The following is a 56,654-nucleotide window of genomic DNA, read 5'->3' on the forward strand; positions in this document are numbered from 1 at the left end:
ATGAACCACCAGCCGTCTGGTTAGCAGGCAAGTGTCTTAGCCACTATGCTACCAGAGCTCCCGTTCACTTTATAGGGCTGTCTATTGTTTGGCTGAAAGTTGAGCCATGGGGGTGAGTTCAATTCCAGTCTTAAAGAGTGGAGTAAGTCTGGCCCTTTTTATTATTTTGAATTTTGTTTCACATTTTCCCCCCACTCTATCTAGGACCTTCTGTTGTGATTCCAATTACGGCAGTCAGTAGTAGTAGTTGGGCACCATCTATTTCTTCTGGTCTCAGGACAGGGGAAGGTGGAGTTTGTCTGGACCTTTGGACTAATTATTTCCTTGTGCCTTTGTTTTTTTTCACTTTTCTTTGCTTCAAATGGGGAAAGACCAATAGTTGCATCTGAGATGGCTGCTCAAAGCTTTTAAAACTCCAGTCGTTACTCACCAAAGTAGGATGCAGAACACTGTCTTTGTGGACTGTAATATGCAAATTGACCTAGATTGATGTAGATATCACCCAAAACCGGTTCTGAGTCCTCAAGCCCACTCACTCATTCCCTGAAGATGTTTGGTTATAGCCAAGAAATTTTCGTAACTTTGCCCCATGTATGCTCTACTACATATTTGGATATATTTGAAGCACAAACAAATGCATATGCAGAAATATCCTTTGCCAAACCTGTATATACTCATGGATATAGTCCTATTTGTGTTCTCCTATCTGTTCACCTTTCATGTCTATCTATGTATCCACAGGTAAATTACTTTTATTTCTGTTCATGTAAGATTGTGTATGTAATAGTATTTATCTTTGTTGCTTTTACATATTTCTCACCTCCCAATGTCTTCCTTTGCCTTGGTCATATAGTCCTGCCCTCTCCTTTATTGTATATTACCTTTCCCTTCACCCAAGCTAATATGTGTCTACTCTCTAGCTAGTAATTTTCCCTCACTTCCCCTCCCATCCCTGGTAACCATCAAAGAATGTTTCTTTCTGAGTGTAAAACTTTTCTTGACTTTTTATAATAGTGGTCTCACAGAATATTTGTTCTTTTGTGATTTACTTATTTCATTCAGCATACTGTCCTCCAGGTTCATCTATGTTATGAGGTGTTTTCAGATTCATCATTATTCTTTAATGCTTTAAAATTGCATGATATGCCATTGTGTGTATGTAGCATAGTTTGTTCATTAATTCATCTGTTGATGGGCACTTAAGTTATTTCCAGCTTTTTTGCTATGTTGTCAACATGAATGTGCATATATCAACTCATGTCACAGTTCATATTTCTGTAGGCTATATACCTAGTGGAGCTCTGGTAGCATAGTGGCTAAAGCACTTGACTGCTAACCAGAAGGCTGGCGGTTCAAACCCACCAGCCACTCCTTGGAAGGAAGGTTGGGCAATCCTACTTCCGTAGTGATACTGCCTCGGAAACCCAAGGAGGGGTCGCTATGAGTCGGGGCCGACTCGACGGCACATAACAACAACAACAACAACAATATACCTAGTAGTGAGATTGCTGAATAATATGATCTTTTTATTTCCAACTTTTCAAGGAAGCACCATCCGGTATTCCACAGTGGTTGTACCGTTTTGCAGTTCCACCAGTGGTGTATGAGAGTTCTAATCTCTTCATGCCCTTGCCAGCATTTGTCGTTTTCTGTTTTTTTTTTTTTTTTTCAACTTTGCTGTTAATGCTGGGGTAAGATGAATCTCGTTGTTGTTTTGAGTCACGTCTTTCTGATAGCTAATGATCACAAGCATTTCTTCACATTTGTTGGCCACCTGAATGTCTTCTTTGGTGAAATGTCTGTTCATGTCTTCTTCTGCCCATTTTTAAATTGGTTTATTTGTCTCTTTATTGTTGGGCTGTTGAAATTTTTATAAATTTTAGAGACTAGTCCCTTGTCCAACATATCATGGCCAAAACTTATTCCCCAGTCTGTAGGTTCTCTTTTTACTCTCTTGAAGCAGTCTTTCGATGTATGTAAGTATTTAATTTTTAAGAGGTCCCAGTCATCTAGTTTATCTTCTGCTACTTATGAACTTTTAATTATGTTTGATAGTCTATTTATGCCATAAATTAGGGCCCCTAAGTTTGCTCCTATTTTTTCTTTGATGATCTTCACAGTTTTAGCTGATCCATTTTGAGTTAGTTTTTGTATATGGTATGAGATATGGATCCTGTTTCATTTTTCTGCAAGTGGATATCCAATTTTTCCAGCATATTTGTTAAAGAAATGATCTCTTCTGCATTTAATGAGTTTTGGCTCTTTGTCAAAGATCAGCTGTCCATAGGTGAATGGATTTACTTCTGGGATTTCACTTCCATCCCATTGATCTATGTGTCAGTCATTGTACTAGTACTAGGCTGTTTTGATTACTGTGGCTGTATAGATTTGAGATGAGAAGTATGAAGTCTCCTACTTTGTTGTTCTTCTTTAGTAGTGCTTTCCTTATCTGGGGTCTCTTTCCTGTCCATATAAAGTTGATTGTTAGTTTCTCCATCTCTTTAAAGAATGCCACTGCAATGTGGATCAGGATAGCATTATATATGTAGATCACTTTGGGTAATATTGAAATATCCAATTTCTGACTGAGCTGAAAAGGCTCCCAGGGCTGTTATGGGCAGAGACCCACTGGCCCGAGGACAGGAGCAGCTTCTCTTCACACAGAGCAAAATCTATGTGCGAAGATGAAGTCTTAGAGAATACATGAGAGGAGGGAGGTGACAGAAGGATGCGTCACAAACTAATTCATAGTATTTCTTCAGGTAAAATGTCTCCCTGCTACATTTTGCCTCCCGGGGGTGTCTGTGAATGCTCTGGAATTTGTAAACAATGTGTTGGTATTTGTGGGGAGAAAGTTGATACCTTCTGTCAGATTCTCAAAGAGTTGCATGACTTATAACCACTCTTCCTGGGAACTTAGTGTGACTTGGAGATCAGCATCTAACTTACATTCAGCTTTTGGGAGCCTACAGATTGCTTCCAGTGAAGTGTCCTGTGAGTTAGACTGCACACATCTGTGGCAGAAGAGGTGCAGGGTTTCATTCAGGGGTCACTGCTGAACCCACCCATCTTCTTCTCCTAAGGGAAGCAACTTATGTTTAAATAATCAAGCTGTGACTGTGGAGGAGCTGTTATTTCACATCTGTCCACAAATAATGGCACCGTGTTATGGGAATGTTTCCCTGTTAACTGTGATTCTCCTCATTCCTCATTTTCAGGCTTTTATATATGTGTATAAAGGATATGCCTCTGAATCACCAGGCCAGCCCAGAACTCTGAGCAACTGTCTGTAAAAGAACAATTTTCCAAACCTCACAGGTCCCTTTAATAACTCTGTGTGAGTTATTGTAAGCCCCAAGCAGAATCTTAGTCAGACTGCAGGGTCCTTTGGTCAAGCAAATGCCAGTTAGGTTGGCCCTGCACTTTCCTAGGGAGGGGCAGGAGGCAGCAAGGAGAAGGGTCATAACAAATGGGTGATTTAAAAGCTCTGAGAGTGACTCAGACATTCCAATGGGGCTTTTATTTTCCTTTTTGTTGATGTGTGAATGGAATTGTAGTCATTTTTTCCAAGGAGTTGATAAACAGTGATTATCTATGCAGCTTGTGAGCTGGGGCCATCTCAAACCTATCCACATGCCAACATTTTTCTCTCTCCCACCCCCAACCCCTAAGTTGATGGCCCTAAGCCTGAATTCAGAGGTTTCTTGAGCCCCAGAAATTCAGCAAGTATTCAGGCTACAAATGGTCAAAGGAGGCTGTCTGGGAAGGATGGCAATAGTGAAAGGGTAGGAAGCTTGTGAGCTCCCTGGATGGCACAAACAGTTGAGGGCTTGGCTACTAACTGAAAGGTTGGTAGTTCAAACCCAACAGAGGCACTTTGAAACAAAAGCCTGGTGATCTACCTCTGGAAGTTCACAGCCTTGAAAACCCTGTGGCACACAGTTCTACTGGGAAACACATGGGGTTGTCATAAGTTAATATCAACTTGATAGCAATTGGTTTGGTTTGGGGAAGCTTATGAGTTCTGGTCTGACCCCCCAGCTCCACTCCACACTCTTTGGTACCTGGATTGAGGGAAGAGCAGAAAAATGTCTTGTTCTGCATCAAAAAGGGAGAGAAGACAAAGAATATGTGATGAGCACCTTCTGTAGGCCAGGTGCTGTGCTAACTCACTCCTGCCACACACATTGTTCCAGGTAATCCTTACCTGAAGAGAGTTGTTTAAAACTGAATGCATAATAAATATCACATATTGCACGTATCTGATCTTTACCATAGTTACTGTAATTGGTTATTATTGCCTCTCCACCATTTGCAGATGAGGAAACTGAGGCACAGAGAGTTAAGGCACAGTCAGTGAGTAGTGGAAGAATTGGGATTTGAATCCAGGTCTCTCTGATTCTTAAAACTCATTATCTCACCCCCACATGACTCTCATCAGAAAAGCTAGCCTCGCTGGCTCATGATAGCCCTGTGAGCAAGTAGTGTTATTTATCTAGCCATGGCAATGTGGTAGCATCTTACAGGCACTTATAAAGTGTATCAGTTCATGGTTTCCTCCTCACCAACCCACAGGCACACAGGCTGCTGTAGAGAACCTGTTTCCCTGACCAGCTTGTCACTGGCTAATAGACTGCCAGTGAATGACACTGAGAAAAACTGGCTTGAGAGCGCTGCAGGGTGTTACGGTGATTTGGTGTCATCTGTCCTCCTCTAGGCAAGGGGGTAGGAGGGCAGCTCCTGAGACTAAGCCACAATTCTCGGGGCATAATTTTCATATGAGGGATTTCTCTTTGGTGGTGTTTGTAAGTCACAACACACAGCATTATTGGAAGGACTCCCATATTAGGATACCATATCCCAAATCTGGCTGGTGATACGGAGTAAAGTATGAAGAAGCAAGCCAGGACTGGGGTGGTCCTGTTTGGGGCTAGTTGAGGGTATTGTAGTTGGATTGCTCTAACTCTCTTTCTGAGAATCACCACCACAGTCCTGGCATGTGGTGAGCTGGGCAGACAGCTGTGGTATTGTGGGGCAGTACTGCAGCAGTGAGAGTTGGGAGGGGTGTTTGGATAGGCCATTGAGTCGGATGCAAGTCATAGTGACCCATCCTTGGGTTTCTGAGGTGGTATCACTACAGAAATAGATTGCTCAACCTTCCTTCCGAGGAGTGGCTGGTGGGTCTGAACCGCCAGCCTTCTGGTTAACAGTCAAATGCCTTAGGCACTACACTAACAGAGATCCCAGGTGAGAGTATTAGAAATTATGAATCAGAAGTGAATGAGATCTGAGACAGAGAGGTTTTTAAATGGCAGAATCTTCTATCTAAGTTTGTACTGAAGACTAGGTGGGATTTGGGTTAGATTCAAAAGCTTAATACAAATTTTAAAAAGAGATGGGATTGGGAGAAACATGTAATTTAATAAAAAGACCATGGAAGCCTTGGAGTCATAACTTCTTGTGAGCCCCCTAGGCCACAGTTTCTCTTCATCAGAACGGAGGCTTCAACCCTCAAAGTTGTTGAGGATAATGTTTGGCACAGAGAAATTAAATGATAAATTTCTGTACCCTTTCCTGGTAAAAGAGGAGAAATACATAATTATTTGGATGTTGGGGGAGCTTTATGTTTAAAAGATGAACTGAAAAATAAATCACTCAAAATGTATTAATCTGAAGAAGAATTGGGATGCAGAAGGAAAGGGGCAGACTGATCCTTGATATCCATGCTACTCAAACTGTGGTCCACAGACCAGTAGCATCAGCATCACCTGGGAGCTTATTCGAAACGCAGAATCTCAGGTCCCGCTCAAACCTGCAAAATCAGAATCTCCATTTTAACCTGAGCTCCTCTGATCAACACCACAATTCCAGGGGCATAGTCTTCACAGTTTTTAGGAATTTCTCTTTGGTGGCATTTAGATGTCTGGATACACAGGATTATTGGGGGAGTCCCAGGCCAGGACCCCATAGTCTGAGTTCTGTTTTTACATAGCACCAACTCTCAAGTTTGCCTGAGAATATTAGGATCACCTGCAGAGTTTTAAAAAACTACTGATGCCTAAGAGGCAGTAGTTGTTCAGTGGGAGAATTCTCACCTTCTATGTGGGACGCCGGGGTTTGAGTCCCAGCCAATGCACCTCATACACAGCCACCCCCTATCTGCCAGTGGAGGCTTGTGTGTTGCTAGGATGCTCAACAGCTTACAACAGAGGTTCTAAACTAAGACAGACTAGGAGAAAAGGGCTGCCGAACTACTTCTGAAAATCAGCCAGTGAAAACCCTATGGATCACAATGATCTGATCTGCAGCTGATCATGGGAGTGGCACAGGACTGGGGAGCATTTCATTCCATTACTCATGGGTCACCATGAGTGGGGGGTGGTGGCAACCTCATAGCTGCTAACAACTACTGCAAAATACTGATGCCTTGTCTCACTCTCAAAGATACTGATTTCATTGGTGTGTGTGAGGCCTAAAGTTTTAAAGCTCCCCGGTGATTCCAGTGTGCAGCAGTGGGTTGAGAACTACCAGTCTGTAGTCTGTTCAGGCCTGACAGGAATCTGAGCAGTGGCAGAAGCAGAAGAAACAGAGGATGCCCCCCTAGTCTTTCCCAGGTAAAAGCCCTCCTATCCAGTGGAGTCAACTCTGGCTTTGCCCAAACCTATAGGGCTCAAAGTAACTGGGTTCTAATCTCAGTTCTACCTCCCTTAACTGGCAGTGAGGCCCTGAGCCTAGTTAATACTTATCACAGGAAGGAAAGAGTAAGTCCTCTGAGCCTCAGCCTCCTCACTTGAAAATGATGGTATATATTCCCTTCAGCCAGAGAATTCAGTGGTCTCCTACCTTCTTTGTTTCCTGCTTCATGGACCTGCTAAAGTGATCTTCTCACCCTCTCTCCTCCCCTGCACCGTCAACACCAGGTCATTAGTAGATTCAGATGAGCAGTGCTCCAAAAGGGTACAAAGCCCATAATTCCATCTCCATGAAGGTCAGAACTAACCTATGGTGGCAGAGGTGAGAGTGGCAGTTACCTTTTGGAGGGGAAATTGGCAGTGAAGGGGCACCAGGGAGCCCTCTGGGGTGTGATAGTATTCTATATTTTGATCAAGTGTTGGTTTTACGGGGACACACATGTTTAAACATTCACTGAGCCGTTCACCTGGGAACTGTGTGCTTTATGTAAAGTATACTTCAATGAAAAACAAAGAGTGAGTAGGGCTCAGCTGACCCCCAAGGGAATGAAAAGTCTATAGATCTCTTAGAAGACAGGAGCTGAAGGCATGGAGGGACTTGGAAGCTAAAGCAAAAGGTGGGTAAAGGGAGGGAGAATGAGAGCCAGAGGGAGCCAAGAGAGATGGACAGACAGAGGTGTTTATGGGAATAATTTGTCCCCAATTCCAAGCAGTGGAAGTAATCCTAAAAAAAAGTGCAGAGTTTGGCTTGCAAGGCAGGTCACCTGGAACTATCTTGGTTCTAGCATTGAAAGATTCATGTCCCAAGAAACCCCTCAAAACAAAGGGAGGCAGTTCTTCACTCTACTCCCAGGCCCTAGGCTAGGTTGGCACACGGACTTACGGGCGGGAAATGGACAAGCCTCAGTAGAAAGCACTCCCACTCAGAGCTACTGTATTGTTCTGGAGGAGCCCACCTTGGTAAGGTTAACGGGTGCTCTTCTCTCACCAGAGATGGGCTTTGCATCCTCTGAGAGGAGGGAGTAAGGCCATGGCCCCCTATCTCTTAGCCCTTGGAATCCCACTCAATCCCTCTGAGGATTTCCCCAATTATGCCTTCTGTCCATATGTCCTCATGGCACCAATCAATTAATTTGCAATTGTTTATTTGTTTGGAGTATTTCCATTGCCTTTAAGACCCTTGGGGGTATGGGTGAGGCTTCCTTTGCCTTGCACACTATTACTCTAGCTCTGCTCTGGATCTTAGCTCTGTTCTTCATGGAGAGAGGGGTTAATATTTTTGTGCCATGGATCTTGTTGGCAACTTGAAGAAGTTTTAACACCCTTCTCAGAAGAATGCTTCAAATACATAAAATAAAAATATATAAGGTTGCAAAGAAAATCAATTCTATTGAGTACAGCTAGAGAAATATTTATGAAACCAAATTTGTGATAAAATCTTGTGACAAATTTATGATAAAGGCCTTCTTCAGTAACCCTTTACTCAAGATCCAACCATAGGTGTAATTTTGAGAAAGCCATGACTGCACATGGGGTTTCATGAACTTGCCATCATGTATGATGAAAATGAAAACTCCTGGGATTCCTACTGGTGACAAATCACAGGTGCTGCTAATACTACTGAAGTGTGTTGCTTACATTCAAAATTGCAGGAAATGCTGAAGTTCACTTAACAGTGAATGAAAACCAAACCTGTTACTGTCGTGTCAACTTCCTTGTGATCCCATGTGTTACAGAGTAGGACTGAGCTCCACAGGGTTTTCTTGGCTGTATTCTTTACAGAAGCAGATCCCCAGGGCTTTCTTCCATGGCACCACTGGGTGGACTTGAACCATCAGCCTTTAGGTTAGTAGTCAAGTGTAAACCATTTGTGCCACCCAGGGACCTTAGTAGTTAATGGAAGTAAACATGTAATTTTGCTCCATCAGGTTCACACATACCCTTGAATCCTATCCATGAACCTCAGGCTAGGAAACCCCATGTAAGCAAAGGAAAGGTCACAAATGTATTTTTGTAAATCCTCAGATGCAGTCTCCTCGTGAATATGATTAGTCCTTGGAGGATGTGGGTGCTCCTGGGATAGGCAAGGGAGGTTGAGAAGCAGGCTAAAGCAGGATTATTGGCCAGTGAACTGTGAGGCCAGAACAAACAGAGGATCCTAGTCCCTGTTTCAGAATCAGTTGCTGATCCTCAATAGGCTTTGCTGGAGTAAAATAGCATTTGGTATGACCCTCACCTCCCCCTGCATCTACCAGTGTGTGGCAGACAGGGCAGCTGGGGCCGGCATAGCTGAGGCATTGATAGGAGCCAAGGAGCCTGTCTCTTCAGTCTGGAGAGAGGCCTTTGGAGAACAGCAGGAGGTGTCATTGGGTCAGCATAGGGTCAGACCCGGCAATAGGTAAGGGAGAGGCTTCAAAGGCTGCCCATTATAAGATATGCCTTTGGGTAAACCTTTTGAAGCCGTCTTTTAAGATGAAAGGGTACTTAGGAGAGGTGGTACATCTGAACTCAAAGGTGAGTGTTTTTTTTTTTTTTTAATATCACACCACCCAAGAGAGTAGGGAATCAGAGACCCTGGGTTAAGTGGCAGTCCCATTCCTGGCACTGGTTCAATTGACCTGGGCTAGAAAACTGCCCCCTAGTTAGCAACCAGAAAGTTATGGCACAGCACAGAGCCCAATAGCACGATCTCGGCCCTACCTAGCCTGGAGACATTTTAGCCCTCTTGACAGCATGCCTTTGCCCCTGCACAGCAGGGCTGCAGACCTAGTGGGTTATTTTTATCTGATGGCATTATTGTTGCCTGTCTAGTAGCTGCTGCAGTGGGTTCCAGCAGCTGCAAGCAAGCAGTGAGGATTTCCTGTGCAGCTTCCTCCTCCCTCATGCACACTCCCCTCCCTCCTCCAGTGCAATCTGAGGGCTCACCAGAGCCTAAGCCTGGCCTTAGAAGAGACCAAGGGCATAGTAGCTTTCCTTAACTTGTCCCCTACACACTAGCCACCCAGATTCTACCCTTGGGAGAATCCAGCCCTATTTCCTCTGCAGAGAGGGGCATAAAGCTACTTTTTCTAGTTGCTCCTCTCTTACCCTACAGCTCTGTAAGATGAAAGCACTGCTTTCTAGAAAGCTAGATTCGCCACTTGTCTGACTGTGACCCACAGCAAGAAAAATGTCTTTTTTCATGACCCAGTGCATGCCTTCATCCATGCTAGGGGCAAAACAGAAGTTTCAAGAAACAGTGCTTACTCTTATCATGTATGCTGCACTCTGATTTCCTGTTCTATTCTAGTCTTTCCTATTCCTTTTGTTTTTCCCCTTAAAATGCCAGTTGCAGCCCACAAAGAAATTGATTTCATGACCCAATAAAGAGTCACGATTCAGTTTGAAGAATGCTGTACCAGATCATTCTTTCTGAAGCTGTTTTTCTTTCCCAAGCAAAGGAAGGGCACTGCGATTTATAGAGACCCTCTGAGAAAGGCCCTGCCCTGTTTTGTGGGGCTGCACCCATTTTACAGAAAAGAAAACTGAGGCTCAGACAGACTGAGTAGCTCACCCACGTTCTCTTGGCTTAGAAGGAGGGGAGCTGGGACTCTAGATTTGTGCTGAGGCAGGTGCACACTGACTCGTATCTTGTATCTTGTCAAGACCCTATGAAACCAACCACAGTCGGAACATTTATACCATGGAAATTGGCAAACACTACAAATAAGGTCTGTTTTTTTTTTTTTTTTCTAAGAGATCTGGCTGTTACACATTTCCCAGCTCACCATTGATCCTAACTTTCTCTTTCCGGTTCCAAAGTCAGTATATTTCAAAGCCTTCTGATCTCAGCTTTCTCATCTGTAAAATCACACTAAAAATGCCTACGTCACACAAAGAAAAAATTACATTCATTGAGTACATTCTTCCAAATATGAAGGACAACAACTGAAAAGAAACAGAAAGGCAAACTACTAATTTGCTACTGTGATGGGATTTCAAAGATGAGGCCCCCAAAATCCACCATCCTTTATAATTTCCATGACTGTTAAGTGTACTTTGTATGATTTGTTTATGTATGTGTGTGGTTCTGTGTATCGTGTGTGTGTGAAACAACACATTTTGCAAAACGGCTGTGAGAATTGGAAAAACTGAGGCAACCCATAGTCCAGTTTCTGTGCAGCCAATATTAGGAAAGAATGAATTAATATTTTTCTGATTGAAAATGGCAAAGGAAATATTGCAAATGAACTGCAATTTCAAAATAGAACGTTCTATCTAGGTAAATAAAGAAGGGAGTATTCAAACAAGTATTCTGATTCATAGACTATACTGATAAACACTCACACATGAACCGTTAATTTTCAAAATTCTAGAAAAAGGGCTCAACAGCCTGAAATTCATACCATCTCAACCCTCTTCCCAGTGCAGTGGTGCCCCCTCCCTCTGACAAATATCTCTACTTGGTGACACCCAAGAGAGCTCTGCACCTTAGAAAGATGTGGGCTCCAACTGCTGGAGAGTGACCTTGCCTGCCCCAAACCCCTCCCACTCCTCATTGCCACTCTGCTTTCTGAAGCCACACAGGAAAAATCTATTTTATCTTCATCATTATCACCATCACTATCATCACCATCATTCCAATAATAATGGTTGTATTAATTTTCTGTTGCTGCTGTAGCAGATTACTACAAACTTATTGTTTAAAACAACACAAAGTAATTATCTTACAGCTCTGGGGGTAGTAAGTCCTACAATGGGTGAGCAGGGCTGTGTTTCTTCGGGAAGCTCTGGGGAGACTCCATTTCCAAGACTTTTCCAGCTTCCAGAGGTGCCCACTTTCCTTGGTTCATGGCCCCTTCTTCCATCTTCAAAGTCAGTGGTGCAGCAACGTCACAGCTCTCTCAGACTCCCCTTCCGCTTCGCTCTCTCTCACTAATAAGGCCCCTTATATTTAGATTGGGATCACATGGACAACTCAGGATAATCTCTCCCATCTCAAAGTCAGTCGATTAGCAACTTTAATTCCAACGGCAGCTTTAATTTCCCCTTGTAACACATTCACAAGTTCCTGGGATTACAATGTGGACATCTTTGAGGGGAAGCATTATTCCGCCTACCACTTAATATGTACGCAGTATAGTTCTATTGCCTCATATACATGTGAAAGCTGGACAATGAATAAGGATGACCTAAGAAGAGTTGATGCTTTTGCGTTGTGGTGTTGGCAAAGAATACTGAAGGTACCATGGACTGCTAGAAGAACTAACAAATCAGTCCTGGAGGAAGTGCAGCTGGAATGCTCCTTGGAAGCAAGAATGGCCAGACTTTGTCTCACCTAGTTTGTCATGATCTCAGAGGGATCATTCCCTGGAGAAGGAAAGCATGCTTGGTAAAGTGGAGGGTCAGCGAAAAAGGGGAAGACCCTCAACGAGATGGGTTGACACAGTGGCTGCAATGATGGGCTAAGGTACAGCAAGGCTGTGAGGATGGTGTGGTATTTCATTCTCTTGTACAAAGGGTCATTATGAGTCGGGGTCGACTTGATGGCACCAAACAACAGCAACAGTATAGTTCTAAGCATGTTATCTCTAATAACACATCTAAACCTCACCACAACCCTATGAAGTAAGTATTATTTTTATACTTATTTTACAGATAAGGAAAGTGAGGTACAGAAAAGAAAAGTAACTTGCCCAAGGTCACATACCTACTAAGGGCAGAGCTGAGGTACAGGTACAGGATTATGACCTCAAAGCTTATGCTCTGAATCACAACCATCTTGAGTAATTTGAAGACAGATATATAGACAGAACTCTACCCAATCCTGAGCCTTTGATCATCCTTTGATGATCCAGAAGTCCTTTCAGGATGTGACAGTTCCTTAGGTGCATCACTGATCGCCAGTTGCCACTGGTCAGAAAACTTTGGATGTGCTGACCAGCAGATCTCCAGGGACGAGGATGCCTGACAAGGTTGGTTCCTTTCCAAGGACTTCTCACAAGGGCAATGTTTGTTGTCAGGTGCCATTGAGTTAGCTCCAATTCATGATGACCTTGTGTGCAACAGAACAAAACATCACACAGTCCTGTGCCATCCTCACCAGAATTGCTATGTTTGAGCTCATTGTTGCAGCCATTGTGTCAATCCATCTGATAGAGGGTCTTCCTCTTTTTTGTTTGTTGTTGTTGTTATGTGCCGTCGAGTCGGCCCCGACTCATAGTGACCCCTCCTTGGGTTTCCGAGGCAGTATCACTACGGAAGTAGGATTGCCCAACCTTCCTTCCGAGGAGTGGCTGGTGGGTTTGAACCGCCAGCCGTCTGGTTAGCAGGCAAGTGTCTTAGCCACTATGCTACCAGAGCTCCTACCCTCTACCAAACATGAAGTTTTTCTCCAGTGATTGATTCCTCCTGTTATCAAGTCCAAAGCAGGTAAAATGAAGTCTCATCATCCTTGTTTCTAAGGAGAATTCTGGATGTACAACCTCCAACACTAGTTTGTTCATTTTTGGGACAGTCCATGGTATAGTCAATATGCTTCACCAACACCACAATTTGAATGCATCAATTCTTTTTTGGTCTTCTTTTCTCATTATCCAGCTTTCATATGCATATGGCATGATTGAAAATACCATGGCTTGAGTCAAGTACACTTTAGTCATCAAAGTGACATCTTTGCTTGTTAACACTTTAAAGATGTCTTTTGCAGCACTTTTGCCCAATGCAATACAAGCAAGGTTGTGTCATCTGCATATCTCAGGTTTTTAATGAGTCTTCCTCCAGTCCTAATGCTGCATACTTCTTCATGTAGCCCAGCTTCTCAAATTATTTGTTCAGGATACAGATTGAAAAAGTACAAATCTAGGCAATAGTGACTCTAAAACTCATCCGTACTAGGGCTCACAGGGCACCATCCCATAATATCTGGCTCAACTACTTCTCTCTCTTCTCTACTCCAGCCATGTTGGCTTCAGAGATATTCCCCAGAAAGGCCAAGCCAATTTCCACCTCAAGGCCTTTGCATTTGCTCTTCCACCGGATATCTCTCCCCAGTCTACACAAAGCTTGATCATCACTTCAAACAGGTTTCTGTCCAACTATCACGTCTTCAAAAAGGAGCCAGACATGAACTCATTCCCACCTTCTTTCCTCCTTCAATCTCTTCGTGGGCCTGAAGGCATTAGATTTCTCTTATTCTCTTTGTTTTTTCTGTCAAGGTGATGAGCAAGAGAAGACAGACTAAGGGAGTTGCATTTAGGAATGAGGTGGTGTCTTCATCATGAAGCTACCTTTTACTTTGGTGGGCACAAAGGATCCAGGCCAAAAACAGAGGAGAGAAGGTAGGGGCTGGCTCTTTAGCCACCAGATCTTCAAGATGATGATAGAAAAAAATACTAATGTGTGGAGCATCTGCTGAGTGCTCAGTCTTCAAAAGCCTGTGTTAGAGGCTCTAGTCTTATCTCTATTTCATTGACAAGAACACTGAGGATCTTTGAAGGAAGTCTGTTGGGCTAACACTGCAAGATTCAGAAGTTGTCATTCCTATGCTTCTTCTTCACAGAGAAAGAAGGTGAATGGCGTGGGGCAAGGCAGTAAGGAAGCTATTAGCCAATAGTGGAAAAGGATAGAGTTAATTTAAGATCTTTATTTATTTATTTTCCCAAACAAAGGATTATTCTGCTTAGAAGGATGGAGACAGTGGAAGATGAATGAAAACTCAGGTTACTCCAGGAGGCATGAGACAGAGCAACAAACTTGCTGGATGACAGAGAGCTGAGTGCCTTTGGGTAGGAGGCTTGCTGGTGGAGTAGGGTGCACCTAGGTATACCAATAGGCAGAGCTAAAAGAGCTTTGTAGCCCTTGCCCTAACAGGGCAGAGACCAGGCCAAGAGGCCTAGGGCCAGGGAGATGTGTCCAAGGGCATAGCAGAGAGGAAACTGCCCTGATTGAAGGTCCTGAGTGCCTTGCTGACCCTGTGTTGTGTAGCATGTTACTTCCCTAATAAACCCCCATAATTGTGGGGCAAGAGAAAACTCAGGTTTCCATCCCCAAGGACATAGGAATATACAATTGTTCCAGCACCATTTGTTGAAAACACTATCCTCTCTCTCCTGAATTGCTTTGGCACTTTGTCAAAAATCAGTTGACAGGTGAGTCTATTTCTGGATGCTCTATTTTGTTCCATTGAACTATATGGCTATCATGATACAAATACCACATTGTTTTGATTACCATAGCTTTGCAATTAGTTTTGAAATCGAGAAGTGTGAGTCCTCTAAGTTTGTTTTTCTTCAACATTATTGTAGCTATTCTGGTCTTTTACATTTCTATATGAATTTTAGAATCATTATCATTTTTTCCAGAGAAAGCTTACTGGAATTTTGATTGGGATTGTGCTAAATCTATGGATCAATTTGGAGAGAACTGACATCTTAACAATAGATCCTTGAATACTCTCTCTTGATTTCCTTAAGTCTAGTTGAATTTCTCTCAGCAGTGTTTTCATTGAACATCTTTTGCAGTTCTTTTGTCAGATTTATTCCTAAATGGCTTATATTTTTTATGTTAATATAAGTGGCATTTTAAATTTAAATTTCTAATTTCGTTACTAGTATATAGAAAAACAATAGATTTTTGCATATTTTCTTTGTATCTTGCAACCTTGCTCGACTCACATACTAGTTTTAATAACTTTTTGTGGATTTCATAGGCTTTTTGACATAAACAATGCCATCTGCTAATTAATAGTTTTCCCTGTATTAAGGGAAAACTTAAGGGGCTATTTTCAAGGATCCTGTCTTTTAATAAAATTCACATTTACACTGTTGGAGGGAAACAGAGGGACAGTCCAAAATGGAGATTGTTGAGTTATGTAAGTTACCCTCAGAATGGACCCCAGCTTCTTGGCCAGCAAATCCATAGGCCTAATGATTTCACTCAGGCAAATCCTGGGTGGTGCAAACAGTTAACACATTCGGCTGCTAACTGAAAGGTGGAGATTCGAGTTTACCCAGAAGCACCTCGGAAGAAAATCCTATGGATCTGCTTCTGATAAAATGAGCCATTGAAAACCTTATGGAGCTCAGTTCAAACCTGACACACCTGGGGTCACCATGAGTCACAGTCTACAGCAGCTGGTTGTAGTGGTGGGGATGTTTAAATGAATTGATAGTCTATTAATACTGAGTGACACTCTCAGCACAGATTACTTGATTACCTACAGTCACTTCTTCAGAGCCCTTCCTGACCCTCCCAAATTATATTCGCTCACATAGCACCCTGGTTTTTGTGTTCTGCCTTGCATGTACCATATTAATCACTTAATTTTATTCTAAAGAAGGACAGAAGGGCAATTGCTGTTTTGTTTACTCACCCTCTTATCAATGTCCAACAAGTAGCAGGCTCTTGATCTATGATTTGAATGACTGCTTGAGTTCTTTTAAGCTCAAGCTTAAGCTGAATTCCCTATGTCCAGCCTTTACACAAAAATAGTGGCTTTGTAAACTGTGGACAATGTATCTTGAGTGTTTATCTTCCCTTAGAAAGGCAGTTGGACACCTTGGCAGCTTGGCTGCACATTAAAATCTCCTAGAGACTCTGGTGGCATAGTGCCTAAGGCACTTGATTGCTAAGCAGAAGGCTGGTAGTTCAAACTCACCAGCCACTCCTTGGAAGGAAGGTTGGGCAATCTACTTCCGTAGTGATACTGCCTCAGAAACCCAAGGAGGGTCACTATAAGTTGGATCTGACTCAATGGCAGTGTGGTTTTTTTTGTGTGTGTGGAAAATATACACAGCAAAACATACACTCATGCAACAGTTTTTACATGTATAGTTCATTGACAACAGTTACACACTTCATGTCGTGGCACCATACTCACCATCTCTGCCTGTATTGTTTCACCACTGTTAACTTGGACTCTCTGCCCCTTAAAGTTCTCGTCTATGCTTCAGAGTTACTGTTGTCAATTTGATCTCACAAAGATAATTCTTTTAAGGGGTGCAATACTCGAGGCGAACATTATTTATCGAGATAAACTGTTGTGTATTTTAAAGATTTTAAAGTTATTTCCAGGCAATAGCTCCAATGTCAATGTATCCTTTCAATAATTGTCCACCTTTTCATCAAGATCCATCAATTGGGCTCCTGATCATAATGTTCTGTAACGGTAACCAGGCACCATTCATTTCTTCTGATCTCATGGCAAAGGAGGTATCTGCCTCGGAAGATTTTTGAAAGCAACAATGCCTGGTCCCCAACCAAGACTTAAATCTGAGTCTCTGGGGGTAGAGCCCTGAGTGATGCAAAGGTTGGATGTGCTTGGCTGCTAACCAAAAGGCTGGAGATTCAAGTGCCCCCACAGGCAGCTCAGAAGAAAGACCAGGTGATCTACTTCCACAAAATGAGCCATAGAAAACACTATGGACCAGAGTTCTACTCTGACACATGCTGGGATCACCATGGCCCAGAAGGGACTCAATGGCAACTGCTAGTGGCAGGGCTGAAGTACTGGGTTGGTTTGTTTGTTTTAACTTCCCAGGTGATTCTAATGTACATCAGGGCTGAAACCAATGATGCAGAGAAAAAAGCTACTTTTATTCAGCCAGGTGATTAAAAAATCATGGAGGAGCTCACCCCAGAAGGGTTAGCAGGTGAGATGTGTAAGGAACTTCTTTTGGGACTCACTCCAACTCAGCCTTCTGCTAGTTAATACTTTCTCTTGTGCTTGAGTTCTGGTTACAAGGGAAGAAAGGATACCAGGCCAGAATGGAAAGCATTTTCAAACTTTATTTACAACTGTCACAGTGACAAAAAGTAGTTTGGAAAAAAAAAAAAAATGCTAGTTTCTCCCTGAGCCTCAAAAAAGAACAGATAGAAGTTACAAGAGGTTCATCTTACAACAGGCATTTTTACCGAAATACCAGGATTTTTTTTTTTTTAATACGATCAGGTAGAAATACACACAGATTACTTTTGAGGGGAGGGGGAAAGAGGAGGCCAGACAGGATCTCAGCCACTTGTCCAAGAGCAGCTGGGTGCCCCCAAATAGGCTAAACTGCTGAGGGGTCTTACTGTCAGCCCCTGGCCTACTCAGACTCCAAATAGTTGTACAAAGTGGTCTAGAGACCAGCAAAAACATAAACCACTCCCATAAACATACATATACACATAGTAGGTTTGTTATGCAGTTTACAAGCACATTCCCATCACACGGCAAGACTGGGACAGTTGAGACAGGGCAGCAGATGAGAGGGAGACACTGAAACACAGGATTTGAAGCAGTAAGATCCCATCACAAAGAGAGGCGAGGGATGAGAAATGCCGTGAGGGAAGGAAAGTAAGGATGAAAGGCTCTTTGCCACCAAAACAGAATGAGAAGGAGAGCCAGAGAGAGGTCTACCTTCACAGGGCAGCTACAGGCATCCCCCACTTCAGCAAGGAGCTGAAAGAAGTTATTGCCATCAGTACGTGTAGCACAAGCAGACAACATACAAGGAGGTGGGAGGGAGGCAAGAGGGAGTGGGAGGTGGTTCCTCAGAACCAAATCCTATGATAGGTCAAAGCACACCCTAGTCCTCCCTGCCCCAACATTCTCCAGAGCCACTCTAGCCTTGAGGTATTAAATGCGACTATACACACAGGTCCCACACTGGAGTTCAACCTAGCCTGACTGAAGCCTGAGGGCACATGGTGAGGGCCTTGGTTGGCCAGTTTTGCCCAAGGAAGGCTCTGCAGTCCACTTCTTGGCTACACAGTCCTGCTTTGAGATTGAGATGGTTTGAGGAGTCTGTACTGCAACCTGCAGCTCCAGATGGTGTTTCTTAACTGTGGTGTCCTTGTGAGGGCAGATGGGAGGTGGGGAGGACCACCAGAGTGCTCCCTCGGCATGCCTTACTCCCACCTGCATCCAGGAACAACCTCAAGTATCTCATGACTTCTGACCTTATCACCCTTGCTAATAACTGCCAGGCTTTGCTAGCTCCAGGGACCAGCATTAAACATCCCCCACCAACAAGAGACAGAAAAATTTCCCTGCTTCTCACTCCAGCTCCCACAAAAAGCCCATTCAGGCTGCTGGAATTAGGAGCAGGGCTACAGAGGGGAGCTGGGAAGGAGAGGAAGGGCAAACCTAGGAGAGACCCCACCCACTGGACTCCTGCACTCAGACTCTGAAAACAACAGTCTTGAGGGGAGCAGTTGAAGGAGGGACCTTTATACCCAAATGTCCACTTCGGGGGCTCCAACGATGGTAGGGCATGCTCCTGCACTCCCAAGAGGGCTGGAAAGCAACAAGGGATAACTATAGGGTAAGAAGTTCCAAAGTGCTGCCTCTCAACCTTTAGCTACCTCAGGGCTATGACCTTTATCACAGTTGGGAGCAGAGAGAAAGCATGAAGAAGGAATAGGGAGCTCCCTTCCTCCCCACCACCTCCAGCTGATCTGCAAGTAGCCACCTACTCCCGGCTCTCCTTCCTTCCTCCCATAACAGACAGACAGTAACACCTGAAGTCAAAGCAAAGGGTGCTAGGGGGTGAAACTAGAGAGAGATGAACATTTTGTTTTCTGGTGCCTCAGCAGCCAGAGCAAATGCTCGTGGAATATTTCCTGGCTGCAGCTCTCTGCTCAATTATTCCTAAAACATGTATTTTTCTCTTTCTTCTTTTGTTTGCTTTCTTACCCCAATGTTCCTTGCTAGCTTTGCAACCCCTCCCAGCCCTACTGGAATCCCACCATTGCCTCTCACCTTCTAGAGCTCAGATAGTGATCTTCAAAACAGAACCCGCTTCCCCACACCCCCACCCCCTTCTCGAAGCAGCTTCCTTTCTCAGAAGGACTTGCAAAGTGTCACAGAGGGCTCCACTGCTCGGTAAATTTCAAAAGAAGAAAAGAAAAGAAAACCAACTCAGTGATTTGCAGGTGCAAAACGGAAGCCATCAGTTGACATTTTCAGAACTGTGGTTCAGCTCTTCTTCCATCATGATGGGAAAAAACACAGTTCAGGTCCAGATGCCGTCTGGTGTCACCCCATGGCAGTCTGCAATGACTCTACTGCTCCTTGTTTTCTTTTGCTGTCTCTTCACAGTTTTCTTGCTCATCCTCCTGGACCAAAAACTCCTCGGGGGGCCACCGGAGCTCCCCACTCTCCACCTCCCCCTCGGTGGGCTCCACTACTATGGAGGGGAGGCGGTCCTTCAGCTTGCAGCAGCGGTCAAAGTCTGATGGGTCGGGGAAGATCTGGAATGAAAGCACAGGGAGTCTTGGTCAAGTAAATGTTTGCAAGGGGTGGGGGGAACAGTTGCCATGGAGTCAGCTCCTACTCATGGCAACCCCATGAGTGTCAGGGTACAACTGTGCTTCACAGGGTTTTCCATGGCTTGTAATTCAGAAGCAAATCACCAAGGCTTTCTTCCGTGGTGCTGCTGAGTAGACGCAAACCACCAGTCTTTCAGTTAGCAGCCAAGTGCATTAACTGTGTCCCACCCAAGGACTCACACATTTGGAAAGAGAAATTTTATTCCTTGAATGCATACCGTGTGCCAGGAACTATGCTCAGCCTTAAGATCCTGTGGTGCACGAGACAACAACCTTCTGTCTAAAGTCCACAGCAGCAAATTCTGGGCCAGACTTTGATTCTAATCCTAAAGCTAAAAGTTTCAGAGGTAGTGCCACAGAGTCTAAAAGGTGATGTAGCTTGTTTGTACTCCATTTGCTTTATGTTTAGATAAAAGGCTTTGAAATGGTGTCATTCACAGTAAGTCATGTCTATTTGCAGCAAGCATTTTACTCCAATGGTCCAATGCATACAACAGGCACAAAAAATATTAAATTCTTGCCAGAATAATCATTGACACCTAGTATGAGAAGGACAGCAGGTGCTCTACACATACATAATTTTGAACCAAGACAGTGATGCTGAAAAATAAGTACTGCCAACACTATCTTAAAGAATTGTGGGGTTGGAGAAGTAGGTTGTCTAAGACCATACAACCACTATATGAGTAAGGTGGATTGAGATTCAAATCCAGGTCTGTGTGATTCCTATGCCAAAGACACAATACCACCTTGTCCCTCATGTAATCCTGATCCCAAAGCAACCCTAAAATCAAAGCCAAATCAGGGTTGAGGGCACGGCCCAGTGTCAGGCAAGCTGGGAACTAAATGCAAGGTTCCTGTTTCACCTATGAACAACCCCTGACCCCCTGACAACTCTAAACCCAAGTCTATTGCTCTTTCCAGAGTCCCTTCAACAAAGCTTCATTTTCTATGTCTATGGTGTGCCTTTCCCAGAGCTGACAGAAGCCCCAACCAGGCTATAAAACCAAGGGCCAAGTCTGGATTCCCTTTGCCCACACTGCCCTGTGACTACAGTTGACCCAATTCTTCACCCAGCTTAAGTACTTAATCCAATGGGCTGCTGGTCCCTTGCCATTCACAGCACTAGATAACACACTAGAGAGCTGGGAGAGGAGCCCCACAAATATTGAGAACCCCATTGTACCTTGGGTCATCCATTATTCCAACCTCTCCATTTGGCAGATGAGGAAGTCAAGGCCCCAAAGGCCTTGTGAAAGAGGAAAGCAAAAACTAGAGTGGGAAGAGATACACATTTGTAGAAACACTGGGGGCTGACTGCTCCTGGTCTGGATCCAGTCAGGCACAGGACAGCAGACAAGTGTACTCTGTTCCCAGGAGGTAGAAAAATGCTCTCCTGCAAACTTAGGGCTTTCCAACCCTAACCAGTATTGCCCCAGCCAAGTCATGCTGTGACCATGTCATGATCACGTGTGGCTTCTGAGAATCATGGATCTCAAGGAAGCCTCCCAATCCCTCCAGACAAGTGATTATTACCATTTATCCAATAAAGGCCTATTGCTGAGGATTAAGCCCTAAGCCATCTGCACAACTAGGCATCATTAAAGACTTAACAAGGGTCATAAAAAGCATAGTAATGGCAGCACAGAGAAAAACAAAACAAGGGAGGACCTGGATTAGATTGGGTCAAAGGAGTCATGGGAAGCTGACCCCAACTCCAGGCTTTTGGAAGGGCACTTGGGGCACCCCTTATGACTTGATCAACCCTGAAATTCTGCCCTCTTATTGTTCTGTGCACACAGACTTGTGTGTGCCAAGGGGAAGGGAGGAAGGTGGCCTCTTCTGACCTTTTCTCCTTGCTCTTCATGTGGAGCTTGAAGATCCCTAGAGGGAGAAGACAGAAGCACATATCTAGCACGGGCTTTAGAAAGGAACCACAGGAAAGCCAATGAATGGAAAGTATGCTATCATGTGCAGAGCTCTTTCAAACGTCTCTTTGTTTAGGCCTCCAACCCCCAAGGACCAGTAAAACCTGTGACTCTGAGAAGCACATGGCAGAACCAGGTTTTGAACCTGGATTCTACCATTTCTAGCACCTGTGCCTTTTGGGAAGTGAACTAGGATGTCACTGTGCCAACACCCTCATTTTACAAATGAAAAACTAACCAGGGAAAGCAAGCAGGACTTGGCGTTGATGGTCCATTCAGCTGCTGAAGGTCTCAGGTCAGGTTCTGGGAGGATCCTCCAGACAGCCAGGTCCAGGATATGAGCTTCCTAGCCTTTCATTGTTCTAAACATTTAGGACCCAAGACAGAGCTATGAAATATCTAGAGGGATGGACTCCTGGCCCAGCCCAGACTCTGAGCCTTCTACCTCTATTACCCTGATCTCATATGTTGAGAGATCTGAGTTGGATTCCCAGCCAGTATATCTCATGTGCAGCATCACCAGTCCCTCAGTGGAGGCTTGTGTGTTGCTATGATGCTGAAATAGCGAGAGGGACGGACACCTGGCCCAGCTCAGACCCTGGGCCCTATGCCTCTAAGCCCTGACATCACAAGTCAAGCCAATGCTGGCATCCCTGGAGACATGGCAATGGCTCTCTAGCTGGAAGAAGTGGCCACTGGTCTCTAATGATGATCACTCAAGCCAAGGAAGAGCAAAGAGGACAAGAAGCAGGGCAAGGCCAGCAAAGAGAGAGAAGGCGGAAAGCATCTGATTTCATTTCAAGTTGGAAATAGGCCTATAACTAAAATTAGGGGGGAAATTAACATAATGACAATGTTCAGGATGATATGGCAGGTACATTTGCTGAGCAGAATCTCAATTATCTTCACAATAATCCTATGAAGCAGTTAGCAGTACAACTGTCCCTCGATATCCACAGGGGATTGGTTTTAGGACACCCCCCACCTCCACAGGCACACCCACATACTCCCTTCCCCACGGATGCCAAAATTCACAGATGCTCAAGAACTCCCTTATATAAAACAGCATAGTATTTGCATATAACCTACGCACATCCTCCTGTATACTTTAAATCATCTCTAGATTACTTATAATACCTAATACAATGTAAATGCTATGTAATGAGCACTTTATGGTCCCCTTCGGCCTTTGAGGGAACACTGGTGGCATAGTGCCTAAGTCATTTGACTGCTAACCAGAAGAGAAGGCTGGCAGTTGAAACCCACCAGCCACTCCTTGGAAGGAAGGTTGGGCAATCTACTTCCATAGTGACACCACCTCGGAAACCCGAGAAGGGGTCGCTATGAGTCGGATCTGACTCAACGGCATTGAGTTTGGTTTTGGTTTGGTTTGGCCTTTGAGGCATTGCTCTGACTATTGCTTTTTAGGAGCCATTTTTTCAAAGAAACAAAGGGTGCACAAAACACAAGTGACAAATGAATGAGAAGTGAGGTGAACAATAAATAATGAGTGTGAGAGTGAGACACAGAAAAATGGCAGGAGGCTACAGTGGGGTATGGCTACACATCACTTCATTCACGTGGATTCAGGGTAGTGCTCAGCACACAGCAAACTCATGTTTCACTTTCTGGAATTTCTTTTTCCCAAAGTATTTTCAATATGCAGTTGTTTGAATCCATGTCTATGAAGGGCCAAGTGTATTATCCCTATGTTATAGATGAGGAATCTGAAGCACAGAGAGGCCAAGTGACTTGCTCAAGGCCACATAGCTTGGAAGTGCCTGAACTGGAATCCAAAGCCAGGCCTGTAGGATTTCAGAGGAAGGGTTGCCTTGGTAACACACTGGGCCAAGCCATGGAACCCAGATTCTGATGATGTCCTCAATATTACTTGCATAGCCCTAACCAAGTCCTCTCAACCCCTTGTTCCTCAGTTTCTCCTTTTGAGAAGTAAAGTCAAACTTTCTTATCTCACTAGATGGGTACAACTGTTGGCAAATACAAAGATAGTAAAGTGCTTTGATGACATATAATAAATTCAAATTGTAATGTCTTCTTTGGAGCAATTTCAACTGTACTAAGTATCCAATCCCCAAGCAAGAGTCAATAATACTAACACAGTAATTAAAACAACTCCAAACAATGCCTCTCATACCAGAAGCTGCACAATTAAGTCTTTCAAGTCCTTGGGGAAGTCTGAGCATTGAACTTCTGATACTGCTTAGTTGCCAAAGAACTTTGCTCCCTGAATTGCTCAAAGCAGGCTCCATTTAAAGAAGAAGGGGAAAAAAAAAGCCTATTAATTTTATTTTTAAAAATCACTATAATAATTTATTTAACCCTTCCATCAGAGATTTTATTTCATTATCAGAGTATACCAATTTATGTCTCTAAAAACTACAGCTCCCTCCAAAAACAAACAAAAAAGCACCGAGAATCAAACATCTCATTTCCTTACAAACAAACAGAAAATCTTACAAAGTATTGAATATTTTTCCAGCACAATCTTATCTCCAACAGCTGCTTAAGAGGCTGACCCCAAGGAGGTCAAGATTTTTCCACTAAGTCATGCTTTTTAATCATCTAGGCAGCAGAAAAATGAGAGGTTGCAAACTGCAATTTGACGGGGTGGGGAAGGCAGTGGAAAAAAGGACTTGAGTTGGACTTGCCAAGCACATGACAGGTAGGGTTGAGACTTCAGGCCAGCCTGGCATGCTGTTTGGCTGCAGGAACTGGCAGGGAATAAAAAGCTGCCCCTCTTCCAAAAAGAAACTGCTTCTGGTTTAACTTCTTACCCTCAAAATGTCCCTTCTCTCTGGACTGAGGAAAGGCAAAAATCTCATTCCTTGTCCTCCTCATAAAGGCTCCTCTTCAACAGAACTGGAAAGGAAGATGAGTAGGTTCTGGGAGGCATTTCTCACCCTCACTCCCAGGGACAGCCAGCTCTGGAAGCATCCTTCCCAGCTGGGATTCTCTCAGCCCTGCACCTTCCCTCTCTCTGCCAACTCTGCACTCCACAGCCAGCTCTCAGACCCAGGTGCCAGGACGAATGGCTTGCATAAAACTGTAGCTGCCACTGACACAGATACCAAGTTCCCTCCTTTGCAAATGGAATAAAATCTTAGAGACCACACACACTAAGAACAGCCCACATCCTATTATTTAGTGATAGTAGGAGTCCAAACTTGGTAACTGTAAGTTTTGTGGGGGACACTTCCTCAGAGGCACCTTTGTCAACTGGCATCTAATCTCAAATGTTTTGGGAACGCAAATGGATTCACCTGAAAGGTCAATGGAACTTTAAAACCTTCTAGGAGGAAGAAATGGTGTGTGAGATATAGTTTAGATGCCAAAACACTGGAATGATTGGTTATACAGATCAGTGCAGCCCAATTTTAAGTGGTCTCTATTTGGCTGTCCAATGCAGTACCCACATTTTATTTAACTTTTATTAACATAAATATACATAATATATAAATATAATATAAATTAAACATGAATTTAATATAAACTTAAATAGGCATACATAGCTAGTAGCTATCCTACTGAACAGCACAGATACAGATGGTCAACATAAGAACAACGGAAGCAGGACTGTCCAGGAGAACTCAGGATGTTCAGTTGATCGTCCACATGGGCGGCCTCAGAGCAGAGGATTCTGGGGTTGAGGGTGAACCTCTAGAGATGAAGAATTAGTTAGCAGGCTTTTTGCTCTAGTGTAAAATTTGCCTGTCAGCCAGCTCCCATTTCACCCATCAAAGGGAACTGAAAGGCAATACTAGAGCTCCAAAGGCCCCAAATTTGGGGGCCTAACTATCAACTGTCTGCCTCTAAGCCAGGTGACCTAAACCTGGCTGCCTCTAGGGTGGGGAGAGAGAGAGATGTTTGGCATCTAGGATGGAAAATGTGAGTGATTCTGGTTGGAGACGCCCTCTCCTGTGTGTGCGCATCCCTCAGTCATCATCCTGACAAACCGAGCTGGCCACAGAGGGGTGGAGGGTTCAGCTGAGAGCTGAGAGATGCTAATAGGGAAAGCGGACACCAGCAGGTGGAGGAGATGAAAGGTGGTTAACTGGACACAAAGGGCTAATTACCAGCTCTGCAAGCTGAGACTCAAGAGCTTGGACATCCTGCTCCTCTTTGCTAGGGTGGATCAGAGGAAAGAGGCATGCTGGGGCAGGGTAGTGAGGGGAGGGAGACCAAAGGGCCAGAGATAAATGCCAGACTGGCTCCCCAAGGCCCTGAGAGGGATCTCTTCTCAGTATACAAAACTACACGGCAAGCTTCTCCCTTCTCCAGTTCCAGAGGGGAAAAACATCAACCCCAAACCTTCTGTGGGAAATCACCCCTCCCACAGGCCAATCAGTTATCTGAAAGATCTGGCTTTTACCTTGCCCCCACCTCATATTATCTCTAAGACCTTGGTCAGGGCATTTTAACTTCTCTGAGCCATGAGCTGGAATTGAGTTGACAATAACTGGTGTTTTTTTTTTTTTTTTTGTTTACGTTTTGAGCCTCCATTGCCTCCTGAGTAAAATGAGGAATTTCCACTTTATAGAATAATTAAAAGGATCACATGATGCTGCCCTGTCACCACCCAGCACAGGGCCTGATAGCACTCAAAGATCTTAGGACCATCCCCCCCCAGCTACCTCTCCCTCATCTGCAAATTGGGAATAATGTTAATTCCCATATTATAGGTCTTTGGAGAAAATCAAATGCAGGTATGTGTGAATATGCTCTGTAAACTCTAAATTCCTAATGATGGTTATTATTAGGCAAAGCTGGGGTCCCCAAGGAGCATTGAGAGTGAGGGACTGGAACATCAATAGCTGTAACTTGGGACAGAAACACTCTTGGGCTTGTGCTCACAAATCGTTGGCCAGGTTCTTTGGAGAAATGATTATGACTGCATCACTTCCTTCCCAGTGCCTGTTTCCTGAGTATATAGGTAAGACCAGCTGGAATGGAAACTGCTGGGTGGTCTAGATCCTGATCTCTCTGAGTGGAAGCCCTTGCAGCCAGAAGTCTTCCCAGTGTGCACCCCCTTCCTCAGCCTAATCCAGGGGTTTGTCATCCTGACTTGCTCAACTAAATCAGCACTCCTCCAGATTCCCCAAGTCTACATTTCTTATTTTTCCTGGAGAAAAATAATGGATTGGCCTTGTGTATTTATTCTTTCCTAGGAGAGGTTGGTTTATAACAGTAGACATATCCGCCAGCATTCTGCTCTGCTACTCCAAAAAAAAAAAAAAAACCAAACTCGCTCCATTGAGTCAATTTAGATTCATGGCTGGCAACCCGCCCCCCCCCCTTTGGATTTCTGAGGCAGTAAATCTTTATGAAAGTAGATTGTCTAGTCTTCCTTCCATGGAGTGGCTGCTGGATTTGAACCACCAACCTTCTGGTTAGCAGTCAAATGCCTTAGGCACTAAACTGAGGGCTGAATGAAAGGGGCTTTGGTGGTGTAGGAGATAAGGCATTTGGCTGCTAACCAGAAGGCCAGTGGTTCAAACCCACCAGTTACTCCATGGAAGGGTTGCATGAGTAAGGAGCAGTTCATTCAAATGAAAAGTCCACCCTGCTTTTTGCCCTCTAACAATATGTGAAGACAAGAAGTATGCTCTTTGAAACACTTGCCTCCTGCTGTTTAATTAATTTATTTATTTGCATTTTACTGGCTTTTCAAATGTGGTTGGTAAGAACAGAAGAGATTGTATTAAAGGGGCACAGGGACTAGTATCTGAATTCAGGAAAAGAAGAACGTTCTCCAGTCTCCACTTGGCTGTTGGTCACCTCATTCTCCATTCTTAAGACTGGCTCAAACTCCCCCTGGTCTGAGGATATAGAATATCAACCTCACCTTCGCCCACCCTTCTCTGGTGCCTCTCCTAATGGAGACTTGAGCAGAGATTTGAGGCTTTATAATAACTGCTGGGCTTCCTTCCTTTGGATCAAAGATGCTTAAGCCTTCAGCCTTGAAACTTAAAAGAAAAGGAAATCCTTTGGATATACACCATCTTTCATAAACATCTCTCAAACACACACCCATCCTGCAAGTCAAGAGTTCCAAATTCCAATTTATTAGCACTAATTACTACTGATAATTCTGGGCCCAGCATACTGATGGGGCTTTTAGAATGTTATTTTCTTTTTAAAGTTCTTCCGGGCTGTGAGAAAAGACTGCAGTTATCTGGCATCGATGATCTCAAATGCCAGCATCTTATCTACCATATCATCACTGTCCTCTTGAAAGAAGACAATCACCTCTAGGTCTCTGGAGATGACAGATCCCCCTCTCTAACCTTCTCCATTGGTACTACCCAAATGTCCCATGGACACACCTCCTCTCTCTCAGAAAGCCTAACGTGACCCTATGGCCACAACCAACCATTCCCTAATTTTTCATTTTGTGAACAAAATGCTTGAATGTTTGGTCTTGTCTCACAGCTTTTCCATCCTTGTCTGGAATTTATTTCTTCACCCCCACCATGTGGCTTCCAAACCCATCCCTCCCTATTGAAATGATAGGGACTCCTCCAAGTCCCTAAGGACTCTCTTGCAGGACTGCCCCATGGCCTTTGCTTGGCTTTCAGTCACCATTGTCTCTCTACAAAATACCACCAGGCAGGTCAACCTGCTTAGAGCTTTATACTCTCTCTACTTGATTTCATGTCCTGTTTAGGTTCACCTAACCTATTGAATCACATTTTCTCTGTGCATTCCTGGATTCGGGTGTTATCCTATGTTTGGTCCCTGGGCTGCTTTCTCCCAACTCATGGCCCAGAGAGCTCAGTCAGCCCCCAAGCTTTGCCTGTCCCTCCAGGGTGACCACTCCTGAATTTTCAGCTGCACTGCCACCTTCCTACCCATTGTGATATGTCTCCACTAGGATAACATTCATCACTTCCAATTCCACTTTGTACCAAATTGAGGTCATCAGCTAATTACCCATTTTCCTGTAAATTAAAAAAAAAAAAAAAACCTGTTTTATTTTTTCTTTTCAAATGGAACTCTTGCTTGATAGTAGGTAAAGCTTGATAGCAGGTAAGCCTATAAAAGACACTTAGAGATTTTAGGCAATCATAACTGCAATATTGATGCTAACAAAACTGAAGCAAACAGGATTATATTCACAGAGGGATAGTCATTGAGGCCATCTACTCTAACAGGGTTGATAATGGCCCTGTTGCCCTCAGATCAGAACACATTCTATTCAGGCTAGAGTAGAGTTCTCACAGCTCAAACCCCAAGATCTGTTCTTGGGAGGAGGGAGGTGTCTATGGAGTCAAAATATTTCATAATAATATTAAGATGTTATTTGCTTTTTTAACTGTGTTGACACACAAATGGTGTGGAAAGCAATGGTGGGTAAACGGCTGGCAACTTAGCATGAATTATACTTGTAGTCATTACATTCTTCACTATTATACACTCATGATGAAAAAGCTCAACAAAGCAGCAAGTTATACCCTTGATGAAGCAATCAGAATTAATTTTTTATTAAATCTTGTCTCTTAAACACATATTGTTTTAATCATCTGTGGAATAAGATGGAAAGTAAGCATAAGCCCTTCTGCCACAAACTACAGTGTTTTTCTCTAGGGAAAGCACTTTGCAACTGAGTTGCAATCTGAACTAACCATTTTTTCCATTGAAGAATTATTTTTACTTGAAAGAATAACTGACCAACAAATGATGGTTATTCAGACTTGGCTATGTGACAAACATTTTCTCAAAAATGAACAAAATGAACAAGGAAAAAACTGATTTGTTACCAATGAGTGAAAATGGAATTTTCAAGGAAAAATTAGAATTTTGGAAAATTTTCATTAGCCACCATGAGCTTGATGACTTCCTACTTCTTAAAGACTTCTTGATGAGATAGGTAGAGATATTAACAAATGTAACTTTTGATATCATATAACGAGATATATCTAAATTTGGGAGATCCGCATAACTCATTGAACCTGTATTTTCCCACATGATAACCATATTACATTACCAAACCAAGCATGGGTAAAAGCACAAGAAAGATTAATGCATTTTGATGTAAAAGTACAAAAAGCTCATTGATAAGGTTTCAGATTTCACACTGCCACTAATCTTTAAGAAAGCATTTTTCAAGTTCTGATGGAGTATCAGAGAAAAATATCTGAAAGGCTATTAAAATATTCAGGGGTGGTTAATGGTGGTAGTTGAAACATATGATGAACATACTTAATGTCACTGAATTAATACATGTGAAGGTTGTTGAAATGGCAAATGTTGTGTTACCTATACATTTACCACAATAAGAAATTAGTTAAAGCTATTTCTCCCTTTTCCAACTATTTATCTGCATAAGGCCAGATTTTCCTCCTTTACTACAATCAAAACATATCACAACAGAATGAACGTAGAAGCAGATATGAAAATCCAGCTGTCTCCTACACTAAAGCAGACATAAAGAGAGATACAAAAATGTAAAACATTGCCTCTCTTCTCACTAAACTTTTAGTGTGGAAAATTATTTTTTATCAAAACTTGTTATTTATGTTAATACATAATAATTTTGTTATTGTTACTTTTACATGAATAAATAAAACTTTTTAAATTCTCACCTTTAATTTCTAAAACAGTACGTATCAATAGATATAATTTACATAAATGAAAGCTCTTTGGGGATTCTAAATAATTTTTAAGAATGTAAAAGTGACTAAGACCAAATGGTTGAGAACTGCTGGCCTAGAGAACAAACAGCTTCAGGAAGATGACCACTTAAGTCAAGACTGAAGGACAATGCAAATCTTAAAAATGGGAAAGATTATAGGGGAATATAATAGGTATCTTCAAATATCTGAAAGGCTGACATGAGGAAAAAAGAGATTTTTTTAAACTCCAGTTGGACAGATGTAGGATCAAGATGGAGGATTTCATCTCATTATACAACTTTCTAACCAAAACAAGAGAATTAACTCTCTCCCTTAAAGATGGGGAGATCAGGACCCAAAGAGGTGATGTGAGTTGCTTGAGATGACAGAGATGGTAGCAAAAGCCAAGATTAGAGACAAGCTGTCCTGATTCCTAGTCCATAGTCCTGCTGTGCTGAGAGGTTCTGAGCTCTCTGTCACTGGTGGGGTTCAAAGACCATCTAGATGGCCAAAGTCTCATGCTACTGTACAGTGTATCCATATCTGATTGAGACCGAACCAGGCAACTGGACCAATCTTGAAGGCACCCTCTCACTTTCAGATGCTTTGGTGCTATAGTTTTGATTCTAAAGAGGCTGTATATTTCTGTAGTATCCACGCTTTTTTTTATGCACTCCCTAAAAGAATTTTTAAGGAGCTCTGGTAGCATAGTGCCAAAGGCACTTGACTGCTAACCAGAAGGCTGGAGGTTCAAACCATAACAACACAACAACAAAAAGAATTTTTTTAAATTATGTATCCTTTTGGACATTTTTAAACTGACATCTGAAACTTCTGATATAAATATTAACATTTCAAAGAAAAACTTTTACATTGGTCTTTTAAATGTATTCAATGGATTATAAATACCATAGCAATTAGATATCAATCACTTTGTGTAAAAAAACTCATGAACAAGCTCTTAAGTTAAATCTCCTATTATTCCATTCCCTACTTGAGACCCTATTTCCATTCTATTTCTTCTACAGAATTTATCCTATTTTCATGTGTGAAAGTTTTTACTAGCATTTCATACTCCTCTGCAATAAAAATATACAAATATATTGAAATTTAATTTTTATTTTTTGTGATTTTAAGATTGTTAATAAAACAATTCTGATTTTATTTTTTGTGGTTATTAGCATTCAACTGATCAATAAAAATACTACAAATAATTATTAGACACAAATGAAAATATTTTATTAGATTGGTATCTCTTAAGGTAACAGATGGGTGGGACACATGGGGCTTCCTAGACAGTGACATTTTGAATGGTCCATTTGTTTGATGCTCCTGATGTTTCTATAGCCTAAGGAAAGGCACCTTAACAGATTCATTAGGGTGAGAGGCAGGCCCCTCTCTTGTAAAGCAGGAGAAGGGCAATCTTGACAGGAAAGGTAGGAAAAGAAAATGGGTGAAGCCTGTCTTCAGGAAATTCAATTTTAGAAAAGCAACAGAAGGAAGCTGAAGACGTGGAAATTGATTTCCTGAAAACATTCCCTGCTGTCACATCCCTTGGAAAGTTCCTGTAAACCCCAGGGGTAGCTGTCTTCCACTTTTAACACTTTGTTGAAGTAGTGTATACCCAGAAGCATTATTAAATAATTTGGCATGGAAATCTGCAATATTAAGGTGCCAAGGAAAAGATCCAGGGAGGATCCTGATGCTTCAATATCAGTGGGAGCAAATGACCAAAGAAACAGTAATCATCATTTGGTCTTAGTTGATCTTTAAGGATGCTTCTGTCTAAGAGACTACATTCAATATTTGAAGGGGGAAAAAAAAAAAATCCTAAAAAAATGCTAACAACACAGAAATCTCCAAAATGAAGCCATACCTGTCCTTTTCCACACTGAGACAGTGTTTCCCAACCTTAGGATGCTGAGGACCAACCTTCTGTTCATCATTCCAGTCATATCCATGGACACTTTATGCTCACATATTCTTTTAAACATTCACTTGTTGAAAACTTATATTTGTTTTTGAATGACACTCTATCACTACATAAATGGAAAACGAGTATTACTTGCCACCCAACCAACCAAAAAAACGCCACTGTCATCAAGTTGATTCTAACTCATAGCAGTCCTATTGGACAGAATAGACCCGTCCCATAGTGTTTCCAAAGCTATAAAGCTTTACGGAAGCAGACTGCCTCATTTTTGTCCTGCAGGATGGCTGGTGGTTTTGAATCACCAACTTTTTGTTTAGCCACCATGATACCTCCTCTTGCTACCCATAAGAGTAAACAGATTAACACTTTTAAAGTGTGTTTGTCTGTGTAACACTTAAATTAACTTTTGTAAACCAACAAGGTATGTGGACCATACTTGAACACTGGCCTGCACTGTTTACTGGTTGCAAAACATCTAGAACCTTGAGATTTGTCAGGTAGAAGGCCATTTGTCAAGAGCCAAGACTTCCATAATGCTTAGATCTACTTCTAAGAGCCCAGTCCATCCTTGATTCCAGGGAAGCAATATTTCTAAATTGTAAGCATTCCTTGAGCCAGACTAAGAATTCTAGGAATCCCAAGATGGGCCAGGGGACTGAACCCATGTCTGGCCTATCTTCATGGGTCTCTAGGCTGAGGCAATTTCACTGGTATTCTTTAAGGTCTCACAGTCTTTAGTGTCATTGATAGAGTAAAGGCGAGAAGTAGGGCAATCACTGACCCATATACACTTAAAATCCAGAGCACATGTCAATATTCCCACTATTGGATGAGAAATGTGATCGCCAACTAGGCTAAATGTCAAACATAAGAATTATTATCATCTTTGCTTGAAAGAAGTAATTAATAAACTTACAATGATAAAAAATACTAATAATATAATCACCACTTTTCAGACTCTATCTCCCAAGGTCCCCTATTGCCAAATCTCTACAGATTTTACCCAAAGAATACAAGCAAAACACACTCCAATTCCTATTTGCTTCCAGTAGAGCTTTCAATGCTTGGAACATTTATTTTGACAAACTCTCTTATTTATGGTTTCTGTTTTTAAAGTAATATGTAATCAAGAGGCTTAATGATGTTGGATCTCTTTGAGTCAGTAATTCTACTTTCAGGAATTTATTCCCAGGAAACAATCAGACTTGTGCAGAGATTTATTTAAAATGCCATTCACAGCAGTGTTCTTTCTAAGAGCAAAATATGCCACAACCTAGATACCTGCAGTAAAAGAATGGTACATGACAAAATGAAATACTAATTTATAAAGAAAACCAAATGACAAGAACATAGTCACAATGGCACATCAAGTCAAAAAAAGACTCACCACAGCACATACAGAATTACCTGGATTCTATTTTTTTTTTAAATATAAATGCATAGAAAAATACTGGAAGCAAACATACTAAAATATTTTGGTGATAAGAATATGGGCAGTGTTTATTTTTATTTCTTGTACTTCCCTTTGTATTGTATTTGTCTAAATTTCTGTGAGGAATAGATACTACCTTTATAATGATGACACATGCACAAAAACACACTTTTATATCTTTTCACTCAGACATTCTACTTCTAAAGACTCTATGCTAAGAAAATAGTATAAATTATGGACAAAATTTACATATAAAATTATATCATTATTGTAAAGGAAAAAAAAAAGTTTAAAAAGGAAAAAAATTCCATTTGAAGAACAATGATCTAAATCGTGCTTTACCTTTATGATATAATATCGTGCAGTTATTTAAAAAGATGACTTTGAAGCATTTTTAAGATGTAAAGGCATGATGTGGACAACTCACATGCCATTAAATCAAAATGTAGAACACAACTATGTGTGATCTTGGCTACCTAAAAATAAAAGCGCATGGGAAAAGAACACAAAATATGCTCAACCATTAATTTATACATGGTGAAATCATAGTGACTAGAAAACAAAAAGTTTAAAGAAGAAAATAAAATTTCCATAATGGGCATGTGTAATTTGAGGGAAAGCATAAAAATAATAAAATACATACTAGAATGTATCAATGAAAATACAGAATTACTAAAAAAAAAAAAAAAGGAGAAAAAGAAAACTTGCCTATAATTACAACACTAATTAAAACAACCACTATTAACATTCCATAGTCTAACCTAAGCCATGGTATTTTTAATTGCCTCTTATACATGTGAGAGATGCACAATGAATAAGGAAGACCAAAGAAGGGTTGATGTTTTTGAGTTGTGGTGTTGGAGAAGAATGCTCAGAGTACCATGGTCTGCTAAAAGGACTAACAAATCTGTCCTGGAGGAAGTACAGCCAGAATGCTCCTTGAAAGTGAGAATGGCCAGACTTCGTCTCACCTACGTTGGTCATGTTGTCAGAAGGAACTATTCCCTGGAGAAGGATATCATGCTTGGTAAAGTGGAGGGTCAACGAAGAATAGGAAGGCCCTCAATGAGATGGATAAACACAGTGGCTGCAACAATGGGCTCAGGTATAACAAGGATTGTGAGGCTGGCAGAGGACCAGGCAGTGTTTCATTCTGCTGTGCATGGGGTCACTATGAGTCAGAGATGACACAATGACATCTAACAACAACAACAACCAGTCTGTCCTGTAGGTTGTGTGTGTGTGCATGTGAGTGTTATGTGTGACTCTTGGCAGGCACCACAGCTCTGCTCACAGGGATCAGTGGTTGACCTCAATGCCACCAAAACATTTTGGGTCAATGGCTCTCTACTAAATCAGAGTTGCAATAGAGGGCTATATCTTGAGAAAACAGTTAGGAATTTGGGAAAGCCAAGGATTCTTTTCAAATCCTGGATGGATAAGTGCTTTAAGCTCTTTAATCAAAACAAACCAAACACATCGCCATCGAGTCAGACCCAACTCATAGCGACGCCTCCTCAGGTTTCTGAGGTAGTATCACTATGGAAGTAGATTGCCCAACCTTCTTTCCAAGGAGTGAGTGGTGGGTTTGAACTGCCAGCCTTCTGGTGAGCAGTCATATGCCTTAGGCAGTACACCACCAGAGCTCTCTAAAGTGAAGGCAAAAGGTGAATACTATTAATTCTGTCTGTGAACCACGCTATGTCAAGTTAGGGGAAGGTCTGACCTATAGACCAACCAACTCTAGGCTGAGGTGTGTGGATGCCCTCCTTGCTCAGGCCAATCCTACTTCCTGTGAGAGATCCAGAATCTTCCTTCCCATTAGCCCCCAAAAAGTATTCCTGCCCAAGAGGTGAGTAGTTGTTGCCGCTTCAGCTAAATGCTTGGTGCTACTGAGATTCAGTTTATCTACAATGAGCTTCCTTCTGACAGTGCAAGGCAATTAAATCCAACGAGAAGGGGGCCATGAGTCCCAGAACTTCCCTTCGGGTCAAAGTGCTAGCTTGACAACCGTTTGGAGGAGTTTTTGGTAAATTTTAATTTTTTCAAGATAGATCTGTGCCAACAGAGAAAGGACTTGATTTACTGATGAAGAACCCCTCCTGAGGTAGGCTCAAGGGAAGGGAAGGCAGATGGCGAGGCGAGAGGCAAGCAGAGGCAGTGCAGCAGCTGCTGAACTGGAAAGGAACAAAGTCCCGGCAACTCTGAGCCCCATCTGAATGAGTGCCTGCCTTCATATCCTCCGAGGATTATTTCAGGACTCAAGCCTGAAAGAGCATTTCAGGACATTCCCCAGACACCCAGGAATAGCTCTTGGCTACAGACACAAGATCCGCCACTCAAACTCATCCCTTTCCCTAGTGGTACAGTCTTCCTCTCTATTCAATTTGGGAGACTAGGTAGACTTAGAGAAAATGCTGATCCTATTTGGAAAAAAAAAAAAAAGTCTACACCATGGGATTGCCAAGATAGAAGGATAATTCTCCATGCAGGAACAGGAGGGCTCAATTAATCATTCAATACTTATTCAGTAACTTATTTGTAGGATACTGTGCCTAGCATTATTGGAACAAAGAGCTGTCTAAGACACAGCTCCTAGCTCTGGGGAGTAAGGAACACATGACCACTTTGAGAGGTGTCAGGCCTAACACAAGCCCTTTGAGGGAAGGCTGGGCTGTATGGATCTAGTGTGCGACACACTGGCTGAGAAAAGTGAAGAAAGCTTGTTCTCTCCCTGGCTGAGCTATGGACTCACAGCCGTAACTATGGGGTGTGTGTGTGTGAAGGGGGGGTATCCCTCTGGAAATAATTCCAGCCCTCTGCAGGCCCTAACCCGGGGCATTACAGAACTGTGAACACAGTTTTTGTGTCAAGGCCTTGAGCATAGGAAGGAAGATGCTGGTTTCTTCATACAAAGTAATTTCGGTCTGAACAAGGTGAGTCTGAACTCAAAAAGAGGCAGTATGTGTGGACATACTCTAATGTTGCTCAAAGAAACAGATCCCTTGTCCCTCTGAAATACATGCTCCTAACTGCCTGTTAGCATAGCGGCTAAGGCACTTTCCTGCTAACCAGAAGGCTGGCGGTTCAAACCCACCAGCCAACCCTCGGAAGGAAGGTTGGGCAATCTACTTCCATAGTGATACTGCCTCAGAAACCCAAGGAGGGGTCGCTATGAGTTGGGTCCGACTCGACAGCACATAACAACAACAACAACAACTGCCTGTTTAGGAGCTCCGGTAGTGTAGTGCCTAAAGCACTTGACTGCTAACCAGAAGGCTGGCGGTTCAAAGCCACCAGCCACTCCTCGAAAGGAAGGTTGGGCAATCTACTTCTGTAGTAATACCACCTTGGAAACTCAAAGAGGGGTCGCTGTGAGTTGGGTCTGACTCAACGGCACATAACAACAACAACTGCCTGTTTAAAGTACCTTATGATTTTTGCCAAGGAGGGAATGGGATGGAGGGGGAAGGATATGAGAGAAAACTTGCTGCAATTCCAGTAACATTCGTGGCCACTGCTGGATGCCTCTTCCCAAGTATTTTGGAACTTTAGCTTTATGTCTCTCCAGGGACAACAGGAGCTTTTTAAGGCTGGCGGTGACCATGGGACTTCACGCAGCCATTCTTCAGGGCCTCCAAAACCCTTGAGAACATGTGGGGTATGATGGCTGGGAATAGTCAATGAAACAAGGGGAGCGAGGAGGTGCTGCCTCCCTGTTCGACATGCTTAGTTGAAAAGTTATATCCAGAGTGGCCTTATAAGTAAGGGCTTGTGGGGACAGGAGGCAGGAACACTGAGCAGGAACCCTCCTGAGGACTGCCCAGAGAGGACGCTTAACCCATCACTAATTTCAGTACCCACATCTTATATGGGTGGAAACAGCACCATCAAATTTGGCTCCAGAGGTTTTCATAGAGAGGCTTAGTGTTGATGTGCAGGAAGAAAAAGAGTGTCTCTGAACTGTGGCCTGACTAATGATTAAACTGCACCTGTTCTCTGAGGGAAGCATTACTACTGGTGACAAAGAGTGAGGAGGAGGCTGTTGGTGGGCCTCTCAGAAAGAAGAGACAAGAGGTCCTTTGCAGTGTGCTAAGGCAAGTTTTCAGCCAGAACTAGTCCTCTAAACTACTCCTTAATACAGAGCTAACACAGAAGTGCTCAAACTGTAAGAAGCAAACGAAAGGGCTGTAACAAAAAAAGCTCAGTCACCTCTGTCCCTCCTCTCCACAATACAAATCTCCACCATATCATTCCCTCCTGTCTTGAGAAAAGTTGAGGAAGATGAACGGATGTTCCTAGTTCTGTAGAATGAGCAACAGGACCACTGTGGGAAGCAGAGACATCTCTCCTTCTCTTTTCTAAGAATCCTCCTTTCGCTTCCCTGAGAAGGAGAATCTGAAGCTCACCTGCCTGATGGGTGGACATCAGACAGTAGGAGTACATGACCAAGAATAATGGCAGAAGAAATACAAAAGGCAATCACAGTCAGGGACACGTGTGATGATCTGAGAGGGATTTAAAGAAAGAAAGATAAAACTATCAGATATGGATCCAGAGGCCTTAGAAGAGGTAGTTTTACAGGAAAACCAAGGATCCATCTGCATATCTAGACTTTAGCAGGTCAATAAAGCTGTAGAAGCCTCAGTGTGCTGTGCTGGGTAAGTTTGGAAGCGAGGCCACAATCCCAGTGTCCTGTGGGTTGTGGCCGAATAAGGACCTAGAGGCAAAGGCTCAAGACCCCTGCTCAGACAGGGCTCAGGCCAATTTGGACACAGTATGGAAGGAGAGGCAGTCAGAAAAGCACTCCACAATGCCATCTCCTTAGAGTCCCTGCAGGCAGCAAGGGAGCAGGCTCCACAAGGCAGCAGCTGACTTGCTTCATTGACTTAGGAGGAGGAGGTCAGTGTTAGACAGTAGATATTCCCATGCCACTCACTGGCCAGAGAACCTGAGGCCCACAGATGCAGTGTGATGAGGGAGCCGCAGCCATCAAGGCCAAAAACGTCTTCATGGAGTCCCTCCCGCTCACCGGCAAGCTGCCTGCCTCCCACAGCCAGCTCACAAAGCACTCAGACTTTCTAGTAACCATTTACTCCCCCACCCCGTGGGGTGTAGTCATTCATGCCAAGTGAATGTGCAGACAGGGATTTCACTGACTGAATTTACTCTCTAAACAAACGTTAAGACAAAGCAAAGCATTGGCTCTGGCGATTTTTATACATACTCACAAAACAGCACTAACTTCCTAAGGACAATAGCTAAGGCTTCCTCAAATCTTCCAGGAGATAAAAAAGGTATCTGTCTGAAACCTTCGTAGGCACTATCCTGAGGAGGCCCTTCAGAGACTCCAAAGCAGAAGCTAATGTGCCCAGCTTTAGAATCAGGAGACTCAAATTCGTTGCAACAATCGGTCATTTAGCACCTGCTCTGGAAGGACGCTGAGCTCACGGCACCCTGGATAAGGTGAAGGGTGGGGATAGATGTGATGACTGATGAGTACAGAGATTAGATCACCCCCTGGCTTCAAAGATTTCAGCGGGTATAAGGTAAGATAGGACCAGTATCCTCGAAGCCCAGTGCAGTATCACTTGAAAGTAGAATATGATGTAGTTGTTGAAAGAAGGAAGGTGTCACATCTGGTGCAGAGAAATCAGAAGTGCCTCATTCTTGGTAGATCTGGAAGGTGAGAGGTGATTGACAAAGTCCAACATGTCTATTTATTTTATGACCTTGTTTCAAGGTCAAATCACAAGCCTGAGATTCCATTTCATCTGCCATGGATGTAGCCTTGCCATTTTCAGTTCCTTGGAAAAGCAGGTCTCAGTAAAAGCCATGTAATAGTATTATTCTCCACCATTTATCTATCAGTTTGTCATACTGTGGTGGCTTGTGTGTTGCTGTGAGACTGGGAGCTATGCCACAGGTATTTCAAATACTAGCAGGGTCACCCATGGTGGACAGGTTTCAGCAAAGCTTCTGGACTAAGATAGACTGGATAGAAGGCCAGGGCCATCATGTCTTAAAAAAAAAATGGCCATGGGAAACCTTAGGAATAGGATAGAGAGTCAATGAAAAAGAAGACCCTCAATGAGAAGGACTGAAAAGTCCTTCTGGCTGTGAAGATGGGCTCAAGAATAGCAAGGATTGTGAGGCTGCTCAAGCCTGTGCAGTGTTTCATTCTATTGTACATAGGGTCACTGTGAGTTGGAGCTGACTCAACAGCACCTAACAACAGCATCATTATCCTCAGGAGGAATGGCAAGAACAGAGCTAGCATCCCCCATCCCCAGCTCTGAGCCAAAGTCTGAGCATACAGGCTGGGTGGGCTGAGGCCCAGTGCCAGTTCCAGCCAAACCCAACAGCTCCAGAGGACATTTGTTTAATTAGATGGCACTCACTTTGAGTGGGCCCAGAGAATATAGTCATACAACTATCAGAGCAGCTCAATGAAGGGCTCTGCATGTGGTATAAACAGAGGAAGCCAAGAAATATCTGAAAGAATCACAAAATTAGATAAGTGAGAAAGGTATCCTCTCAAAGCCCTAATTTTCTTTTAAGGACCAGCCTCAACTTCACCTCCCTCTTCCAAGACTTCTCAAATTCCAACAGTCAGATGTCACTACTGCCATCCCATACCGGGACAGACTGTGGCCTTGGTATCATTCTACCCAACTGCCTTGGTTTACAGTTGTTCATATACATGCTGGTTTCCCACCTTAATCCTGGACTCTCTTTGCAGCACCCAGCAACGTACATTGCACACAGCAAATGTGCAATAAATGTTGCTTGGTTAAATACTACAATCTCGCCCTTTCTCTTCATCAGGCAACTAGGAGGCCCTCCTGAAATCATCGTGAGACCAAGAGTCCTTTGAAGTTATGAGTAAGTTATTTTGGAACTAGGCAGTAGCCCCCACCCAGGTAACAGAGATAGATTTCCTGAGAGGCTGGGAGAACCATAAAGGACCATGGTCTGGCATCAAAAGGGGCAATTTGAGGGTCCTCTCTTCAGGCAGCACTGAGGCATTTTAGGAGTCCAGACATGGTTTTATTTTCCTTCAGCCATTCATTCAGCCCCAGGTCATCCTTCCTTACCCAGCACTGCAGCCTCATCATCCCTTGTAACTTGCCCTAACCTTCAGATCCAGCAGCATGCCTTGAAGGACTTGAGAGGTAAAGAAAACTGTCCTGTAGAGTGTGGCCCTTTATTTTGGGGCATGTTTAAAAGAACATAAAAAGCATACACAAGACATACCAATGATTGTATTTGGAAAGCTTCTGTGGAGGAAATCTAAAAGCCAAAACTGAAAGAAAACCTCACCTGTAACTACAAAGAGAGTCAGTCTGGCTCAGTGGCTTGGAAAGTGGTATCTAAAAACACGCCAGTCAGTGGGTCAGGAGACTTCTACGCCTCTCACCAGGTTGTGGGGCCTCCATTATTTTCCTCAGACCCACTATGGGGGTTAAGGATATAAAACCAATCCAGGAAAGAAGTTCCCCTTTACCCCCACATCCCCCTCAAGCTAAATACATACTTCCAACAATCAAAAGGGACCCATCTACATAGATACAAAGCAAAGGGGCCTTCTTAAACCTTCCAAGTGCCTGAGGGTGAGTCCACTTTCCCCTTCCCAGTTTATGTTACCCCACCTGAGCTTTCAGCTCTGCTTTCTCTGATCTCCCTCCCTCCATCACACCTCACTCCACCTACCAGACTTTCTATTTGTTTAAGGAATGCCTATTCAGAGCAGTCTCAAGGTACAGACCCATTATACACCAAAAGAGCAAGGCTTTGAAGTTAAGTGGACCCAAGTCACCTACTCCCCCTGAGTCTGTTTCTTCATCTGTGTGATGGGACAAGAATCCTCACCTCAGAATTACGGGCATGAGAGAACACCTATAAGGTGCTTGGCACACAGTGGATATTCAATTAATGTCTGTTGAATGGACGCATCACACCATCTTCTTCACAGAAGCCAGCCACCCTATACAATATTTCTCTCCCAAATTTCTTAATAACCTAGGAACTCCCCTAACAAATCCAAACACAGTTCACTGTACCAGAGGGCACGTAGGTTACTCTATAGCCTGGCAAGAGTGGAGAAAAGTAGCATGGAGAGGTAGAAAGAATATTGGTCTAAGAACCCAAAGGTGTTATTGAATTCACAGGTAGCTTTTTTGGGTCCCACCAGACAGGATAATCTCCTAGCTAGATTCCAGCAATAGCATACTACCATCCCCAAGATAGCTGCTCTGCTAAGGGCACATCGCTTCAACTCTAAGTAGTTTGAACATTAACTCTAAACCTGTTGGAGAACTGTTAACCTGAAGAAAAAGCAGCATTTTACCCAGCCATTTTTCTGACAACTACCATCCTCCATAAGCTGCCCCTCACAGCAATGTTTCTACTGACTAAGGCATAGCTAGAAATGGAAGCTCTGGTCTGAGCTAACTGCATAAATCATTCCCTCCTTTGACACCATGGATGGGAGAGTTCACAGCAGCCAGGATGGCTAGATAATAAAATGGCTAATGTTTGTTGAACACTTACTGTGTCCCAGGCACTATGAATGCCATCATCTCATCGTGTTAAATCTTTACCACAACCCTATGAGGTACAGACTATTGTTTTCCCCATTTTACAGATGAGGAAACAGATTAACTGGCATTAGGGGATTTTCCTGAGGTCACAAAGTCCTTACAAGTGGTACAAGTGCTATGGGATTCTTGCTGTCTCCAGCCCCAGCAAAAGCCATCAGGGGACTCAGAACTTAACTCACCTGATAGGAAAGGCCATCCTTTCGGGGGTTGAGTCCAATCTCCTCCATGGATGGGGTGTTCATCATCACCTCAGTCATTTCGGCCGATCTCAGATAGTCAGGGCTGCCAAGAAACCCAGACCAAAAGTCAACAAACACACGCACTTTCACATTCCCACTCTTGGTACGTCGTTGTTGTTAGATCAGAGGACTGTCTGGAGACAGGATGAGAGGTGTTCAAAACAGAACTCAGAGAAAAACAAGCTCACACCCTGAGGAAGTGCCTTATAAGCCTACAGCATCAGAGTTTCACCCTCAACCAACAAAGCCCATTGTCTGAAAACCTCTCTGGCAAGCCTTCCCTCCCCTCCTCTCCTATACATCAGACTAGAACCCATTGCTTTTGTTTCTAGACACACAGAGCAACTCAGGATTTTCTTTATAAATGACAGAACCAGGAAAAAAAAAAAAAGTAGGTAGATGAGTCCATTGTCTAAATTAAAACCAATTCAACCAGGTAGCCCTTACCCCTTTACCCCTCCAAGGTGAAGGATTAAAAATATATACATACACACATATATCTCTCACATGAATTCTATCCAAGATGAACTGCATATTATTATTATATAATAACAATAACAGATCAACCTCAGGGAAACAAAGTCCAATCACACTGTCCTCCTACCTTTCTCCTTGTCTCTCTGTTGCTCTTCTTTGCAAAAATGTCCCACTTAAAGCCCCAAGGGGTCAGCTTCTCTGTAAGCTTCACATCTGCCATCCAACCCCCATCTCTAGCCCCAGCCACAGCAGCTGCAAGCTCACAGCTTGAAAAACATCCCCTGGATTAAAAGCCTTAAGGATACCGGGACTCTGGTTGCAAAGGAAATTTCCAGAGGGGCCAAGCTGGCCCACCAATGGCTGACATGTGAAAGTGCTTTGTACTCAATAAGCAGGATACAAACGTTCCATTATCCTCCAACATCCTTATACAAACCATAGGCACACACAGGGTCTGTACACATAATGCCAAATAGTACATACCAAAGTCCACGTACCCTCTACACAAATCCCAATAATTTCACCATAATACTTCCACACATGAAAAAAAAAAAAAAAAAAGGCAAGCCGGGCTTGTAGTGGTTAAAGCATTCAGCTGCTAACCAAAAGGTTGGTGGTTCAAACCCACCAACCATTCCGCAGGAGAAAAATAAGGCAAAGGCAGAGGCAGTCTACTTCCCTAAAGATTTACAACCTTGGAAACCCTATGAGGGCAGTTCTACTCTCCTATAGGGTGGCTATGATTCGATGGCAGTTACTTTGGAAACAGAGGTACCAGACTCCTCTTCATTTTATGGTTACTATACACCATAGAAATGGCACTGGATTTGGAAATAGAAGCAATGAGTTCTAGTCTACGCTCTGCTACTAATAACTGTGTGATCTTGAACAAGTCATAGAACCTCTCTGAGCCACAAGTGTCTTGGCCGGTTACTATGATGCTAATAATGCCTATCTCACAGTTACATGAGAGGGTTAATATCTGGGAGGAAGAGGGTTGCTATTTATGAAGTGTTAATCAACTATCAAGTAATCCTAAACCTTAATTTTTCAGGGGATAATCACTCTAATGGGCTCTAACATCTATTTACCTTGGCAGATTTTGAGTTGTCAGGGGCACACACACACCTCTAGCAATCTTCAGAACCTCACCCATAAGGCATTTGGCTGCTCACACACTCCGAGAGTGGGAGGAAAGTGTTGTCCAGAAAGAAAGGGTTCCACAAGCTTGAGGGGTGGGGGAATTTTACTTTGTTCTGAGAATTCAGTTCTCTCTCTAAACAGTGCCAGGTTGGAATGGGGGAGGGGGAGGTGCAAGGAAGGTCCTGGGTTGGAGGGCAAGTTTAGGGTCAAGAGCCAGACTTCCAAAGAGAGTTTCCTCCAGGGTCATGGAAAAGCTACCGTCAATTCCCAAAGAAATAGGCCAGAAGAGCAACCACTAGGTCCTTCCTAGACTCTTCGCCTGGAGTAAGGGCGCTCTCTTCTCGCTTGGGGCTGTGGCGTGGAGCCGAAAAGTTGAGGCCAGAAGCATTGAACTTTCCGGTTCCTGGCCTGAGCAGGACTGCAAAGGGGCTAGAACCTGCTTCCCGCACGGTCTGCGCCTGTCGGAGCCTGGGTGGTCCGCGCCCTCACCCCGGAGCGCGCTCGGGGGACTGCCACCGCTTGCCCCTCGTCAGCTCCTACTAGTCCCCCGCCCGCGGCGCATCGCGCGGACGCCGATTCCTCCTCAGGGTACAAACCTTCATCGTCCCCGGCCAGGACCGGGCTTCTTCCTGCAGGGCAAGGTGAGGGAGACTCCTCTTCAGGGTCCCCACAAAGACGCCTCGATTTTTTTTTTTTTTTTTTAGCGCTCTGGAGATGAAAGGGGTCGAAAGAGTGCAGGGTACCCTACCTCTAGCGGCTTTACTTGTGAGATCGTTTTTCCCCACCCCCAGGAGCTCTGCACTCGGCGTCGCTGCACCAGCTCCACCAGCCTGGACGTCGAGACTCGCATGCAAACAAAAAGAAAAAGGGGAGGGGCCGGGGGAGAGCAGGAGCCCACAGCACCCGCCAGGAGCGCGCCTCCAACAGCCCTCTGCATTAGGGGATTTATTAGGGGGTTTCAGGCGTGACTTCTGGTTCTCTATCCACTCTCTCACCCCACATACACGCCCTCGGGCCATCACTTAGGTGAGGGCTCCGAGTTCACTTCCTTTGTCTGGATGGTCTGAGCACCACCTCCCTCCACCCCCACCTTTGCAACCTTGACGATGACTCCTGCACCGGATCGGGCTACCGGTTAGCAATGGGCGTCGGCGCCGCCTGCTGCGCTAGCACCCTGAGCCGGCACGAGTAGGCGCCCGGGCCGGCCGCCACGGCCGCGAGACGGACGCCCGCCGAGGGCGCAGGATACTCACCAGTGAATAGGGAAATATACAGACATGAAGTCCTAGGGGAGGCTGACCCACGCCCTTGTGATTTAAAAACGGTCACCGCGTCCCGATCAAGGATGACACGGGCGCAGACAGACACACGGCAAGCAGGGAGGGAGGCAGGCGGCCGAGTGCGGACACTGGGAGTTCGCTGGTCCGCCTTCCTGAAACAACCCCACAGCCAGCGGCGTCGGCAGAGCAGACGGAGATCACCACTCTCCACCGAGCTCCGGGCCCCACAAAGAGCCCAGGAAGCCTTATTTATAGGGGCGGAGGCGGGGCTTGGCCCCGGGAAGCCCCACCTTCCTTCGCCCACTCCTGGAATAACGTCACCAAAATCATGAATGGCTTCAGCGCTCGCAGCCCCTGCGGGCGGCGACTCGGGGGCGCGCTCGGCTCAGTTCCCGGGAGGGCTGTAGATTGCTGCAGCTCCCAGCCCAGCCCCCTCCCCACGCAGACACGCGCGTGTACACACGCAAGCACACAAACGGACGCACCGGAGCCGGAGTTCAATGTCAACACCGCTTCCCGCTCACAAACACGCCAGCTGCCGCACACCCCCTCCCTGCGCACACTCCTGGGGTCTCAGGAGCGGAGGAGGTGGGCATGAGGAGGACGCTGGGACCCTCTGGGGAAGTGACCGCTTCGCAGCTGGGCTGTGCCCGGGGAGGGCGCCATTCCTCGACCCTGGCCCCCTGCTTCAGCGTCCTCCTTCGTACCCCGCTACCTAGCCCACTCCTCAGGACCCCTCTTCAGCGCTCATCCCCTAAACTAGGCCCCTACCTGGAAGCATCTTCGCGTCACTTCGCGCAAAGTGAGCGGAAACTAGAACCCTGCTGAAAAAGAAGCCATGAGGAGGTGGGAGGAGAGATGCAGAGCTAGGGGGTACTGAGGGCCCCCAGGAGTGGAGTTGGCTTGAGAGGGCTTAATGTGAAGCCCTGAGACCGTTGGAGGGCTTTATTTGTGGAAGAAAGGATGTGATGTAGTCCTAGGGTTTTTCCTCTGGAGACATACGTGCACACGGCGTGAAGGGGGTACGGGTGGGCAGCGCGCAGGCATACCTCGCGAGCCTTGGCTCTCAGATCTGTTCCAAGGAGTCGTCGTCGATCTATGAGAGAAGAAACAAAGAGCTGTCAATTCAGCTGAACCCTTCCCAAACTGCCCAGGATTGCAGGTCCGGGGTCTGTCCCAGAGGCAGTCAGGCTGCGCAGCCCCAGAGTCCGCAAGAGAGCATGACTGGATAGCCAGCGCTGCCCCACTGTGGCTGGAGCGCGTTGTTTCACGCTTCAATTTCTCTCGTAAAATGACTTTATAACCCTGACTTGTGCTTGTGTACAGGGTAGGGGAAGGGATGTGTGTGTGGGAGGGGAGGCTATTAAAAACGAAACAAAATTAATCTGTTCTAAAATCAGTCGGCTCTTTGGAAGAATGGCAGTGAATGTGTTGAATCAATTAATACGTGCTTAAAAATGGAAATCCATAATAGGATGATGACATAAATGATGAGGGTTAACAGTGGCAGAGCTATAAGGAGGCTGACCATTAAAACTCATAATTTTCGTTACCAAACCAACCCAAATAAAAATAATCTATAAGAATAATTAAATTTAAAACAACTTTGCTATTTTTAATCATTCATATACATAACTTGAGTAAAAACAGTGTGTGGTCTATGAAATGCAGCTTCAAGACAAGTCCCCTAGCTGCCCCTACCAACCAGATCAGAACTCCTAAGCTCCTGTAGATGCATTCTGGATCCTCTCCCCAGTCCCCACAGAAATTGGTTTGTGCTGCGTAACTGCTGCTTTTATGAACAGGAGCTAACAGGAGATGCTCTGGCTGTGGGGTTACTGTAACAGTGGGGTTTATTTGTACCTTCTGCATAGGGTAGGGAAACTCTTCAAAGCCACCAGTTGAGTGTGACATGCTGCCATCCATGTAGCCAAAGGGGAAGTCAAAGCTGGGAGATCAGGTTTACAAGCTGGGATCTTACTGAGAACTTAGAACTAAGGCTCTGGGTGAGCAGGGCCATTTCTCCTCAATCCCTGTCAAGGAGGAGGGTGAAAGACTATCTCAAGTTTTATACTCTATCAGCCACACTTTATGTATTTGTGATTATTGCCTTGTGAAACTTTCAAAACTGGCAGGAAGCTAACTCCTCATCTTCCCTACTCCTAACATACACCCACCTTACATGTCCAGATGCTCTTTCTTGGAGAAGTAAGGCTTCCACAAGCAGGTATCTGGTCTCTGGAAAAGCATTCCCTAGATTGTGGAACATTGAGGTAATTACCTGATGTCTGTTCTTTGACTGAGGGCAGTGGTGGTTCAGGGGTAGAAGTCTCACCTCCATGAGGAAGACAGGTTTGATTCCCGGCCAATGCATCTCAAATGCAAGCATCACATGTCTATCAGTGAAAGCTTGTGTGTTGCTGAACAGGTTTTAGTGGATCTTCCAGACTAAGACAGGCTAGGAAGAAAGGCCTAGCAATCTATGTGCATGAGGTCCCTGTGAGTCCCAAGGCTGACTTGACAATAGCTTTGGTTGACGTTTTATTAATACCTATTGTAACTTAACATCATCTCTGTAGGTTAAGTTGGAGTTAATTTTTTTATTTATTTTTATATAGTGTCTTCTGTTTTTAAAAGCAGTTTCACAATTTACAATCCCCAGTTTACAGATATGCAAACTGAGTCTGAAATAAACTAGGGGACTTGCCATAGATCACACAGCTAGTATGTGCTTGGAACTTAAGAGCTTGGAAACACACTCACCTTTCCACTCTGTAGTAGAATGTTCCATTCTGCTATATTGCTTTGGGTCACTGTGTATTCTTCCTTTCTCTAGCGACAAGGGATATTTCAACATGCAGATTGACCATTTCTATCCCTGCTGCCTTTAAATAAATAAATAGAAACACAGGCGAATGAAGTTACTTAGAGCCCCAGAACCTTAGAGGTGAAAGGAAACTTCTAAATCAGCTAGTCCAGTCTCCTCATTTTACAGGTGAGAAGACACTTAAGATATTAAGTGGCATGTCCAAGGTCGCCAGGCTATTAAGTGGCATAGATGGAACTTGAACGAAGGCCTTCAGTTGCTGGTCAATGTTCTTTCCATTCCAACACTACGCCTTGTACCACATCTGCCAAGAAATCAGCAGCAAAGGTCAAATGCAAGATCTGGACTCTCTAAACAGCCTCAGTCTTTCACCAATTTGTTTTTGAGCATCTGTGACATGCAGAGCAATGAAGTAAATACCCAGCCAGAGCCTCCTGCACTCCCTCCCCTTTCTCACCTTTGACCCCAGGAATTGAGGGGCTGAGTTACAATTCTGCTTTGATAAGAATCTAATGGTGTAATTAGAATTCCCTTGCTTTCCAGCATTAGATATGTCCAGTTTCCCAGTTCCTTCTCTCTCCTACCTTCTTTTTTCTAAAAAAAAAAAAGGTAATGAACTTAAGATCCTGTTAGAGTCAGCCATAGTCACAGTGTGTCATATCCAGGATATGTATCTAATAATTCATCTAGTAAAAAAAAAAAGTCACCATCTAAATTCGTTTAGTAACATATTCCCACACTTTATCCCCTTTGGCTTAGAAAAGAAAAAAAATAGGGAGATGACTCAGGGAACAGGAATGCATAGTAAAAGAGGACACAGGCAAGGGGTAACTGAAGAGAGGAAGTGGGAAGAGAGCTGTTACATTGTGGGAAATTGCAATCAATGTCATGAAACAAAATGTGCATGAACTGTTGTATAGAAAATGAATTTAGTTTGTAAACTTTCACCCAAATCATAATAAAATTGTTTTTTTAAAAAAAGCATTGTGTTTAATTTGCCTGGGTTGTGGTGAACCTAGTACTATGGTAAGCTATTTTCAAAACAAATGAATAAACAAAAAAATCACTGTTGGCCTTGACTTGATTCTGACTCATGGTGACCCCAAGTGTGCAGAATAGAACAGTGCTCCGTAGGGCTTTCATGGCTGTGATCTTTCGGAAGCAGATTGCCAGACCTTTCTTCAGAGGTGCCCCTGGGCAGGTTCAAGTCGCCAACCTTTCAGTTAGTAGTGGACGGACTCCTTGGTTAACTATAAGGGACTTCAATGAAGTAGCTGTTTGACCTTAGGGAAGAAGGAAAGGCAGGATAAGGGTGACATTTGTTGAAGTGCACTCGTACCTGTTTACCACATTTATTCCTCACAGTGACCTTAAGACATAGGTATTATTGCCTCCATTTTACAAACGAAGTAATAGAGGCTCTGAGAAGTTACATAGCTTGGCCACGGCCATGTGGTTTTTAAACAGCTGAACTAAAATTTGATTCTAAATTCTACAGCCTGTTGGTTTTGAAGCCTTTGTTTTCCCCACAATACTGCATTTGCCATAAATTCTATGGTTTTGTTTGCTTTAATAGCCACACTCTAAAATGAATACAAAAGTATTGGTTCCAGTATCAAAGACCAGGAATGGTGTCCATCCAGCGGGGCAGGGCAGACAAAAGAAACCAAATTCCCCACCCTGGGAATCTGGGAGCTTCTTAAAGGATATCAGTCAAAGGCTTGGGGTAAAAAAGAAAAAGAAAAAAAAAAGTGAGTGGGAGAAGGGGAGTTTCCAGCCAATTTTTCGGTAAAACTCATTTGAGTACATAAGAAATTTGAAAGGCACGAATGTATGTGGGTTGATGTGAGGATGAAATGAGATTATGTTATGAAAACACTTGGTAACTTGGAAAGCACTGAGCAGACACAGGGCTTGTTTTTAAAGCATTTTGGGGAAAGGGGGGTAAAGCTGAGCTGCTGGCACCACTTCAGTTCTTTGCTAGTTTCAACTCTACTGTTGTTAGTTGCCATCAAATTGGCGACTCGTGGTGACTCCATGCACAATGAAATAAAACACTGCCCAGTCCTGCACCATCTCCACGATGTGGGTTGGATTCGGTTTGTGCTGTGTTGCTTAATGGTAGTTCGGTGGTGGTCAGTATGGGAAGGCATGCTCTTACTCTCAGGGCCCATTCATTCATTGTGTGTTATGTACCAAGTTGTGAAGATATTTGTTGTTGTTATCAGCTGCCATCACTCAACCAAACAAAACACTGCCTGGTCCCAGGCCAACCCCATGATTGATTATGGATCAGAACATTGTGATCCAGAGGGTTTTCATTGGTTGATTTTCAGAAGCAGATCACCAGGCCTTTCCTCTTCATCCATCTGAGTCTGGAAGCTCCACTGAAACCTGTTCAACATCATGTTGTTGTGTTGTTGTGTGCGGTCGAGTCAGACCCGACTCATAGTGACCCTACCTTGGGTTTCCGAGGCAGTATCACTACGGAAGTAGATTGCCCAACCTTCCTTCCGAGGAGTGGCTGGTGGGTTTGAACCACCAGCCTTCTGGTTAACAGTCAAGATCCTTAGGCACCATGCTACCAGAGCTCCTGTTCAACATCATAGTGACATGAAAACCTCCACTGATAGTCAGGTGGTGGCTGTCCATGAGGTATATTGGCTATGAATCCAACTCAGGTCTCCCACGTAGAAGGCAAGAATTCCACCACTGAACTATCACTGCCCCTATGTTTCAACCATATAAATGTTTCAAGCCTCATTTGCCCCTTGAGCTTCTTGATTGAAGTTTCTTTCAGTTTGATGTCAGACTTGGCAAAGCTCTTCCTGATGAATCCTGCAGTGGTCCCAATGTACAAAGCATCTTCCTTCACACCCATGAGTTTCCCCAGTCTTCTGATCCTCCCAGCAAGTTCCCAACTTGGTACTTAACACATGATCAATGAAAGGGTCCTGTGAGTGTGAGCATGCCTTCTCACCCCAGCCACTGTGGAACTATCAGTAAATGTAATCCAAACCCACCTGACAAAATCCTTTAGTTTCTGCCTTACTTTGCTGTAAGTCTTAGGCAACTTACATGACCTCTCTGGGCCTCAGAGCAATAATAGTAGGCAATAGAATTCTCTTTTTAGCTCCCAGAGCACTAATAAGGCTGAGAGAAATTGCTTCTATAAATGCTTAAGAGGCAAGTGCTTTACATCCTTATCACCAGGGCTCTGTGCATATTCTTGCCATGTGCCGTCTCAGAAAGCCTCCTTCCTCTTTTCATCCAGAAACCTGGGATCTGGAAGCCAATGAACTCTTGCCTTCCTACATATCAAAGAGATTTAGCCCTGGTTTTTGCTTTATTTCTATCCAGGGGCCTTTGAACCAAAGGGATTTTTCTGAACAAGAAAATTCTATGGACTATTTAGGATCCAGGCCCTAAAAGAAAACATTAAAACTGGAACCAGTTCAAGGCTCTTATGTCCAATTAAGGAAAAACTCACATTCCTGCCCTCGCTCTGGCTCTAGTGTGTTCTCTCTCTTTTTCCACATATACACAGGAATGCCCTTTAACAGCCAGAAAAGAGAGGTTACTATCACCAGGACACATATCATATAGCAGAGTGCTCCTTGGGACGGGCTCCAGCAGGCTGATATCTTCCCCTGAGCAGACAAAGAGCACAGACCACAGAACAATCCAAACTGCCTTCATACCATCCCCCGCCCCGCTATGTCACCTATAACTCTGGACCAGAAACATTCCATGGTACCTGTGGGGCTGTGAAAAAGAGGAAAACACTTACAATCGTTTCTTGTGAAGAAAAGAACTTCCAGTTTTCTTTTCAAGTATTCACAATGCTAGTTAGCTTCCTCCAGGGTCAGCTTCGTCCCTGCTGGTTTCACACCCACTGTGAGTTATGTACTGGGGAGCAGCTTCCTCTGAACACCTCTGCCAGCTCTGTAACCCAAGCTAACACTAGCTTGTTGGAGTCCCTGGTGTGCTTCACACCCACATGGTGCCCAGCCTTGGGATCAGATAGCAGGATCTATATTCTACCTTTCAGTAACAATTCTGCCAACAGGCATTTGGTATCTACTGTGTGCCAGGATCGCTATGATGGGGAATCAACTCTTGGCAGTGTTTGTTGTTGTTGTTGTTGTTATTGTTGTTGCTGTTGTTTTTCAAGTGCCAGACAGTTGGTGGTGGTTCCCAAGAATCACTTTAGGAGAACTTTGGTCTTTCACTATTTCCATTGTCCCCGTCCCATATGAACAAATGCTCGAAGCGAATATAGTGTGCCTGCCAGACCAACACAGCTTTAAGACAAATTCCTTAGATTCCATTAGTGATCCCCCAACTAATTATTAATCTAAGTAAAAAGGCCATGCATGCTATGCAAGGGCAGTGTGCAGATAAGTCCTCTAGCCTTGTCTCTTCCTTCCAGATGTGATAGCCTTGGGTTCCTCTTATAAAGAAACGAGGGGTGCCATTGGTGCTCAGTATGGTGTTAGTCACTGGGGAGACAGAGAGAACTGAGACTTCATTCAGTTCCCTCTAGTACATATGGTAACTACTGTAATACAGATATGTGTAATATAGACATGGGTGAGATGGATTTTGTCTTGGGGAAGCAGTCAGGAGAGGTGTGCTGACTACCAGAACATAAGCTCTATGAGGGCATGAATTGTCTGCTTTGATTACTGCTGGGCCTCCACTGCCTGAAAGAGTGCCTGACACATAGAAGGCACTCAAAAAATATTTGTTGAAGGAATGAATTAATAAAACCCATCCAAACCCACTGCCACCAAGTTGATACCAATTCATAGCAACCCTATAGGACAGAGTAGAACTACCCCATAGGATTTCCAAGATGGTAAATCTTTATGGAAGCAGAATGTCACATCTTTCTCCCACAGAGCGGCTGGTGGGTTCAAACCACCAACCTTTTGGTTAGCAGCCAAATGCCTTAACCACTGCGCTACCAGACCTCTGAATGAATGAATGAATGCTATCAGGAAAAGCTAGAGGGAAAAGATGGCAATTGAAGTGGTCTCTCAGGATGTGTAAAAGCCAGGGAAAGGCATTCCTGCCAACAAGAACCACGTAAGCAAAGGCTCAGGGTTGAGAAGGTGCCAGAGGTGTGCTGAGAACTAGGGAAAGCAGAGGAAGTGTCTAGAACTTGGGAGAGGGCATTGAGCCTCCCACAACTCCAAGTGTGCATATGACGTACAATGATTATTTGTTAGTAAAGGGCTTGTGCTCTGCAGAAGGGATTGTGTACAGCATTTGGAATAAGAAAAAAATCTGTCACTTCTATTAGCCAGATCAATCCAGTTTCTCTCACGCTACATCATCTGAGCTAATATCAGCATTTCTCTTCCAGTTAGGTGGGGCCTAAGCAGAAGTGTTAAGTAGGTCAGATTTTGTTAATGTGAAATGTGTCTTCTGAAACTTCCGCTTTCCATTCCCTCTTGTTTCACACCTCTCTTCAGTCTGCCTCAGGCACCCACTGATCTCAGCCTGGCGCTCTTTTCATTCCAGTCTCCCTGCTCAAATATCACCCTTTTCTTTTGCTATTGAAACTTACATCCTTCAGCTCCCTGATCTCAGGGAACTGCCAGGCAAGAGAACTTGATCTGACAAATAAATTCACATTAGTGTGAGAATGACATGCTTGCAATGCCGGGAAGGACTCTGCCACCATTAATGGCATTTCAGGCAGGGTAAAGTGGGTTAGAGGGAAGGTTACTCCAGTCAAGGAGGCCTGATGATATTTGAGGGTAGAAAGTCTGAGGGGAAACATGCCATGATGAGACAGAGAAAGAAGTGAACTACCCAGACAAGCTGGGATGGGTGAAACCAGTGAGCATAGGTTTAAATGTATTTGCCTTGTTAGTTGGTCATAGCCCTTCTGGAGAATTGGGATCCTTGACCTTGCTCTAGTCTGATGACAGCATTTTAGTAGATTAATCACAAAGATCAATCTGACTCATAGCGACTGCTCCTTGGGTTTCCAAGGCAGTATCACTACAGAAGTAGATTGCCCCATCTTCCTTCCAAGGAGTGGCTGGTGGGTTTGAACCGCCAGCCTTCTGGTTAGCAGTCAAATGCCTTAGGCACTATGCTACCAGAGCTCCTACAATGATCAATACCAAACCTAAACCCTACTGCCGTGAAGTCAATCTGACTCATTTTGTTGTTGTTAGGTGCCATTGAGTCAGTTCCGACTCATAGCAACTCTGTGTACAACAGAATGAAACACTGCCCAGTCCTGTGCCATCCTCACAATCCTTGCTCGAGCCCATAGTTGCAGTCACTGTGTCAATCCATCTCGTTGACAGCCTTCCCCTTTATCGCCGACCCCCCCCCCCCCTTTAACAAGCATCATATTCTTATCCAGGGACTGGTCCTTTCTAATAACATGACCAAAGTAAGTGAGACAAAATCTGACTATTTTCACTTCTAAAGAACATTCTGGCTGTACTTCCTCCAAGACAGATTTGTTGTTCTTCTAGCAGTCCATAATATCTTCAATATTCTTTGCCAACACCACAATTCAAAAGCATAGCAACACTAAAGGACAGAGTAGAACTGCCCCACAGGGTTTCCAAGGCTATAAATCTTTACAGAAGCAGACTGCCTCATCTTTCTTCCATGGGTTTGAACCACCAACCTTTTGGTTAGTAGATGGATGCTTTAGCCACTGTGCCACCATAGCTCCTTCAATGATCAATAGAAAGAGGAATAAAAAAAAAAAAAAAGGTTTCAGCAGACTATTTTCATCCTCCCTTCTTACTAAACAACTGTGGGTGACATAAGTGGTATATATGCAACCAGTAGCATGAAATGAAGGTTAGCAGTTAGAACCTATGCAACAGAAAGACAGAAGAAAGGCCAGGCAATCTGATTCTGTAAAGATTAAGCCAAGTAAACCCTATGGAGTACAATTCTACTCTGTAACAACATATGAGGCGCCATGAGTCAGAACTGACTCTATGCCAGTAAGTCACTAAGAAGGAACAGAGCTTCAGACCAAAGAGGACACTTCAAGTGAGTCTTGGGTGCCCAGACCAAGCCAGGCTAAACAGTCCAAGTGTGTACCCACCATAGTGCACTGACCTCACTGTAGAAATCATGTGTGAATCTGAGCCAAAGTCATGACAGCAGCATAGGCCAAGTACATTTTAACGTGTTTAATGAAGCCCTCAGGGCAGCCGATGATTATGGCCAAGGGTTTCAAAGACTAATGAGCCAGCAACAAGGCACATTGTGGGCTCTGGACAGACGCACTGACACTGCACTCACCAGCTCCTGAGGACAGTGGAGCAGCTGGCTACCCATACCTGTGGCACTGACTTCTGAAGCCTGGGCTGCTAACAGGGCATTGGCATTTGCAGGGCAGCCACCACATGGGTTTGCCTTGCACTCTCCACCTGCCCTCTGAGTGAATGGCTGGTTTTCTTGTACTACCTCTTCATTCAGGTTTCCTCTTAGGAAAGGGAAAACAGAACCATGGAAGGTTATTCTCCCAGGCTGTTTTCTAACCTCCTTTTTTAAGACCCCTAAGGCATTTGACTGCTAATCAGAAGGTTGGTGGTTCAAATCCACCAGCCACTCCATGGAAGGAAGACTGGGCAATCTATTTCCATAAAGATTTACCACCTTGGAAACCCAAAGGGGGTTGCTATGAGTTGGAATTGACCCTATGGCAGTGAGTTGTTTTTTTTTAGACTATACAGGAGCTCTGGTGGTGAAGTACTTAAGACATTTGGCTACTACCCAAAAGGTTGGCCGTTCAAACCTACCAGCTGCTTTGCAAGAGAATGATGGGTCAATCAGTCTGCTTCTGTAAAGATTTACAGCCTTGGAAACCTTATGGGGCAGTTCTAATTTGTCTCACAGGGTGACTATGAGTCAGAATCAACTTGATGGCAGTGGGTTTAGAGACTGTACAGAGTCCTCAGGTAGTACAAATGGTTTAAACACACTCAGCTACTAGCTTAGAGGTTTGCAGTTCAAGTCCAACCAGAAGCACCTCAGAAGAAAGGCCTGCTGATCTACTTCCCAAAAAATCAGCCATTAAAAACCCATAGGGACTTTCAAGATGGCAGACTAGGCAGAAAGACTACACAGACCCTCTTCAACAAAGAAAAGGGAAACCAATTAACACAGACACAGAAGATAAT

The 56,654-nt window shown here is 43.9% G+C and overlaps 1 protein-coding gene across 1 annotated transcript; it reads right to left on the reverse strand.

The window, feature by feature from the left end:
- Window positions 1-19,718: 19,718 nt before the first annotated feature.
- Window positions 19,719-45,652, reverse strand: LBH (LBH regulator of WNT signaling pathway). Its single transcript, XM_007938811.1, has 3 exons — window positions 45,627-45,652; window positions 42,694-42,796; window positions 19,719-19,907 (listed from the first exon to the last, which is right to left on the reverse strand). Exons 1-3 carry the CDS (start codon window positions 45,650-45,652, stop codon window positions 19,719-19,721), a joined length of 318 nt encoding a protein of 105 aa, XP_007937002.1.
- Window positions 45,653-56,654: the final 11,002 nt, after the last annotated feature.

This window comes from Orycteropus afer, unplaced genomic scaffold, assembly GCF_000298275.1.
Source record: "Orycteropus afer afer isolate SDZICR_OR568_19922 unplaced genomic scaffold, OryAfe1.0 scaffold00054, whole genome shotgun sequence".
Classification (NCBI taxonomy): domain Eukaryota; kingdom Metazoa; phylum Chordata; class Mammalia; order Tubulidentata; family Orycteropodidae; genus Orycteropus; species Orycteropus afer.

Coding starts and splice junctions, on each gene's coding strand:
- LBH (XM_007938811.1), bottom strand. CDS start 45,652: ATGTCTGTATATTTCCCTATTCACTG. Junction 42,797..45,626: donor GTATATTTCCCTATTCACTG/GTGAGTATCCTG, acceptor GTTTCTTGGCAG/CCCTGACTATCTGAGATCGG. Junction 19,908..42,693: donor AGGATGGCCTTTCCTATCAG/GTGAGTTAAGTT, acceptor CTTTCATTCCAG/ATCTTCCCCGACCCATCAGA.